General features: G+C 37.3%; 4 protein-coding genes, 2 long non-coding RNA genes and 3 pseudogenes across 11 annotated transcripts in view; 4 read left to right on the plus strand and 5 right to left on the minus strand.

Annotated features, from left to right (window-relative positions):
- LOC145230111 (vitamin D3 receptor-like) overlaps positions 1-18207 on the plus strand; it is a 41537-nt gene extending 23330 nt beyond the window's left edge. Inside the window, exons 7-15 of one of the 3 annotated variants that reach the window (XM_080095486.1) lie at positions 441-502; positions 960-1036; positions 10466-10502; positions 10573-10618; positions 10680-10807; positions 14350-14450; positions 14505-14655; positions 16792-16938; positions 17505-18207. In XM_080095486.1, coding sequence (XP_079951612.1) covers positions 441-502; positions 960-1036; positions 10466-10502; positions 10573-10618; positions 10680-10807; positions 14350-14450; positions 14505-14655; positions 16792-16938; positions 17505-17663 — 908 coding nt within the window. In that variant the 3' untranslated portion in view covers positions 17664-18207. The remainder of the gene's footprint in view (positions 1-440; positions 503-959; positions 1037-10465; positions 10503-10572; positions 10619-10679; positions 10808-14349; positions 14451-14504; positions 14656-16791; positions 16939-17504) is intronic. The other 2 variants (XM_080095487.1, XM_080095488.1) reach the window with 2 other exon arrangements.
- Positions 18208-18540: 333 nt separating this feature from the next.
- On the minus strand, positions 18541-22627 carry LOC145229582 (uncharacterized; annotated as a pseudogene).
- Positions 22628-24253: 1626 nt separating this feature from the next.
- On the plus strand, positions 24254-24942 carry LOC145230707 (uncharacterized). Its single transcript, XR_013860738.1, has 2 exons — positions 24254-24362; positions 24545-24942. It is a non-coding gene; the product is annotated as an uncharacterized LOC145230707 (long non-coding RNA).
- Positions 24943-25948: 1006 nt separating this feature from the next.
- On the plus strand, positions 25949-27034 carry LOC145229795 (uncharacterized). The gene is made up of 2 exons (XR_013860487.1): positions 25949-26221; positions 26685-27034. It is a non-coding gene; the product is annotated as an uncharacterized LOC145229795 (long non-coding RNA).
- A 4732-nt stretch (positions 27035-31766) lies between these two features.
- On the minus strand, positions 31767-33187 carry LOC145229217 (uncharacterized; annotated as a pseudogene).
- A 3332-nt stretch (positions 33188-36519) lies between these two features.
- On the minus strand, positions 36520-37840 carry LOC145229584 (uncharacterized). Its single transcript, XM_080094930.1, has 2 exons — positions 37786-37840; positions 36520-37744 (listed from the first exon to the last, which is right to left on the minus strand). Exons 1-2 carry the CDS (start codon positions 37838-37840, stop codon positions 37107-37109), a joined length of 693 nt encoding a protein of 230 aa, XP_079951056.1. The 3' UTR covers positions 36520-37106.
- Positions 37841-38324: 484 nt separating this feature from the next.
- On the minus strand, positions 38325-40251 carry LOC145229585 (uncharacterized; annotated as a pseudogene).
- Positions 40252-40764: 513 nt separating this feature from the next.
- LOC145227913 (large ribosomal subunit protein eL33-like) lies at positions 40765-48282 on the plus strand. Of its 2 annotated transcripts, none has more exons than XM_080092871.1 (5): positions 40765-40847; positions 41678-41704; positions 41908-42060; positions 42515-42659; positions 48199-48282. In XM_080092871.1, the coding sequence occupies exons 2-5, from the start codon at positions 41694-41696 to the stop codon at positions 48220-48222; spliced, it is 333 nt and encodes a 110-aa protein (XP_079948997.1). In that variant the 5' UTR covers positions 40765-40847; positions 41678-41693; the 3' UTR covers positions 48223-48282. The 2 variants fall into 2 exon arrangements, with proteins under 2 accessions (XP_079948997.1, XP_079948998.1); XM_080092872.1 differs by lacking the exon at positions 40765-40847 and adding an exon at positions 40958-41055.
- A 1103-nt stretch (positions 48283-49385) lies between these two features.
- LOC145227912 (uncharacterized) lies at positions 49386-60626 on the minus strand. 3 transcript variants are annotated; one of them, XM_080092868.1, is made up of 42 exons: positions 60524-60626; positions 60206-60265; positions 60013-60145; positions 59852-59948; positions 59656-59793; positions 59426-59587; positions 59282-59359; positions 57799-57822; positions 57496-57531; positions 57281-57361; positions 57037-57072; positions 56936-56971; positions 56844-56870; positions 56731-56766; positions 56075-56098; positions 55980-56006; positions 55880-55915; positions 55722-55781; positions 55458-55493; positions 54872-54919; positions 54755-54808; positions 54641-54694; positions 54528-54581; positions 54414-54467; positions 53898-54005; positions 53566-53619; positions 53063-53116; positions 52959-53003; positions 52843-52896; positions 52731-52784; positions 52556-52609; positions 52427-52498; positions 52328-52363; positions 52220-52264; positions 52120-52152; positions 51912-52058; positions 51781-51835; positions 51611-51712; positions 51458-51538; positions 51320-51397; positions 49820-49987; positions 49386-49747 (listed from the first exon to the last, which is right to left on the minus strand). In XM_080092868.1, the coding sequence occupies exons 1-42, from the start codon at positions 60591-60593 to the stop codon at positions 49602-49604; spliced, it is 2847 nt and encodes a 948-aa protein (XP_079948994.1). In that variant the 5' UTR covers positions 60594-60626; the 3' UTR covers positions 49386-49601. The 3 variants fall into 3 exon arrangements, with proteins under 3 accessions (XP_079948994.1, XP_079948996.1, XP_079948995.1); XM_080092870.1 differs by lacking the exon at positions 55722-55781 and having other exon boundaries at positions 60524-60616; XM_080092869.1 differs by lacking the exon at positions 55458-55493 and having other exon boundaries at positions 60524-60616.
- Positions 60627-60948: the final 322 nt, after the last annotated feature.

A 60948-nucleotide genomic window follows, 5' to 3' on the forward strand; every position in this document is an offset into this window, starting at 1 on the left:
AATCTTTCCTTCTATCGATAAAGGTATCTTCATTCTTTGTTTTGTATAATATATTCAACTGTTTTTCAACTTTTTTGAACTGCAGCACCCTTTTACAAAAAATTCAGAACTACACCAAAGAAAAGTTATACTGGCACTATTTTTGTGGCGTAATTGTATGATATAACAAAAAATACACAAAGTCAGCAACATAACAGGAAAATTATTAAGCCTTCTGTGTCTCAAGTACAGCTTTCAGGCACAAATACACAGAAAATGTAAAATTAAATACTAAAATATTGTGGAGGCACCAGAGTGCTGCAGCACACACATTGAAAGTCACTGATCTATTGACTGAACATCCATGCAATAATGCGAATTTTCAAAGCAAGTGGAACATTGTTAGGCAAAGAAAGGTACAATTTAGGCCACATGTAGAAAAAAATATATATGTTTTGCAGATGTACAGCATAATGTCCAAACATGTGAGGCTTCGGAGGATTCAAATTCTTCAGATGATAAGGTATCAAATGTTATGAGAAATATTATTAGGTTTTTTTGTGAAGGTTGTACATACTGTCAAACACATGTCCGGGGCTAAGTTTTTGTTTGCAGAAGCAAATATGTTTGAAATTCGTAGGAAACCCAAATTAGTGTGTAAAATCATAAAACATGTGTGCGGCAGAATATAGAAACACATGTATGTAACATTAAAATATGCAAAAAAAAAGTTTGCAGTTACAACTTTAAATGACAATTATTTAAAACATTGTTTAACTGTGGCAGTGGTTGCTGAAAATCTAGGAGTGATTGTGCTAAACACATGGATAAAAAAGTGCCATCTTTTTGGTGAGGTTTTCCACTAAAAGTGGAAAAGTGTCTTTTAAGCAAATTCCCTTAGTAAGCCAAATTTTGCACCATAGAAAATTAAACCAAACCTTTCTTTAATGCAAATTAAGCTAAATTGGTAATTTTTTTAGGTTTCTGACATGTCGCGTGTTTTCAGCTCACTTCATGGAAATGCAACTTCCCAAATTGATAGTGATTTGGAAAACAGGTTTGTTTTGTTCCCCATTGTGGTGTATTGCAGAAATATTTGCAGCTTTGATCTGATTGTGCCAGTTATATTTCTTTTTTGTGTAAAGCTGTTTACCTGTTTGGTCAAGATACCAGTTTTTATGGGTCCCCTTCCCTGAAGGGGACACATATTGATTTTACTCGAATTGTTTGTTTGTTTTTTCTTGTTTTTTCTTGTTTTTTCTTCCCAAAGTTTGTCCGACTTGTTTTTCTATCAAATGTTTGATGGATTTGGCTGAAATTTACACAGATGGTAGATATAGTTATGTAGATGTGCATCCCACTTTGTTTTTGTTAATAACCCCAGTATTTACCCCGCTAGCCCCCTAAAATGGGTATTTTTCCCCCGAAGTTTGTCCGACTCGTTTTTCCATCAAATGTTTGATGGATTTGGCTGAAATTTACACAAATGGTAGATATAGTTATGTAGATGTGCATCCCACTTTGTTTTTGTTGATAACCCCAGTATTTACCCCGCTCGCCCCCTAAAATGGGTCTTTTTACCCAAAGTTTGTCCGACTCGTTTTTCCATCAAATGTTTGATGGATTTGGCTGAAATTTACACAGATGGTAGATATATTCATGTAGATGTGCATCCCACTTTGTTTTTGTTGATAACCCCAGTATTTACCCCACTAGCCCCCTAAAATGGGTGAGTTTTTAAACAGTGTCAGAATTGGCTGAAATTTGGATTTCTTGTATAGTATGCCATTTATAGGTGTGTAGTCCTAACATTTACCCCACAAGCCCCTAAAGTTTGTATGTTACTGGGCACCACAAACGAAAGATTTCTTAGGAGCAATAGTGTTACAAGGGCAACCAGTTGTATGTTGCTCGTTGGTGGGTTGCTTGGTGGTCGTTTTTGCGCCATGGCAGTTAGGGGCTTGTTAACAGCCTTATGACGTCAGAAACATTAACGGTTGTTGCTCAAAACACCTCTAGTGGTCGAAATTTTAAACATTGGCGGATTGGGCTGAAATTTTGCAGTACTATTGACTGAGTCATTGTGGTTTTTATATATTTTTTAGTTTCTGTGTCGAACCCAATTAGTTACCCTACTAGCCCCCTAAAATCGGTCAGTTTTTTAAAACGTTAAATAGGACATACTTCAAACAATATCTGGGGTGAATCTAATTTTATAGTTTGTATTCTACATAGTATTATTATTTAAGCCCAGTGCCGATCACTGTGTTTTACCTTACAACACTCGACTTTCTCATGGTTATCTCTTGAATTACATTATTTTCAACTTTGCATGTGTGGGGACCCATGAGTTTTTGCCTGCAGAAACGACTAAAGTAATAAAAGAAGATGGCTAATATGGGACCCAATACAAAATAAGCATAGGAAATATATTTATGTTTTAAAATAGGTTATAGTGTATATGCAAGGGCAATATGTGCTAAGCCACCCTTCTAGTTTTAATTTTTCTTTTCTTGATGCATCTTATAGGCAGTGATCTAAAGTTAAAGATCGTAAATTTAAGTTGAACAAAACTGACAAACACACAAAACTGATGTGAAAGGTCATTGATGAGTTTTTTGCGCAACATAATAATAATGTAAAAAGGAGTTGGACCAAAATTTTTTCCGAAGGGTTAATGCTTTCTACTAATTTTTCATAAGCCACCTTTCTTGTATTTAGCAGTTTTTCTTTAACAATGAGGGATATGACAATGGGTCTTAATTATTATGGGTCCCTTTCCCTGAAGGGGACACATATTGATTTTACTCAAATTGTTTTTTTTTTATTTCTTTTTTTTTCTTTTTTTTTATTTCATTTTTTTTTCTCCCCAAAGTTTGTCCGACTTGTTTTTCCATCAAATGTTTGATGGATTTGGATGAAATTTACACAGATGGTAGATGTAGTTATGTAGATGTGCATCCCACTTTGTTTTTGTTGATAACCCCAGTATTTACCCCGTTAGCCCCCTAAAATGAGTATTTTTCCCCTGAAGTTTGTCCGACTCGTTTTTCCATCAAATGTTTGATGGATTTGGCTGAAATTTACACAAATGGTAGATGTAGTTATGTCGATGTGCATCCCATTTTGTTTTTGTTGATAACCCCAGTATTTACCCCGCTCGCCCCCTAAAATGGGTGTTTTTACCCCGAAGTTGGTCCGACTCATTTTTCCATCAAATGTTTGATGGATTTGGCTGAAATTTACACAGATGGTAGATATAGTTATGTAGATGTGCATCCCACTTTGTTTTGTTGATAACTCCAGTATTTACCCCGCTAGCCCCCTAAAATGAGTGAGTTTTTATACAGTGTCAGAATTAGCTGAAAATTGGATTTCTTGTATAGTATGCCATTTATAGGTGTCAATTGTTGCGTGCAATCCTGTAGTCCTAACATTTACCCCACAAGCCCCTAAAGTGTAAAACGTATTTGTATGTTACTGGGCACCACAAACGAAAGATTTCTTTTGAGCGATAGTGTTACAAGGGCAACCAGTTGTATGTTGCTCGTTGGTGGGTTGCTTGGTGAACGTTTTTGCGCCATGGCAGTTAGGGGCTTGTTAACAGCCCTATGACGTCAGAAACATTAACAGTTGTTGCTCAAAACACCTCTAGTGGTCGAAATTTTAAACATGGGCTGAAATTTTGCAGTACTATTGATTAAGTCGTTGTGGTTTTTATATATTTTTTAGTTTGTGTGTCGAACCCAATTAGTTGCCCTACTAGCCCCCTAAAATGGCTCAGTTTTTTAAAACGTTAAATAGGACATACTTCAAAGAATATCTGGAGTGAATCTAATTTTATAGTTTGTATTCTACATAGTATTATTATTTAAGCCCAGTGCCGATCACTGTGTTTTACCTTACAACACCCGACTTTCTCATGGTTATCTCTTGAAGTGCATTTTTTACAACTTTGCATGTGTGGGGACCCATGAGTTTTTGCCTGCAGAAACGACTAAAGTTAAAAAAGACGATGGCTAATGTGGGACCCAATACAAAATAAGCATAGGAAATATATTTATGTTTTAAAATAGGTTATAGTGTATATGCAAGGGCAATATGTGCTAAGCCACCCTTCTAGTCTGACCTTGCTTGTCCCACAATTTCGTTTGGACCTACTGACCTTGCTTGTCCCACAATTTTTTTTATTTGTTCATGTACACAAATCAAGCATTTTTAGTGGCATAATATGAAAACAATTGGATTGATCCAAATGGACTTTTTTTCAACCTTAATTACTTAGTGCTCAATAGACCTCTGGTGTTTTGCGGCCATTAGGGACAATTTACAGCACTAGGTCTTTGTGGTTTGTTGTTTTGTATAAATTGGATTATAATATACCAGTTAGTGGTGCGGACTGTTGTGTTTCAACTTATAAATTTCAGAACTGGAAGAAATGTGAACAGATATTTAACTGATAAAGAACTAACTTTTTGCCTATTTTGTAAAATGCAAATAATGCTGTAAAAAGTGTTGCCAATGTAAAATGACAAAGTGAATATGTACACTTCAAAATGAGTAACACTGTACATACAATGGAAGCCACCCTTCAAATACCAAGTTCTCTGGAAATGAACTGAATTAAAATGACTTATGTGCTGCAACAATTTAAATGTATTTATAAATCACAAAGTGATGTCATTTTGGTTTCACAGCTAGTAGATATTAATCTGCCATTTGTTTTGAATAGACTTAATGGTCCTAATGGCTACCTTAGCTACCTTATTCCTAATGGCTACCTTAGCAAAATATGTTTCACATGTTTTTTATGCTGTCAGCATGAATTTAAAAGTTTCCTTCATAAAATGGTCTTGTTTGTTTCATTTTTAATCTTGGTGTGTGTCAATGTTGGCATCATAGGCACTGAGTAGGGCGCCACCACCTTGGGTGTGTAAAGCACGGTGGCGGCCACTGTGGATATTTTGGTTTGTTAGTTGTGGTATCGTAGGAAACATCATAAAATCTTAAGAAAAAAACGCTCCAAAAAACCTGTTTGGGTTAGTGCCTTAATTGTTTATGACGCCAAACACATAATTGTTTGCCAGTGTTTGTTCGGCCATTATTGCGTACAATGCAAATGTGTTTTAATAAATGGTTAAGTCAGATGGTATAAAGCAGCACCAACTAAAAGAAACATTTTTTTTACTATTGCTAAACTAATAACAAAGTCCCAACAACGTGTTTCCAAAATTAATATTATTTCAAACATTCAAACATTTATTATGGGTCCCCTTCCCTGAAGGGGACACATATTGATTTTACTCGAATTGTTTTTGTTTTGTTTTCTTCTTTTTTTTCTTCCAGAAGTTTGTCTGACTCGTTTTTCCATCAAATGTTTGATGGATTTGGCTGAAATTTACACAAATGGGAGATATAGTTATGTAGATGTGCATCCCACTTTGTTTTTGTTGATAACCCCAGTATTTACCCCGCTCGCCCCCTAAAATGGGTGTTTTTACCCAAAGTTTGTCCGACTCGTTTTTCCATCAAATGTTTGATGGATTTGGCTGAAATTTACACAGATGGTAGATATATTCATGTAGATGTGCATCCCACTTTGTTTTTGTTGATAACCCCAGTATTTACCCCGCTAGCCCCCTAAAATGGGTGAGTTTTTAAACAGTGTCAGAATTGGCTGAAATTTGGATTTCTTGTATAGTATGCCATTTATAGGTGTCAATTGTTGTGTTCAACCCTGTAGTCCTAACATTTACCCCACAAGCCCCTAAACTGTAAAACGTATTTGTATGGTACTGGGCACCACAAACGAAAGATTTCTTTGGAGCAATAGTGTTACAAGGGCAACTTGTTTGTTGCTCGTTGGTGGGTTTCTTGGTGGTCGTTTTTGCGCCATGGCAGTTAGGGGCTTGTTAACAGCCCTATGACGTCAGAAACAGTAACGGTTGTTGCTCAAAACACCTCTAGTGGTCGAAATTTTAAACATTGGCGGATTGGGCTGAAATTTTGCAGTACTATTGATTGAGTCATTGTGGTTTTTATATATTTTTTAGTTTGTGTGTCGAACCCAATTAGTTACCCTACTAGCCCCCTAAAATCGGTCAGTTTTTTAAAACGTTAAATAGGACATACTTCAAACAATATCTGGGGTGAATCTAATTTTATAGTTTGTATTCTACATAGTATTATTATTTAAGCCCAGTGCCGATCACTGTGTTTTACCTTACAACACCCGACTTTTGCATGGTTATCTCTTGAAATGCATTATCTACAACTTTGAATGTGTGGGGACCCATGAGTTTTTGCCTGCAGAAACGACTAAAGTTATAAAAGACGGTGACTAATATGGGACCCAATGCAAAATAAGCATAGGAAATATATTTATGTTTTAAAATAGGTTATAGTGTATATGCAAGGGCAATATGTGCTAAGCCACCCTTCTAGTTTTAATTTTTCTTTTCTTGATGCATCTTATAGGCAGTGATCTAAAGTTAAAGATCGTAAATTTAAGTTGAACAAAACTGACAAACACACAAAACTGATGTGAAAGGTCATTGATGAGTTTTTTGCGCAACATAATAATAATGTAAAAAGGAGTTGGACCAAAATTTTTTCCGAAGGGTTAATGCTTTCTACTAATTTTTCATAAGCCACCTTTCTTGTATTTAGCAGTTTTTCTTTAACAATGAGGGATATGACAATGGGTCTTAATTATTATGGGTCCCTTTCCCTGAAGGGGACACATATTGATTTTACTCAAATTGTTTTTTTTTATTTCTTTTTTTTTCTTTTTTTTTATTTCATTTTTTTTTCTCCCCAAAGTTTGTCCGACTTGTTTTTCCATCAAATGTTTGATGGATTTGGATGAAATTTACACAGATGGTAGATGTAGTTATGTAGATGTGCATCCCACTTTGTTTTTGTTGATAACCCCAGTATTTACCCCGTTAGCCCCCTAAAATGAGTATTTTTCCCCTGAAGTTTGTCCGACTCGTTTTTCCATCAAATGTTTGATGGATTTGGCTGAAATTTACACAAATGGTAGATGTAGTTATGTCGATGTGCATCCCATTTTGTTTTTGTTGATAACCCCAGTATTTACCCCGCTCGCCCCCTAAAATGGGTGTTTTTACCCCGAAGTTGGTCCGACTCATTTTTCCATCAAATGTTTGATGGATTTGGCTGAAATTTACACAGATGGTAGATATAGTTATGTAGATGTGCATCCCACTTTGTTTTGTTGATAACTCCAGTATTTACCCCGCTAGCCCCCTAAAATGAGTGAGTTTTTATACAGTGTCAGAATTAGCTGAAAATTGGATTTCTTGTATAGTATGCCATTTATAGGTGTCAATTGTTGCGTGCAATCCTGTAGTCCTAACATTTACCCCACAAGCCCCTAAAGTGTAAAACGTATTTGTATGTTACTGGGCACCACAAACGAAAGATTTCTTTTGAGCGATAGTGTTACAAGGGCAACCAGTTGTATGTTGCTCGTTGGTGGGTTGCTTGGTGAACGTTTTTGCGCCATGGCAGTTAGGGGCTTGTTAACAGCCCTATGACGTCAGAAACATTAACAGTTGTTGCTCAAAACACCTCTAGTGGTCGAAATTTTAAACATGGGCTGAAATTTTGCAGTACTATTGATTAAGTCGTTGTGGTTTTTATATATTTTTTAGTTTGTGTGTCGAACCCAATTAGTTGCCCTACTAGCCCCCTAAAATGGCTCAGTTTTTTAAAACGTTAAATAGGACATACTTCAAAGAATATCTGGAGTGAATCTAATTTTATAGTTTGTATTCTACATAGTATTATTATTTAAGCCCAGTGCCGATCACTGTGTTTTACCTTACAACACCCGACTTTCTCATGGTTATCTCTTGAAGTGCATTTTTTACAACTTTGCATGTGTGGGGACCCATGAGTTTTTGCCTGCAGAAACGACTAAAGTTAAAAAAGACGATGGCTAATGTGGGACCCAATACAAAATAAGCATAGGAAATATATTTATGTTTTAAAATAGGTTATAGTGTATATGCAAGGGCAATATGTGCTAAGCCACCCTTCTAGTCTGACCTTGCTTGTCCCACAATTTCGTTTGGACCTACTGACCTTGCTTGTCCCACAATTTTTTTTATTTGTTCATGTACACAAATCAAGCATTTTTAGTGGCATAATATGAAAACAATTGGATTGATCCAAATGGACTTTTTTTCAACCTTAATTACTTAGTGCTCAATAGACCTCTGGTGTTTTGCGGCCATTAGGGACAATTTACAGCACTAGGTCTTTGTGGTTTGTTGTTTTGTATAAATTGGATTATAATATACCAGTTAGTGGTGCGGACTGTTGTGTTTCAACTTATAAATTTCAGAACTGGAAGAAATGTGAACAGATATTTAACTGATAAAGAACTAACTTTTTGCCTATTTTGTAAAATGCAAATAATGCTGTAAAAAGTGTTGCCAATGTAAAATGACAAAGTGAATATGTACACTTCAAAATGAGTAACACTGTACATACAATGGAAGCCACCCTTCAAATACCAAGTTCTCTGGAAATGAACTGAATTAAAATGACTTATGTGCTGCAACAATTTAAATGTATTTATAAATCACAAAGTGATGTCATTTTGGTTTCACAGCTAGTAGATATTAATCTGCCATTTGTTTTGAATAGACTTAATGGTCCTAATGGCTACCTTAGCTACCTTATTCCTAATGGCTACCTTAGCAAAATATGTTTCACATGTTTTTTATGCTGTCAGCATGAATTTAAAAGTTTCCTTCATAAAATGGTCTTGTTTGTTTCATTTTTAATCTTGGTGTGTGTCAATGTTGGCATCATAGGCACTGAGTAGGGCGCCACCACCTTGGGTGTGTAAAGCACGGTGGCGGCCACTGTGGATATTTTGGTTTGTTAGTTGTGGTATCGTAGGAAACATCATAAAATCTTAAGAAAAAAACGCTCCAAAAAACCTGTTTGGGTTAGTGCCTTAATTGTTTATGACGCCAAACACATAATTGTTTGCCAGTGTTTGTTCGGCCATTATTGCGTACAATGCAAATGTGTTTTAATAAATGGTTAAGTCAGATGGTATAAAGCAGCACCAACTAAAAGAAACATTTTTTTTACTATTGCTAAACTAACAGCAAAGTCCCAACAACGTGTTTCCAAAATTAATATTATTTCAAACATTCAAACATTTATTATGGGTCCCCTTCCCTGAAGGGGACACATATTGATTTTACTCGAATTGTTTTTGTTTTGTTTTCTTCTTTTTTTTCTTCCAGAAGTTTGTCCGACTCGTTTTTCCATCAAATGTTTGATGGATTTGGCTGAAATTTACACAAATGGGAGATATAGTTATGTAGATGTGCATCCCACTTTGTTTTTGTTGATAACCCCAGTATTTACCCCGCTCGCCCCCTAAAATGGGTGTTTTTACCCAAAGTTTGTCCGACTCGTTTTTCCATCAAATGTTTGATGGATTTGGCTGAAATTTACACAGATGGTAGATATATTCATGTAGATGTGCATCCCACTTTGTTTTTGTTGATAACCCCAGTATTTACCCCGCTAGCCCCCTAAAATGGGTGAGTTTTTAAACAGTGTCAGAATTGGCTGAAATTTGGATTTCTTGTATAGTATGCCATTTATAGGTGTCAATTGTTGTGTTCAACCCTGTAGTCCTAACATTTACCCCACAAGCCCCTAAACTGTAAAACGTATTTGTATGGTACTGGGCACCACAAACGAAAGATTTCTTTGGAGCAATAGTGTTACAAGGGCAACTTGTTTGTTGCTCGTTGGTGGGTTTCTTGGTGGTCGTTTTTGCGCCATGGCAGTTAGGGGCTTGTTAACAGCCCTATGACGTCAGAAACAGTAACGGTTGTTGCTCAAAACACCTCTAGTGGTCGAAATTTTAAACATTGGCGGATTGGGCTGAAATTTTGCAGTACTATTGATTGAGTCATTGTGGTTTTTATATATTTTTTAGTTTGTGTGTCGAACCCAATTAGTTACCCTACTAGCCCCCTAAAATCGGTCAGTTTTTTAAAACGTTAAATAGGACATACTTCAAACAATATCTGGGGTGAATCTAATTTTATAGTTTGTATTCTACATAGTATTATTATTTAAGCCCAGTGCCGATCACTGTGTTTTACCTTACAACACCCGACTTTTGCATGGTTATCTCTTGAAATGCATTATCTACAACTTTGCATGTGTGGGGACCCATGAGTTTTTGCCTGCAGAAACGACTAAAGTTATAAAAGACGGTGACTAATATGGGACCCAATGTAAAATAAGCATAGGAAATATATTTATGTTTTAAAATAGGTTATAGTGTATATGCAAGGGCAATATGTGCTAAGCCACCCTTCTAGTTTAGTTTGACTTGGTACTTTATAATTGGAATTTACACAGTTTTTATGTGCAAATATTAGTGCTAAATATCTGCCTTTTTTAAATGTATTTTTAGCAATTCAACTGAGAATCCAATTAAAGAAGAAAAAGAAGTAAGGATCAACTGTAAATTATATGTAAAAAAAATTCCTTTCTCTGATTTGAGACATCTTGTTTTTTCAGAAAGTCGGTACATCAAAATGTGATGACTTTCCTCCTGATGAAGGTGGTAAGTAAAATGTCCTTCTTCATGGTTTATTTAACTAATTTCATGTTGATTTTTGTCAAAGTAGATTCTTTAGCTTATATCCGAGGTTTGCTACGAAGCCAAGGATTTTCACTTTCCTTGGTGGAAGATTCAAAATCCAAACAATTGTTGCAGCACTTTTGTGACATAATGACATGGGGAATAAAAAAGGTGTGTTTGATTTTTTTGGGGGGCGACACATATTGATTTTACTCAAATTGTTTGTTTGTTTTTTCTTTCATTTTTCTTCTCCCCAAAGTTTGTCCGACTCGTTTTTCCATCAAATGTTTGATGGATTTGGCTGAAATTTACACAGATGGTAGATGTAGTTATGTAGATATGCATCCCACTTTGTTTTTGTTGATAACCCCAGTACTTACCCCGCTAGCCCCCTAAAATGGGTATTTTTTACCAAAAGTTTGTCCGACTCTTTTTTCCATCAAATGTTTAATGGATTTGGCTGAAATTTACACAGATTGTAGATGTAGTTATTTAGATGTGCATCCCACTTTGTTTTTGTTGATAACCCCGGTATTTACCCCGCTAGCCCCCTAAAATGGGTATTTTTCCCCGAAGTTTGTCCGACTCGTTTTGCTATCAAATGCTTGATGGATGTGGCTGAAACTTATACAGATGGTAGATATAGTTATGTAGATGTGTATCCCACTTTGTTTTTGTTGACAACCCTAGTATTTACCCCGCTATCCCCCTAAAAGGGGTGAGTTTGTAAACAATGTCAGAATTGGCTAAAATTTGGATTTCTTGTATAGTATGCCATTTATAGGTGTCGATTGTTGTGTTCAACCCTGTAGCCCTAACATTTACCCCACAAGCTCCCAAAGTGTAAAACGTATTTGTATGTTACTGGGCACCACAAACAAAAGATTTCTGTGGCACAATAGTGTTACAAGGACAACCAGTTGTATGTTACTCGTTTGTGACTTTGTGGGTTGCTTGGTGGATTTGGGGGTTGTTAACAGCCCTTTGACGTCAGAAACATTAACGGTTGTTGCTCAAAACACCTCCAGTGGTTGAAATTTTAAACGTTGGCAGATTGGACTGAAATTTTGCAGTACTATTGATTGAGTCATTGTGGTTTCCTACTTTTAAGTTTGTGTGTATTGAACCTCCATTAGTTACCCTACTAGCCCCCTAAAATGAGTTTTTTAATTTAAATAGTTTGCACTCCATATAGCATATTTAAATATGCACAATACCAATCATGTGTTTGACTTAACAATACCAAACTTACTCATAGTTATGGGTCCCCTTCCCTGAAGGGGACACATGTTGATTTTACTCGATTTGTTTTTTTTCTTTTTGTTTTTTTCTTCCCTCAAGTTTGTCCACCCCATTTTGCCATGAAATGTTTGATGGATTTCGATGAAACTTTCAGAGATGGTAGATATGGTTATGCAGATGTGCCATCTACTTCGTTTGTCTTGATAACCCCAGTATTTACCCCGCTAGACCCCGAAATGTAAAACGTTTTTGTAGGTTGCTGCGCACCACAAACAGAAAATTTCTTTGGTGTAATAGTATAATATAGGCAACAGGACATATGGTACTTGTGTTTGTGCAATACTGGGTGGATGGTTTTGCACATGTCAGTCAGAGGGGGTGTTAACAGCCTTATGACGTCAGATGTGTTAACAAATGTTGATAATGATGCCTCTAGTGGTCAAAATTTCAAACATTAGCCGATTTGGATAAAATTTTACAGGACTGTTGCTTGGGTCATTGTGGCTTCATATTTTATATTTTTGGGTGTAAAACCCCATCAGTTACCCCACTAACCCCCTAAAAAGGGTGAAATTTTTAAACAGTGTTGGAATTAAATGAAATTTGGACAGTTTGCAGAGTTTGTCATTTATAGGTGTCGATTGTTGTGTTTAACCCTGAAGTCCCAATATTTACCCCTCTAGCCCCCTAAAATGGGTGAATTTTTAAACAATGTCTGAATTGGATGAAATTTGGACAGCTTATAGAGTGTGCTATTTATAATTGTTGTGTTCAACCCTGTCTTCCCAACATTTACCCCACTAGCCCCCCAAAATGGGTCCATGTTTTTAACAATGTCTGAATTGAATGACATTGGGATGGTTAGTAGATTATGTCATTTTTAGGTGTCGATTGTTATGTTTCACCCTATAACTTTAACATCTACCTAACCAGCCCCCTAAAATGGGCGATTTTTTAAAACTGTGTCGGAATTGAATGAAATTTGGACAGCTTGTAGAATTTGTTATTTATAGGTGTCGATTTTTGTGTTTCACTTTATTTTGCCACTATTTATCCCTTCTTTTCTATAAATAGAGCACTAAATAGGACAAACTTCAAACAACGTGTGAATTGAATCAGATTTTCATTGTTAGTACTTTTAATAGCATGATTATTTAAGCGAAGATCTGACCACAGTTTTTCTTAAAACACCAAACTTACTGATGGTTGTCTTTTGAAATGCATAGTTTTTAACTTTGCATGTGTGGGGGACCCATGAGTTTCTGCCTGCAGAAACAACTAAGGTTATAAAAGACAGTGGGTGGCATGGGACCCAATATAAAAAAGTGTAGGGAATATATTAACGTTTCAAAATAGGTTATAGTGTATGTGCAATTGAAATATGTGCTGAGCCACCCTTCTAGTTATCTATCGAAATGCATAATCTACAACTTTGCATGTGTGGGGACCCATGAGTTTTTGCTCGCAGAAACAACCAAGGTTATAAAAGACAGTGCATGATATGGGACCCAGTATAAAATATGTAAAGGAAGTATATTAATCTTTTAAAATAGGGTATAGTGTATGTGCAAGGGCAATATGTGCTAAGCCACCCTTCTAGTTTTTTTCTGTTCTTTTTTACTACCTAGTGTAAAAGATGCTAATGGTGTAATATCACATTGACTATCTGTGTGGGGAACATTTATTTCTTCCTGCAGGACACTTTTTGTCAGTAATGCAAATGCAACATGTCTTAGTCAATTTTGTCATAGCTAATGGATAGAATCACGGTCAAAGATAAACACATTTGTTCAAGCCTAATCTTTATGTCAGAAAACAGAAGCCTGAATTAGGACCACAGTTGAAAAACTGCTGCTACATAGCAATGACCTAATTATCAAAAGACCATCGAGGTCCAAATCAGATGCCTTAAAGGTCTGGATGTAGACCGCAGTCCGCCATTTGAGTATCCCTGATGTAGAACATTTTTTTTCTTGCCAATCTAAAAATAACCACATGTATTAATATTGTTACTATTTCACGGACTTGCTTGCATGTTAGTCTGCTACCTTCTTAGTTTTCAGACTGACATTAATATGCAAACTTGTTGTGATAAACACAGCAAAATAATGTCATTTGTAGCATTTATTTGAACTGTATTGTAACAGTAAGGTTTTTTTGGGTATCTTATCATTGACTTAATGTTCAAACTTGCTTGTAACACCAAGAAGAAATTATTATTGACAAGTAGTTTCTACAGATTTGTTTGATTTGTTACAAATCTATTATGGAATTTAAAACTGATTGCACCTTAATACTGGACTATAGTTTCGGTTACATAAACAAATGCGCTGCGAATTGGCAGAAAAAGTATTTTGATTCCATTGTTGTTATACTAACTCAGATCTGTGTAACAATATTTACCTTGTGATTGGCAGTAAATAGAGATGCAAAATAACGCTTGTATTTCAATGGTTGCTTTCCCTTTTTAGGTGATTGATTTTTGCAAAAGCATTCCAGCCTTTCTCAATCTTTCTATTGTTGACCAAATTGTTTTGTTACGTGGTGGATGTCTTGAAATGCTTGTATTAAGGTAAGACATTTTGTTTTACTTGTCATCACTTTCTGATTACTTTTCATGTTGCAGATCCTATTTTGCATTTTCATCAGAAGATAACAAATATACCTCAGACAAATTTCAATACAAACCAAGTGATTTTTTGCAAGCAGGTGCTAGCAAGGAATTTGTGGAAAAATACAATTCTTTACATGTCAGAATGAGAAAAATGAAATTACAGGTAGGATTACAAAATCAGACACATGGATGTTAAATGTGAATTGTGACCATGTTAGGAGGTATATTCCAAAAATGTATGAAGGGATAGAGTTTAACTTATTTGTGTAAAATTTTGCATCAAGACACATTATGCCAGTGGTTCCCAACCTTTTTTGTTACATTCCTCCCTTGGCACATTTTCGAACTATTCATTCCTCCCCATAAGACGAAAAACAAATACAACACAAAAAATTATAGCAATTTGAAATAGACCTTATAATTAGGGATGTCCATTTTAGAATCCTTTACAGCCGGATCCAAATTATAATGGACATCCCTAACGTATATACAAAAATATTCTGCAACATTTCTAATGTAATTATGGGTCCCCTTCCCTGAAGGGGACACGTATTGATTTTACTCGAATTGTTTGTTTGTTTTTTCTTGTTTTTTCTTCCTTTTTTTTTTCTTCCCAAAGTTTGTCCGACTCGTTTTTCCATCTAATGTTTGATGGATTTGGCTGAAATTTACACAGATGGTAGATATAGTTATGTAGATGTGCATCCCACTTTGTTTTTGTTGATAACCCCAGTATTTACCCCGCTAGCCCGCTAAAATGGGTATTTTTCCCCAAAGTTTGTCCGACTCGTATTTCCATCAAATGTTTGATGGATTTGGCTGAAATGTACACAGATGGTAGATATATTCATGTAGATGTGCACCCCACTCTGTTTTTGTTGATAACCCCAGTATTTACCCCGCTAGCCCCCTAAAATGGGTGAGTTTTTAAACAGTGTCAGAATTGACTTGAATTTGGATTTCTTGTACAGTATGCCATTTATAGGTGTCGATTGTTGTGTTCAACCCTGTAGTCCCAACATTTACCCCACAAGCCCCTAAAGTGTAAAGTGTATTTGTATGTTACTGGGCACCACAAACGAAAGATTTCTTTGGAGCAATAGTGTTACAAGGGCAACCAGTTGTATGTTGCTTGTTGGTGGGTTGCTTGGTGGTTGTTTTTGCGCCATGGCAGTTAGGGGCTTGTTAACAGCCCTATGACGTCAGAAACAGTAACGGTTGTTGCTCAAAACACCTCTAGTGGTCGAAATTTTTAACATTGGCGGATTGGGCTGAAATTTTCCGGTACTATTGATTGAGTCATTGTGGTTTTTATATATTTTTTAGTTTGTGTGTTGAACCCAATTAGTTGCCCTACTAGCCCCCTAAAATGGGTCAGTTTTTTTAAACGTTAAATAGGAGATACTTCAAACAATATCTGGGGTGAATCTAATTTTATAGTTTGTATTCTACATAGTATTGTTATTTAAGCCCAGTGCCGATCACTGTGTTTTACCTTACAACACCCGACTTTCTCATGGTTATCTCTTGAATTGCATTATTTTCAACTTTGCATGTGTGGGGACCCATGAGTTTTTGCCTGCAGAAACAACCAAGGTTATAAAAGACGATGGCTAATATGGGACCCAATATAAAATAAGCATAGGAAATATATTTATGTTTTAAAATAGGTTATAGTGTATATGCAAGGGCAATATGTGCTAAGTCACCCTTCTAGTTTTTTTACAGTTTTTATGAAATTCCTCCCCTGAACTCATAAAATTCCTCCCTAAGGAGGAATTCCTCCCCGGTTGGGAACCACTGCGTTATGCAAAAGTGTCTGTATTGTATGTGTATTTACATTAGATAGGATGATCTTTTTTAAACATTTTTCTGGAAACTAATTGCTTTATTATTGGCCGTACTATAAAGCATGTATTTGTCCCCAATTGTTAACTGCATTTTTTTAAACAAAAAAATTCTTCACTGCATTCACTAGTACTTCGAAGTTCGATTATTGCACAGAAAATGTGTACTACTGTGGTTTTGTCTTTAAATTTAAATCTTCACTGTCTCATCAGATACATTTTTTAAACAGTTTGGATAAAGTTGTATTTTGCTTTTTTCGTATTACCCCTACATACATACATACATACATACATACATGACTTGCTTGCTTAAACAAGATGTTAGCATGTAGACAACTAAGATATGCATGTCAATAAATAGTACTCAAGTGTATAAGAATCATGTCATTTTTTGTTTTATCTACTCACAATTGAATAGTTATAATTGGTTTCTTTTATTTGTGTGTGTTTAGGTTGAAGAAATATGCCTCTTGTTGGCATTGGTTCTGTTTTCTCCAGATCGCCCTGGCTTGGAAGAGCAGTCAACTGTGGAAGAAATTCAAGGCAATGTGGCAAAAACACTACATGCCTATGAATACAGCACAAAAACTTCACGCCAAGTCAGTATTGATAAAAGGTTGAAACGATTGTGCATGTTTGTTATGCCATATATGTCTCGATAGGCAACACTAGTTGGTGAACTACTTGATGTGAAGGTAATAAATATGCAGCTCTTATATTTGGCTAATTTAAAAGAGAATTGTGTAGTTTGGTAGATATGTTTATTGTTTGTGATATCAGTTACACTTGCTTCATAATCCAGGTGTTTTGAACCAGAGGGAATTGTGGAGACAATTTATTCTAACAATTGATTTAAATTTTGTTTCAAACCTTTACTGGTAATCTTGTGGTTACGGATAGTGGGTTTTTTAGAGGTTTGTTAATTGTAAAAAACCAAGGTTGTTTATAACCAAACCAATATTTAAAATTTTCAATGACTTAAAAAAGAAATTATTACACCACAAGTAGTAGTGTTTTTTGTTTTGTTGATATATTTGGGGACTGGTCATAAAGGTTAAAGATCTGTGGTTGAAAAACGCTGGTTTAAAGCAGGATGAAGCCAATAAGGCAGTGCAGTAAAATGCAATTAATGAATATTTAGAATAACTTTTGTTTGTATTTGCAGGCAAGGACTATGTACTCTGAACTGCTGTTGATTCTGCCAATTTTAAGAACTATAAACATGTTGTTTGCCACAAACCTCATGTCTTTACAAGCATCAAATGGCAATGACATGAACCCTCTTATTTTAGAAGTCAATAGCACAGCATCTGAAGTTGATTAGGGAGTAAATTTTACAAGTGCACATAATTTGTCAAAAATTTTTTCATTACAAAGTTCGGTGCTGCTTTATGAATTTTCCTTAAACTTCTATGTTAATTTTCCAATTTAATTGATCTGTTTTTATGTATCTTTTTTGATTTTTTTAATGATGTACTATCATTAAGTTTGAGTTATTATGAACTAAATGTAATTTTTAAAAAGTTTGCTTAAACCAAATTGTTGGTGGTTAAGGGGTTGTTGTAATAAAGTTTTTACACTTGTTGTTGATAGCCTTTTTATAAATTTCAATGTTTTGTTTGTTTGTGGCAGTAACAGGCTAGCATGTATGATTTAAAAGTTCCAAGGTAAAATCACTTGTTCTGTTATTACTCTCTATATATGCATATAAAAGTGTATACAAGTTTGAACAGTCTTCTTCTAGTATGGAGTAATATGTTGCCGAGTAAAAATACCATTCTTTATTATGTAAAAGGGTACAATTCTAAGCCTCATAAAAGTTTGTCTGTAAATATGTATTTATTGCCAAATAAACCAGGTACGTGGTATTCTTCTTTACAAATTTTAGTTTAGGTCTTCGTTTGGCTTTGGGGTATACTACGCCAGGCAGATATAATCAATTAGCCTGTGAATATAGCTAGTTTCGACCTACTGGAGCTAAGACATATTGCTTTAAGTTTTGGAAACACAACCGACCTTTCGACAAGCTTTGGATTTTTCGAGCCCGAATCGTTTTTGAAAAGTCCGTTCAGCCGACCCTGCCTCGATGGCGACTTGTAAACGGGCGACTATAGGTGAACTTATAATGTTCATTACCATTGTTTGGCAAAATCGGAACTTAACTTCTCAATGACAACTGACTGATCAACAGCCACACAGAATGTCTCCTCTTCTTTGTATTCTTGAGTAGGCGAATTAACTGCAATATATTTTAACAATTTCACATTCAAAATATAGAAGAAATAGCGAATTATAACTAAATTGAATAGACAAGACTGGACTAGAATAGGTTTAAAGAACATATTTTTTATCGATGAATAATGAAAAATGAGCGAAAAACAGTAACAAATAAAATCACACTTTAGTACATAACAGGCGATATACCACTTTTTGCGGTAAGCAAGACAGTTTCCACGTTTTTTTCAAACATGACATTCTGATACACGCACTAAAATTTAGTGACTAAATCAAGGAAGCGTACAAATCTAGATACAATCGGTTTATTTTCACTATATTTACATTGGTAAATGACATATCTGGCATTTTACAACATACAGTTCACCAATTTATCGCCGGATCCACCATTGTGGGCACCAAAAAGTAAATTCACGGGGGGTAACGTCAGTGGGACTCGGGTTCTAGCACTAATCAATGAACAAATGTTTTACCAATACAGTCTAGTTATACATGACAAGAATAAAAAACATGGTAAACGTTATCTAGCATTTTTACAGAATGTGCACAAGTCGGAGTCAATTTTCCCAAAGGAGTGCAATATTTGGTTGCACACGATGGCATTCAGATTTAATTTAATTTGAAAACTTCTCAACCTATTTTCAATAATGGAATTAAAGTTGTTAATATATACTTCTCGCCACGGTATGTCAAAATTTATGAAAAGCTTGGTAAGTCTTGGGACTTGACTGGCACGCGAGCCACGCTGTCTTGTAGCAGTTTGTGTAAATGGTTTTTACGCTGTTTGTGTCTTTAATACGATTCAATATATGTTCTGACCGAGTTATTTGTAGGTCGGTATAGTTTGAGTCCCATTCCTCAGGCAGACTTGAAACAAGTTTTATAAATTGAATGAACTCTGCATTAATTAGCCTGAAAATTAAATTTTAGCGCCAAGTTGTCGAAGTTTCGTACTCTCCTTCATTAGTCAATAGGTGTTCATGCAGGGGCGGCTCGTGCTAGGGTGCTGCGGAGCTGCAGCACCCCCTAGATATTTTTACTTAATAAACCTACCATAATATTACAAATAACTTTCATTATTTTTATTTTTTTATTCCTTATCAACATATAATAAGCATAATTTCCGCCCTAATCACCTTTTTTTTCATTAAAAAAAAATTTTGTTGGAAACACTAATGTATGTCTATGCTGGAACTGCAGCTCCAGTTTTCTGACGTTTCGTGACGTTTCATGACGTTTTGCGGTTCTGCGCATGCGCACTTTGAAAAGCTACATGCTGGGCGAAATAGGAGCCAGGGTGCTGCGGCTCGCGCAGCTCCACCAATCACGTAGCGTGTGACCTGGGCACCCGGAAGTAGTTGTCTGTTCCGCGTTTATTGTGTGCCAAAGCAAATCACGTGTACCATCAGGTTCGACAATGAGTACAGTACGACAGTTATTCTTTTTTAATCATTTTTACAGTTTTTGATTGAAAGGTTAATCATGGCTTTTCAAGATTCTAATTCGGTGACAGTAAGTGAGCTTCAGCAACTTAAGATTTCGCAGTTATCAAGTGCTGAAAAGGTAAGTATAAAGAAAAAAGGGCGTCCAACGCCTGATATTCAACTTTGTCAGCCAGGAATGAGCCACAACAAGAAATATATACGCAGTTTTAATTCTGAATGGTATCAAAAGAAAAAATGGCTTCGTGGTTGTGAAGTTAAAAATGCACTGTTCTGTTTTCCATTTTTGCTGTTTGGAGGTGATGAAAAATGCTGGACAAAAGATGGTTTTACAAATGTAGCCAAAATAGGTGAGAAAGCAGAAAAACATGAGAAGTCAAAGAAGCATGTGGACAATGATGTTTCACTTTCACTTTTGGGAACTGTAAATATTAAGGAAAAACTTAGTGAGGCGTATATAGACTTTCAATTATTGAACACAACAAAAAAGTGGAAAAAAATCGTGAAATTTTGTCCAAAATAATAGACTGCATTTTGTTCTGTGGAAACTTTGAAACTCCCTTACGTGGACATGATGAAAAAGATGAGTATTGATATAATGGACATGTACTGTTTGCCTAAACAGTAGCTGCTAAATTGCTTCACAGGAAGTGAACATTCTACAGACAAGATAGTAGTGACCACCAAGCACATCCTATTGTTGACAAAGAAATACTAGTTACTGAAATGAAAATGTTTCTGTAGATCTGATGTTCATGATTACTTTGAAAATAATCTAGATGATGTTTTGACAAGTGAAATTACTAGGATGAAAAATCCTTTTTGCTGTTTCCATGAGTCTTTCAAAGGCAAAACAGTTTGGATGCAAACCTTTGTTAGGAACACCATTATTTCCAAAAGACTTGCACCTGCAGTGCTAGAACTACTAAATAGAAAAACAGTTTCTCAGTTGTCATTTGGAATCAAGGAAGAAGCTATCAATTATCATGCCCAAACTATAACTTTATGATTCATTTTGGTTGTAAAAAGGAAGCACAAGGTTTAATAATATGGTTTAAATTTCAGTGAGAGTGTTGTAAATTTTAAAGCTTCAAGGAGTTTTGCACTTAAAAAAGCAATTATAAGCTATTTGCCAGCAAATAAAGCAGCAATTATAGCAGTTAAAAATCTGAAAGACAAATAATAGTCTGTACACAAAAATTCAAAAAAAAGATGTTAAAATAAACAAGTTCTGACACAAATGTAAAGTGGTTGTTAAATTTGTCAGTTATGATACCAATAAACAGCTGTATGGCTAGTTTTTTGTGTGACAATTATAATCTGTGAAGGTCATATAATATGTTGAAAACGCTGACTGTGACCATAAGGTAACTTAAATGAAATATGACCATTTTTTTAAATGTTGTCGAACTGAAATACTTCGACCTTTTTTGAATCATTACTTTTTTTTCTATATTCTTGTTGTGTTTTACCGTATTTACAACCGCTTAGTTTCGAGTCTGTGTCACGTGTGTTTTTGTTCCACATTATTACTGCATGTCATGGTGTTTAGACTAAACAGTTTAGCCGTCGCTGTGCAAGTAAACAAAATACACAAATGATGCCGTCTGCTATTTACACTCGTGTACATTATTGCGTAACAAAAATTACGTCACAATGGAGTTTCTAATTAAGATTTGTATTACTTGTTTTTCTACACAAAACAATGGCTAGAAAACTATAAATGTAGGTTTTCTATATATTGCCAACTTATATATGTTCAATAAAGGCTAAAATTTTGAGCAGCACCCCCACAAATTTTAGGCACGAGCCGCCACTGTGTTCATGTAACATTATATACGCCAGAATCGATCAGGGGTTTCATAAAGAAAGTATGTGAGTGGTACTTATTTTTTTTTGTTCAGCCAAAGTGTCTTTTCTGTCGATTTTGGTTTTAGCAAATATAAGGTATTTATGCAACTGACAAGGGTATGGCGCAAGGTTCTCAAGGGTAAAACACGTTTAACCTCGCTCGATAAAGGGATATAGTTGCATTTAGAAAAGCGTTAACTCTTTGTCCCCTTAAGTATGGTGCCTCGATTTGTTTCCAATCCGCACCTACGCTTTCATTAAAAAGTTTTTGAAACCATTTAAGGGTTAGGGCCAGAATATAATTTTCTACATTAATCATTCCCGCCCATCCCTCTTCGATACTTGCGCATAGTGTTGTTCGTTTGACCCTTTTCGATTTTAATCCCCACAAAAAAACGAAAAAGTATACGGATTAGTTGTTTCAAATATTTTGCTGAAACTGTTACGGGCACAACGCAAAGTTTAAACGTCAACATTGGCACCAGTAGACTTTGAATTATTGTTACTTTCCCAGTAAGGAAAGACTCCTTGTCGACCACAGGTTTGCTATAACTTTGATCTTTTGCAGGATAGGCATAAAATTGTATTCTAACAATTTTTCATCGCTGCACGTCGTGGTCGAAATTACAACCCCCAAATACCTAGTTTTTTCAGAAGGCCACAAGAGCCCGGCTTGTTGCATCGGTTTGTGGCAACAAGAGCGTTTGGAACCAACAAAAAATGCGTTTGATTTGTTCATGTTGATTTTGCATCCCGACATATCGCCACACTCTGTGATTATACTTAATGCTTCGCGAAAATCATTATCGCTGCCGGGCCAAAACCAAAAGCATCTAATGCAGAAAACATAAAATCCCAACCTACTGTATCAAAAGCTTTGAATATGTCTAATGACAAAATTGCCCCTGGAATATTTTGATGGTTGGCATCACTGCCTAAAATATCAAATAAAAGTGGAATATTAGTACCAATGTATCGATTTAGTTTTTTTTTTTTTTTTTAATCGGTTATTAACTGATTTAGAGGCAATTTTATTATCAGCATTTAGTAGCGTAATTGCCCTATAACTACCTGGGTGAAGCGGGTCCTTATCCGTTTTGGGAAGAAGAGTTATAACAGCTCTGGACTTCGAAGGAGTCAAATTTCCAATTGTTATCGAATAACTCCACGCCGCCGTAAAAAGACCTTTAAAGTTTTCCCAAAAATGTTAAATAGAACTCGATTAATTTCAGTTTCTATTTTTCCCATGGCTTCTAGCGGAATTCGGGGAAGTCCCAACGATGCTAATTTAGATGCATTGTTGTTTTGGTGTTGGATTTTGTCATCCCTTCTATACCAGAGGTGTACAGAGTCTGATTTTTTAGACTCCGACTCCACTCCGGGTCCGACAAAAATGACTCCGACTCCACTCCGGCTCCTGATAAATAGCGCAAAATCAAACTCCGACTCCTGATAATACTCCGGTATAACAGACAATTGTTGTTTCAACGAAGCAATAATAAAACGCAAAATGAACTCCGGATCCGGCTCCTGCTCCGGCAGGCCAGACAAAACATAAACTCCGGCTCCGGTTAGACTCCGGCAAATTTTGGCAAAATCCGGCTCAGGACACTCCGGTACGCATATTTCCAAAATGTTTCCGAATTCGAACCACAGGGCTTTTTCAGCCAATCACAGCAGCGCAAATCTGCGGGTTGCCGTTACGTCACGTTTAGGTTGCTAAGGGGTGGCACTAAATACCGCATGTGACCGCATGTGACCGCATGTGGCCGCATGTGACCGCATGTGATTCCTCTTAAAATACACCATGTTATGTGAAATGTAAGAATTCCAGCCCCATTAGGGGTAAAATAGACCAGATTCTAGATTGATTTTAATTTCAAACCTTCACCCAACCCTAATAGCTCTAACCGTCAGCGCTTTCAAAAGTCCGCAAAATTATTTTTGGTAAAAGCATATTTAAGTCCTTCACAGATTCCTGCCGTGTGATAACATGCGGTCACATGCGGTATACCATGCGGTCACATGCGGCCACATGCGGTATTTAGTACCACCGGTTGCTAAGCGGTTATTTTGACTTCAGTATTGAGGCGGGGTTGTGACAATTCAGTGACAGGCTGTCACCTATCGCCTGACAATGACACCCTGTCACAGATTTACTGACACCCTGTCACAAATTTACTGACACCCTGTCACAGATTTACTGACACCCTGTCACTGATTCACTGACGCCCTGTCACTGATTCATTGACGCCCTGTCACTGATTCACTGACGCCCTGTCACTGATTTAGTGACGCCCTGTCACTGATTTAGTGACACCCCAGCCCTGTCATTGACGCCTGTCACTAACAGTGACAAGTGTCATGAAAAAGTCACAACCCCTGTTGTCAGTATTGTCGACGTTGCAAGTTTTATGTCAGTTTTGATTCAAAAAAACGTTTTTACAAGTCAGAACATGGTGAAGACTCATGCATTTTGGATGTTTGAACTGAAGGTAATGTTTATTAGGTTATGTATAGCAGTAAATTATACACACATAATTTTTATTGAGTGTAAAATCACTTTTGTGCAATATATGCTTCATAAATGGTAAATTATACACTCATACTTTTTATTAAGTCTGAAATAGCTTTTGAGCAAAATATTTTCTGTTATTAATGGTATGTGTTTGTTTAGGATAGCAACGCATCCCCTTCAATCAATCAATGTCAAAAAATTTCTTTGTATATGATGAGCACGGCATGCAGTCAAGTTTGCATGGCATAAAAACAGTGTATTATGCCTCATTGTCTCTAGTGCAAGCACCTATGATCAACACAATTTAACACATTATGCATGTCATACCTTGGGATCAACAAACTGTTCCTAACCTACAGAGATGAATGGTTTATTATTGTACACAGTGCAGTTCTGACATAAGTGTACACTAGGCACACCATTTGCATAGTTGTTCCAAACAACTCCCAGTATTTTCAGTTATGAATGTTGTTCTGTGCCATCAATGTATATGTTATTTTTATTGTGCATGCTGGAATTTTGTCGTAAGTTTACAATAAAACAGAAGTGATCTTGAATAGCAAATTGAAGTAGTGTGCTTGAGAGCCAATGCAGGATTAAAAAAAACTACTACAGTATAAAGTAAATTATGAGAAGATTTACTTGTGCTAGCATATTTATTGTTTTTCTTGTGACATTGAAATGATAATAGTCCCAAAAAATGTTGTAATGAATAGCTACCACCTAAAAACAGCTATGCAGCAGTGTCAGAATTTTATTTTCTTATCTCACCTCATGTGAGCAGCTTTTTCTCAGTTATTTTATCTTTTCTTGTTTACACCAGTTTTTTTTTTATTTGCAATCTCATGTATGAAACAAAACACCTTTTTACTTACAATGCTCTAAATTAGGGTCACTCTCATAGTTGAATAGCCTAGTTGAACATCTCAGAGACGTGGAGCATGTTGGCCTAGTGGTCTATGCACCTGGTACTACTACTCTACTTGACTGATTTAAATTTAAATATTTTTTGCGGCACACCTAATGACATGGCGCATAGTTTGGGAACCACTGCCCTATACAATGGGGCAGTTAATTAAAATATTAAATGACCACACGATGTCGCCACGCAACAGTTATTGTCATCGGCGGATTTGTATTGCGGGGCGACTGTTGTCTGATAAAGTGGAACGTTTGAAAGAAAAGTTTAGGAAATTAATCATATTGCTGACATAGGCAAGTAATAGAAATTTTCAAAAAAATTACTATACTGTACTATACTGCCTCAGAGTTTTTTTAACCCAAAGACAGCAAAATGGCAGATAGAGGAATCAGAGTGCAAGATTTGTTTACATTCTATGATTCTTTGATGTATTGGTTAACATCCCTAACAATGCTAAAAGAAAAAAGCCAGCTTGAAAATATTTCAATTGTAAAGGACAGGCGTACTGCATCAGAAAGGATCCATGTTGAGAGAGTCATAGGACTCGTTAAAATATACAAGATATTAAAACAATCCATGCCTCATTATGCTGCGTCTGTCAAATAAACTTATTTTTGTTTGTTAGTTTGTTTTATGTTGACAAATGTTATGCAATGTATTGTTAGAGATAAGTGTTAAATTTTTTTGTGTATGTCAGTTAGGTTATGGCAGTTCTGTCCAGGACAATGTGTTTTATTTGTGGGTTGTCTATAGGAGTAGGACTATCTGGCTGTTGCTTTAAAATATCCATGCTTTTATTTAGGTGTGTGTATTTTTGACAGTAATTATGATTACCAACAAACTTGGACTCTGTGAATACATTTTTGTGGTTTGTTTCTTACATTATTTTACCAAATGGCAACAAAACAATAAAGGTGGGTAAAAAAGATTTAAACATAAATCAAGAGCCTAAAAAGTACATGATAATGTATTCTTATGTTATCAACAAAACATTTAGTATATAATTACTTAAACCAATAACCCATTTGCAATTTTTCTGCTGCATATGGTAGCCATACTTTGACAAAAAGTGTTGCAATTTGGGCAATATAGGATTAGTAAAAACACGCTTATCAATAGGTATTTTTTGCACAAATATATCTTTAAATGTATACACCACAAAGTAGCAGTACTGCTTATTAGCAATGGCCATCTGTCCTTGAATCTGAAATCTTTAAATTCATACACCACAAAGTAGCAGTACTGCTTAATAGCGATGCCCATTTGTCCTTGAATCTAAAAACTTAAAAATCTTCGATTTCATGCACCACAAAGTAGCAGTACTGCTTATACAGGTAATAAATAAAGTGAGTAATTACTTTTCAATTGTTTTACAAGGTGGTGAAACGTTTGAAGCTGATCTGGACAACTTTTCTTAACAGATAGCTCTCCTGTGATGTGAAATTTGGAAACCATAAGAGTTATGGCTGCTAGACGTTTGCATGTAGCAACAGGCCTTCTTCCTGCTGCACATTCACATTCTGAATTTACAATTTCTCCACTGTTTTTAAGTTTCATTTTGACATTAAATAAAACATTTTTTTCAGTGAAGCACGTACAATGCCACTTAAATAAAACTCAGATAAACATTTCAGACTAGGCATCCTTTCACAATAGCCTTCACATCACTGTTGGAAATTTTATCACATGTGGACTTGAAATGAAAATAAACTTTCACTTGTTCCTCAGTTGTGTGTGGTATTTGATCCAAGCTGGTTATTTAAGTATCTATTTTGGGCCACTGTAACTCATAGCTGCTACCTACATTCTCTCTCAAGCTTACAGCACAAGTGAAGTTGTCATTTCTATCATAAGCCTGAAGTCTGTGTACATGTAGTTATGCACAGAAAAAAACAAGAAGCTATTGCAAAAAAACACAGAAATATATTAAATCCTCTTTCTTGCCAGTTGTTTTGGCACATCTTCTATTTAACTCGGATTTTAATTTGTATGTTGTCCATTTAGAATATTCCATTTTTACTTGATTTATGTTGTCAAATAGCGGTGTTTTTTGGTAAAAATATGACGGAGTGGAGTTGTGTTAATAGAGTAATGCGAAATTTAGGCCTTGAGCGCGTTTTTTTTTTATTGCGCATAAACATCACGACAAAAAGACGAATACAACGAGCAAACACATATAGCCATTAGCGCAGGTGGGCATTCCACTTCACTCTATATTTCCACCATGGGCGTCCGCAGCGGGGGGCAAGAGGGGGCGCGTGCCCCCCCTGGAAAAAAGAAAAACGCAAAAAAGGTCGCAAAATCCGCATCTTTAAACAAATCGCAATAAACATTCACACAGTGTTATACAAAAACTATTCCTGGAACGTAAACTGAAGATCCCGTTAAACGCACCCAATACCACCTGTAACTGCAACAGAATAGGATGAGGTTTTACAACAGAATGTGATACCTTCACTGTGTCGTTGTTACATCTGATAAGGTTCGCGTATGTAAATCCTACTTCCGTTAAAAATCGTTTGCCAACCTTCCACATATCATAGTAATAGTTGATATTGTGTTTATTGCACTACTTTGCTACATTGGGATTGGTAAGAATGAGTATTTTTGTTCTGAAATACCGTTTATCGAACGGCGATGTGACGATAGTTTGCCCTCCCCTGTATTTTTTCCTGCGGACGCCCATGATTTCCACATAGTATAATTTTTTCGAGAAACAAATTTTTCATTGCACTTACAACGTTTCATCTCATAAACAAACATTTCCACCTTTGGCCTCAGTTTTTGAATCTTACTTTTGTAAATAACAAATCTAGCAATCAAAAGCAAACAGTTAAACCAAATTCAAAAAACCTTTTTCAAAGTATTCATTGTGGATTCCATTCCAAAGAGTTTTATACGATTGTTAAGGTAGATTCGATTACACATGGCACTGTCAATCCAGGCACTTACGCTTTCCCAGTATACATGGACATGAATACATTCACAAAATAAATGATACATGGTTTCTCTGTACACACCACAAAATGTGCACACATCAGCCTCCGCAATCCCAAATTCATAAAGCCTATCGTTGAGATTTAGAACAATGGCTCTTACGTTGAATTTAATTTGGAAGGAGCGCAGTCTAGTTTCCATTGTACAGTCGTACAAGTTTTCGTAGATATTTAACCAGTTTAAGGGCGCCCCTTGTAGAATTAATTCCCATTTTTGTTGCTGTTTGATCGGTTGCTGTTTATTACACGAAGCAAAGAACTCGTACGCATTTTTGGCTGTGGATAATTTGTCTTGTATTCCTGTCCATATTTTGTCCAGGACTGTTTCCCTGTCTGGTTTGTCAGGTGTGTATGTTTCCCAAGTTGTTGGGATTGCCGCAATAAGGCACTGGTAGTTTGCATGGTTTTGATTGTTGTTTATCAGTTTATATTTTTCGCAAACGCTTTCGAAGCTACGATAGTCTAAGAAGTTGTTGTCTATAATTTGTTGGTACTTTAGTATGCCAGCGTTTATAAAACTTTCGAAGGCGATGGGTTTCCGTTTGAATATTACTTTGTTGTTTAACCAGATACTGTTGTTATAAACTGTGTTCTGCTGCCAAAGTTGGGCTACACATTCTTTCCATAGGTCAATCGATGACCAGAATGTCGATAGGGGAGTTAGTTTAGTGACCTCTTTGTGCGAGAGTTTTAAATTGGTGGCTGCAATGCAGATCATGGCGTTTAGTGAAGTAATACTAGTTTCAATTGTTTTCCAATAAGAATCATAGTTAGCATCAAATAGTTTCCGTATCCAGGAGAAACGAAGTGATTTTGCATAGGCTTCTATAGGTTTATCATTTCCACGCCACCGTCCTCTATTCTACAATACAATATTTTCCTGCCGACTCTCTCCCAGTTGGAGCCCCAAAGAAAAGTAAAAAGTTTTCGTTTAATTTCTTTCAGAAATTTTTGCGGTATACTAATGGGCAAAACGCTCAGTTTGTACAGCAGTTTGGGTATCGCAAGGGTTTTGATAATGATCACTCGTCCTAATAACGAGAGTGATCTTGCCAGCCATGGTTTTGTTACAGCTTCAATTTCCTTTCCTATAGATTCAAAGTTAAGTGAAAACAGATTGGTTTTGTTTCTAATCACTGGAATTTTTACGCCTAGATATTTTATGAACGTATTTGGCCATGAAAGACCTTCCGAAGAAAGGTGGTGATTGGCGTTAGGTTGTCTTTCGCCTATATACATGGGGCATGATTTCGCAAGATTAATGTTACAGCCAGTGTGTTTGCCAAATTCCTTTGCTTCTGCAAATGCTGCACGAAAGCTTTTTTCTGAACCATCTAGAAAAAGTAAAGAGTCGTCCGCAAAAAGCGAAATTTTAACTTCCTTTGCACCTACGTTAATTCCCTTTACGGCTTTGTTCTGTTTAATGGCCAAGGCCAGAAATTCTATGGCTATAACAAACAACGAAGGGGACAGCGGATCCCCTTGTCGAACGCCTCTTTCTATTCTAAAAGGGGTAGAAATGTGGTTGTTATTAATGATCAAGCATTGTGAGTTAACATAGAATGTTTTAATCCATCTGCACATATATTTTCCAAATCCAAAATTGGAACAAGCTATGTTAACAAAGTTCCAATCCACTGAATCAAAGGCTTTACATGTATCTAAAAACAGTAGGGCCCCATGCGATCCTTGCTCAGAAATATGATCCCAAATGTTGAAAAGCGTTCTTATATTATCTCCTATGTATCTGCCTTTTACAAACCCCGACTGTTCAGGTACTATAATCGTGGGGAGTACTTTTTTTAAGCGACTGTTGATGGCTTTAGAAGCTATTTTATAATCTGCGTTCAATAGAGTAATAGGGCGATAGTTTTCGGCGTATAAAAGGTCTTTTTCTGGTTTGGGGATTAAAGTTACGACCTCCCAAAAGTCATTTGCCCAGAAAAGGCACCTGTTTCAAACGCATGGTTAAGTGCATTAACCAACGGACATTTTATATATTTCCAAAATATTTTGTAAAACTCCGCCGGGAAGCCGTCTAGTCCCGGGGATTTGTTGTTTTTCATTGTCTTCAATGCTTCATAGCATTGCTCGACAGTCAGTTTACCTTCACACGCGTTCCCGTTTTCCTTATCTAATCTTGGACACCCTACACTGTTTACGTAGTCGTTTGTTTAATCTTTTGTAGTGCGGCACGGGTTTTTACTTGCCCTATACAGCGTTTCAAAATGGTCTTTTAGAACTTGTAGAATAGTCTTTTGGTCTGTTTCTATTTTGGAGTTTGAGTTTAATCTAGTAATGGACTTTTTCTCCATTCTTCGTTTCTCCAGATTTAGGAAGTATGAGTTGTTTTTGCCACCATATTCTGCCCACCGCGCCCTATACTTCTTACTATTGCGCTTTTGCTGTATCTTTCAATAATATTGTCGTATTGTTGTTGGGTTATTGCGATTTCGCTCGTCGTGCGTTCGTCATGGGGTTGGGGTGATTTTTGCATTTCTGAAAGTTTATTTTCTAGCTCTGTTTGTTGGGCTTTAATTTTTTTCCCCTTTTCGCATGCGTATTTGATAATAGATCCCCTTAGGTTGCATTTAAGTGCTTCCCAGAGGACTTGGGGAGATACAGCCCCATTATCGTTATTTTTCATAAATTCGGCGATCCATGTTTTAGTTTTTTTTACAAATTTTGCGTCGTCCAACAAGGACGTGTTCATCTTCCAATACCCTCTTCCCCTAGGTATTCTATCCAGATTAGTTACGAGTTTGACGATGGAATGGTCTGATTGTGTGCTTGGTTCTATCTGAATTTGGGTGGTCCTGTTCAAAAGTGTATTTGTGACGAGTATAAAGTCTATGCGACTTGCTGTGTGTGGGTGTTTTTGTGTGCGAGTGTATTGTTTTAGAGTCGGATTTTTGATGCGAAACACGTCATATAACTCTAATCTTTCCATCGCTTGTAAAATTGTATTTTTCGCGCGGCGGTTGCTATGCGTAGTTTTTCCTCCGGTTTTATCTACTTCATCATTAAGTACGCAGTTGAAGTCCCCCGCTAAAATAAATTCATCTGTTCCGCTTTCGGCGCGTTGCTCCTCCAAACGGCTAAACAGGTTGTCGTAAAATTGCGGGCGGTCTTTGTTAGGTCCGTAAACATTACATAGTGTTAAACGCTGGTCAGATATTTCAAGGTCTATGATAACAAGATTGTCAACTATCACTTTGTGTTTTAAGTACGATAGGTTCTTGGAGAACAATACCGCCACTCCTTTGCTTTTTGTTGTGCCGTGCGAGGCTATAATTTCCCCACCCCATTCTAATTCCCATTGTTTGAGGCAGGATGCGGATGTGTGCGTTTCTTGTATACAAATTATATCAATTTTTTTCTGACGCAGAAAATAAAACACACTTCTTCGCTTCTTGGGGTTTTGCAACCCAGCAACGTTGTAAGTTATGATAGAAAGCGGCATTTAAACGCGTTCTAAACCTATTTCAATGTCAAATTCATATTCAAAGCCGCATTCGCAGAGATAGGGTTTGTTACTTGTTAGGCCCCAAAAGTTGGCAGGTTTTCTTCCCACAATTACAATTAACAATTGTGTACTTGCAATAGTTGTTATAAGACAGTTGGTCGTCATGGTTCGTTTGGGTATTGCGTTAACAGTTTTACACACACAAAACATCGCGTACCTTTCGCATTCCAAACATTCGAAAGTACCTTCGTCGGTTTGATACTCTGGCTGAAACTTGTGACAACAGGACATTTTCCTCATAGGTTGATTGCAGATGGTGCAGTTCGTTGTCACCTCCTTATCCGGGACCAGAAATCGGTCAAGTTCGTTGCAGCACGCTGCGGCAATGTTAAACTCCGACGAGCATTTCCAACAAAAGAAACTGGTGTGTTTCTCTGTCACGTATCCATCTTCATCACATATTGGGCAGGAAATGGGGATTTCTAGCTCGCTAAGGCTGATTGATTTTGCTTGGTGCAGGTTTGGTTTAGTTGGGCTTCTTTCATGGCGTTTTCTCGACGAACCCTGCTTTAGTTCCATAGGGGGCTTGCTAATTTGCTTTGTTTCAGGCAACCTTGTTTCTGTGTTGCTTATCTCAATTTCACCCGTTTTGGTGAAGGTGTCGGCGGTGTCCAATTCTAGCGGTTCCCCATTCGGCTTGTCTGAATTCTTATCTTCTCCAGCGCTCTTGTTGCCACTCTTATCGGTGGCGGGGCAATCAACGCCTTTAGCGGTTACATTTTGGCGAGTTTCTAACAGTTTCGGGTAGTCTTTTATTCTTTCAGGGCAGTTTTGTTGTTTGTGCCCAGGTTTTGTGCAGTATTTGCACGTTATTTGCTGCCCGTTGTACGTGCAGTAAAATTCATATCCGTTCATCGTAACGTAGCTTGGGATTGGGTTTTTTTCCACATCGGCTCTGTCAAGAGTGAGAATTCTCATTCCAGTTAATAGTCCTTTTTTATCTTTCCGGTGTTGGATATTTTTTACATCACCATATCTGTTCTCAAATTCTTTTTTAATTTCCTCGTTAGGAAAGGGTATAGGTACCCAACCCACCGCCACATTTAAGTTGTCGGATTCATACAGTCTTACTTCATCAGCTTGTACCAATTTCGTACAACTCCAGTACAGCTTTTCTTGTGGTACACGTCACGTCCACTAAATTTCCCTTTCGTTCGGATATTCCCACCAGCTTCTTTATTGAAAAGCTTTCTTTTTCTATCATATTGACAACATCTTCTCTTTTGCTTTGACTTCTTGTTTTAAAGCTCATGCAAGTGGGTCTATTTAACCGTTCCCCACCTCTTTGTTGTATAACTTGCGCAAAACTAGGACCTTTTTCCATTGCTGCTTGCGTCCGCTCGCTACGAGCGCCAACATAGAATGATGAAAATTTGAGCGCGTTTTTTTTTTTTTTTTTTTTATTATTGGCGATAAAATATGGAAATGACAAAATAACAACATAGGAACACACAGTAGCGAACAAACACAAAGGCAATTAACGCAAGTGCGCATTCCACTTTAATTTATACTTAGACAGAGTATCATTTTTCATTGCTATGATTTTTTCGTTACATTGGCAACGTTTCACTTGGTAGACAAACATGTCTACTCTTGGTTTCAGTTTTTGTAGTTTACATCTGTAGATGACAAATCTGGCGTTTAAAAGCATACAATTCACAAGTTTCAAAAAATAGTGATCAATTTTTTCATTATGAAGTCCAAACGTTTTTATACCATTATTTAAAACGATTCGGCAGCCTAGAACACTGTCGATCCATGAACTAACATTTTCCCAGTATGCCTGTATACATACACATTCACAAAATAAATGTAACATAGTTTCTTTGCACACGCCGCAAAAAGTGCACTCATCAGCATCAGCAATCCCGAAGCCATAAAGGGTGTCGTTTAGAACAATAGCCCTAAGATTAATCTTAATTTGGAAGGAGCGCAATTTTGTTTCCACTGTGCAATCGTACAGATTTTTGTACATTTCTCCCCATTTTTCAGTGGTGAGCGGTTCCCATTGTAAAATCTCCTCCCATTTATTTTCTTGCTTTGTCGGCCGCTGTAGGTTTATTGACGCGAAAAACTGATATGCATTTTTGCTATTTGGTAATTTGTTGCGTATACCTGCCAATATTTTTTCAGTGGAAGTTTGTCTGTAGATTTTACTTGAGGTGTGTGTTTCCCATGTAGTGGGAATAGCCGCGATTAGACACTGGTAGTCAGAATGATTTTTACTGTCGTTTGCCAAATCGTAAATTTCGCAAAGTTTATTGAAAGTTTGATATTCCGATTTGTTGTCAATAATTTGGTGGTATTCAAGTATCCCAGCGTTAACGAAATTCTCGTAGGCGATTGGTTTTCGCTTGAACAGTACACTTCTATTTAACCACATGCAGTTGTTGTAAACAGTGGGCTGCTGCCAAAACTGGGTTACGCAATCTTTCCAAAGGTCGACCGATGACCAAAACGTCCTGAGGGGTGTCAGTTTTTTAACTTGTTTATGGGTTGGTTTTAGATTGGTGGCTGCGATGCATATCATGGTATGTAGAGAAGTAATATTCGTTTCGATGCTTTTCCAAAGCGAGACATAAGCAGTATCGAATAGTTTTCTTATCCAAGAAAAACGTATTGATTTGACGTAGGCTTCCACGTCTATCATATTTATCCCTCCCTCTTCAATTTTACAGCACAGTTTGTTCCTTGCTACTCTCTCCCAGTTTGAGCCCCATAAAAAGGTGAAAAGTTTTCTTTTAATTTCTTTTAAAAACGGTCGAGGTATATTTACAGGCAAAACACTTAGTTTGTAAAGTAGCTTGGGTATCGCCAACGTTTTGATAATAATCACTCGACCCAATAAGGAAAGTGACCTTGCCAACCACGGTTTTGTTACAGATTGAATTTCCTTACTTACAGATTCAAAGTTTAGTGTAAACAGGTTACCACTACATCTGGTGGTAGGAATTTTAACTCCGAGGTACTTAACGAAAGTTTTAGGCCAGGTTAAACCTTCTGATTTCAGGTAGTATTTAGGGTTTGTCTCTACCTTGCCTATGTGCATTGCACTTGATTTTGTGAGATTTATATTGCAGCCAGTGTGCATACCAAATACATTTGCTTCATCAAATGCTGCTCGAAAGCTGCTTTCCGACCCATCTAGAAAAAGTAAGGCGTCGTCAGCAAATAGCGAAATTTTTACTTCCTGTTTTCCTATACTGATTCCTTTTACGTTTTTGTTCCCTTTAATTGCCAAGGCTAGAAATTCTATTGCGAGTACGAAAAGCGAAGGGGACAACGGGTCACCTTGACGAACACCCCTTTCAACCCTGACAGGATTTGACATGTGGTTATTGTTTATAATCAAGCACTTCGAGTCCGCATAAAACGTTTTTATCCACCTGCACAAGTCGTTTCCAAAACCAAATTTTGAGCACGCTGCATTAAGGAAGTCCCAATTCACAGAGTCGAACGCTTTACAAATATCTAAAAACAAAAAGGCCCCCGACGTTCCTTGCTCGGCAACGTGATCCCAAATATTAAAAAGCGTTCTTATGTTATCTCCTATGTACCTGCCCCTGACAAAGCCCGTCTGTTCGGGGGCGATGATTGTCGGAAGCACATTTTTGATACGGCTATTGATCGCTTTGGCTGCTATCTTATAGTCAGCGTTCAGTAAAGTTATCGGACGATAGTTTTCCGCGTATAGAGGATCTTTCTCTTGTTTAGGAATTAAGGTTACTACACCCCAAGCCATTTGTCCACCAAAAGAACCTGTCTCGAATGCGTTGTTAAGTGCGTTCACCAGTAAGTGTTTTAATTCTTTCCAGAACGTTTTGTAAAATTCCGCTGGTAAACCGTCTAGTCCCGGGGATTTGTTATTTTTCATTGTCCTGAGGGCTTCTAAGCATTTCTCGGCGGTCAATTTTCCCTCACACATACGCGCTTTTTCCTCGTCCAGTGTTGGGCATGCTATGTTATTAATATAATCGTATATTTTGCTGGTGGTGCACAACGGGTCTTTGCTCGCGCTGTACAACGTTTTAAAATACTCTTGAAGAGTGCGTAAAATTGTATTTTGGTCCGTTTCTATCTTCGAAGTTGAGTTTAATCGCGTAATGGCTTTCTTTTCCATTCTCCGTTTTTCGAGGTTTAGAAAGTATGCATTATTTTTACCTCCATATTCAGCCCATCGCGCTCTACTTCGTATTATTGCGCTTTTGGTATGCCTTTCAATAATATCATCATATTTTTCTTGAGTAACTGCAATTTCGCTGGTTGTGCGCTCATCATGGGGTTGGGGTAATTTTCGCATTTCATTAAGTATATTTTCCAGCTCTGTTTGTTTTGCTTTAGCTTTTCGTTTCTTTTCGCTTGCATATTTTATAATGCAACCGCGAAGATTGCATTTTAGTGCTTCCCACAGGATTTGCGGAGATACTTCCCCGTTATCATTATTTTGATGAATTCAGCGATCCATTTTTTGGTATTTTCTACAAATTTCCGGTCTTCTAATAAGGATGTATTGAATTTCCAGTAGCCTCTACCCCTGGGTATTTTATCAAGGTTGAGTGTAAGTCTAACAATACTGTGGTCCGATTGCGTGCTTGGGTCAATTTGAATATGGGTTGTCTTGTTTAGTAGTTCGTTTGTGACAAGCACAAAATCAAGCCTACTAGCCGTGTGCGGGTTAGTTTCTGTGCGCGTGTAATGTTTCGCCTTGGGATGTTTGATACGAAATACATCATATAATTCAAGGTTTTCCATAGCTTGTAAGATGGTAGTTTTTGCGCGTTGGTTAGTGTGCATTGCTCTACCTCCTGTCTTGTCTAGCTCATCATTGAGTACGCAGTTAAAGTCACCAACTAAAACCATATTTTCGGTTCCGCTTTTAGCGCTTTTATCAGCTACAACCCGAAAGACGTTTTCGTAGAACTGCGGGTTGTCCTGGTTGGGCCCATAGAGATTGCACAGCGTTATGCGCTGCTGGTCATTTATTTCAAGCTCAATGATTATATAACGTCCGTGATTATCAACAGTCACGTCGTGTTTCAGGTAGGAAAGGTTTTTGGAAAACAAAACCGCCACTCCTTTACTTTTTGTTGTGCCATGCGAAACTACAATTTCCCCGCCCCATTCTAACTCCCATTGCTTGAGATTTGATGCAGATGAGTGCGTTTCTTGTAGACACATTATATCGAACTTTTTTTGTCTTAAAAAATGAAAGACGCTTCGCCGTTTCCTTGTGTTTCGCAACCCTGCTACGTTGTAGGTTATTACAGTGAGAGGCATTTAAATACGTTCTACACCAATGTCTATATCATATTCATATTCAAAGCCACAATCGCACAAGTACGGGTTGTTAGGTCCCATTAACTGAGATGTTATTTTCCCGCAGCTACAGTGGACAAGCGTATATTTGCATGCATTATTCACACAGTTAGTAGTCATTGTCCGTTTTGGTATAGCATTAACAGTTTTACAAATGCAAAACATTGAATACCTTCTGCATTCCACGCATTCGAAAGTTCTTTCATCTGTTTGGTACTCCGGCTGAAACTTGTGGCAGCACGGCATCCTTCTCATGGGTTGGTGGCATGTGACACAATTAGTTTTCACCTCCTTATCCGGGACCAAAAATCTATCAATTTCGTTGCAGCACGATGTAGCAATGTTGAACTCCGATGAACATTTCCAGCAGAAGAATGTTGAATTTTTTTCTGTTACGTAGCTCTCTTCTTTACATTTTGGGCAGGAAATTGGTATTTTTAGTTCACTTAGACTTATCGATTTCGCTTGATGTAGATTTCCTTCGGTTGGGCTTCGTTGGTGCCGTTTCCTTGATGACCTATTTTTAGTTTCCAAGAGCGATCCGTTAATTAGCTGTTCATCCGGCAACTTAGTTTCGGGTTTTCTTATCTCCTTTTCTGCTAAAATTTGAGCGCGTTTGTGCAGTTGTGACAACTATAACTGTTGCGTGGCGACACCATGCGGAAATTTCGATCCTTAACTGCCCCATTGTTCATAAAATTCCGCTAAGTTTTTTTAGGATTTTTTTTATCTGTAAGAATTTCGGATCCAGAAATTAGGCGATTTATGCAAAATCGCTTTTCCTTTGTGTACATCAGTGGTTCCCAAACTTTTTAATATTTTTTTCTAAACGGTCCCCTTGCCATTATTTCGAGGGCTCGCGGTCCTTAAGCCTAAATGTGTATTTCATAAAAACAAAAGTTGATTGCAGGATTTTAGCCAGTTGTGCAAAATTGCGCATAATAATCATCCAAGGACAGCATGTGACTTCACAAACAGGACAAAAACATTACGATTGTGCGCGAACAATTGCATTTATTATAGCTTTCATTCAATAAAGGCCATTGTTTAGCAATGGAGACAGTCGATTCTCAATTCTACTTTGATTTAAACTTATTTAGTGGCACAAACTGACGCCAAATAAGATTATAGAATTACTTCAATCGCCTCGCGGTCCCCTCAAAATTGCCTCACGGACCCCTAAAGGACCGCGGACCCCAGTTTGGGAACCGCTGGTGTACATTCAGCTTGTTTGTGGCCTTCCTTACCACAGTATTTACAAGTAAAAACTTGACCGTTGTACGTAACATAAAATTCATAGTTTTCAATCCTTATATAGCTAGGGATAGGTTTTTTCTCCACATCTTGAGCACTCATAGTTGCGATACGCATTCCGGTTAGCAGCCCTTCTTTACCTTTTTTATGTGTTATTTTTATCACTTTTCCGTATCTATCAGAAAGTACTTTAGTTTAGCTAGAATTTCATTTTGAAACGGCATCGGCACCCATCCAATAGCAACATTAGTCTTGTCGCTTTCGTAACGTTTAACTTGTTTGACTTTACCTGCCAGCTTTGTATAAAGTTCAAGAACATTTTGTCGGCATGTGCAAGTAACATCGATGCTGTTGCCTCGCATCTCAGCTATTCCTATTTTTTTTATTGGGAAATCCAAATTTTTCAGGATCTCTATTGCCTCATTACGCTTTCATTGATTTCCAGTCTTGAAGTTCAGACTTGGTCTTTTAAATCCTACCGCTGTTTTACTTGTGCGTAACTTCGTTTGTCAGCCATTTTTTGATCAGCACTCCACGAGCGCAAAACGTGAATGATGTTCGGCCAAGTTCCTGCCCTATAGAGCAATATTACTGATTCTGTACGTTGTGGTTGTTGTCGCTGTGGATTATTACACGAGATTCGGAAAGTGTGATTTGTGTGGGAAAGGGCGGGGCGTGTTTCAACGTGACAAACGTCCTTGTGAGGCTCAGCCTTGCAGGTCGGCCGTTCAGAGTCTACAAGGCCTATACGTTAAAGCCTCAGGAAAGACTAAGACAACAAACACAATAGACAATAATAACTTTGGTCTTGGCGTTTTAATTAGGACTGTTTGACATTAGGTCAGGTCCGATCGCCTGTTGTGCAAAATCAACACCTTTCTGTGGATGTGTCTCCAATTACCAAAATTATCAATCGAAAATTGATTACAATTTTTATGTCTCTGGGCGTCGATTACTGGCTTTTATTTAAATTACTAAAAATCTACCAAATTTTGACTTTATATGGATGGATGTGCTACTAGTTACCAAAATATAAACGTCGACAATTAGTAACAATTTTTACATCTCCGGAGGTCGATTCTCGAGGTCTGGTTTTTGTTTGACCGACCAAAAATGTTGGTCAAATAAAAAGACTGTTTCAAGATGTACAATACTGCAGTTTATGACGAAATTTGGACGTCGATAATAAGTAAAGATATTTGCACGTCTCTCATTTCGGAAAAAACGACCGACATTAAATCTGTAAAGTTTTTCATTAAATTGCCCCCAAAAAAACATTTCTAGGACTGTATTTCGACTAAATACAGGCTACTATCAAAAAGACGTCCAAAAATTAACCCTGAGATTTAGTCTAATGTTACCAAAATTTAACGTCTAAAACAGTGGTCGGCAACCACCGGTCCGCGGTTTTTAAGGCCGGTACGTGACAAAAATTTCAGTTTCAAACCGGTCCGCAGTGCAAAAAAGGTTGCCGACCCCTGGTCTAAAATACGTAAACATTTAAGGCTGGAAGCCACTAAACATCGATATTTGTCGAATCGACGTCGTTAGCACATTTCCACTAATATTCGACGTCGATAGGACGTCATTTGCTTGCTTGGTGGTTTAATACAATGACGCTGCGAAAAATCATTTGATAAACAGCTTTAAGTGCAAGTTCCGGTCAATTTTGTAATTTACCTACCGCCGGTTTTTAACCGCCTTGTATCCATCCATGTTGTCGCACCTAGTTACGTGGCCCTTTGCGCAGCTCGCTTCTTCGTCAAGCTTGCCACCTACTCTGTCACCTGTTAGTGATCATAAATCGTAGCCTAAGGTGCAGTTGTTGAGCCCTTTTACCATTGTACTCCATATCTATTTTAATTTAGCGTATTTCAATCCTGAGGTTTTTGCAACTGTTTTTGATGCAAATATTGCTTCTGCTAATCTCTAATGTTCTGCATTGAAGCTAAATACAATAGGCACAAAATGACAAATTTGTATGTTCTTGGCATGTGTAAACGATCCAAAAATGACCATTGAATCAACATTTATTTTGAGTACCAGTGCGGTGGTATCGTGCGTTTTTGGTATTGCTCCACCAGATCGTACCGTGCCCGCACTTAGGCGTTCTTTGCGTGCCGTACCTGCCTACCGTTCCCTATGATGGTTTTGGACGCGTGCCGTGCTGACGTACTGCCATCCTTACTAACAACATGATTGCAAAAAATATTTTGTATTTTTTAACTCTGTAGCCACCAAAGGATTATTTGGATTATTTTTTTACCACAAACAAATCACAAATCTTATCACAAAAAATACCTGCTGCTAATAAATGCAGAATTTTGGCAAACAATAAATAGTCTGTTTATATGATGTCTATACTTTTTAACATCTCATGCGGTTTACATCTGCACGCTCTTTTCGGAATATTTCGTGGCCAAGGCGAAGCTTTTAATTGAGCGGCAGGTAATTGGTTATTTCATGAAATTTATTTATTTTTGGTCGAAGATACGGTGATTCGTTCAAGTTAATGTCCCCAAGCTCCACGTTGAAACTGTCATTCAAGTAAATTCAGCAAGGGGGAAGGGCCTGTTAGACTTCACAAAACGAAATCCCTAAGAGCTTTCCTTCGCACTCATTTAAGTGTGTTTTACTATGTTTTCAGCAGTGTGATGTAAGACATTATTACATCTTAGACGTTCCCCTTTTTTGTCGAACACTGTACGTTTTACATAAACTCAATGTTTGACTGGCATGGCAATGCAAAAATACCCTCAACACTGCATGTGGTCAGCTTTTAGTTCAAAGTATTGGAATGTGCAAAATTAATCAGCAGCATCCTTTAAAGCACCAATGAGATACAGGAAAATGTTTCAGTAACCAATCTTGATGCCTTAGCTAAAAACAAACTATTATGTGTTATAAAAGCTGTGGCGATCTTCACACTTCTGCTGTGGGTCACGTCTAAAACTGCGGGCCCGCTTGGCCCGCTTGACCCAGCACTTGGCCCGTTTTTCCCTGCGAGAGACGGGCCAAGCAATGGATATTGTGGGCCCGCAGTTTTTCCTTGCAAGAGACGCGACAAGCACTGGATATAACGGGCCCGCAGTTTTTGTACTTATGAGAGACGCGACAAGCACTGGATATAGTGGGCCCGCAGTTTTTCAATTGCATGAAGTGCTGGGCCAAGTGATCCAAGTGGGCCCGCAGTTTTAGACGTGACCGTTCTGCTGGTCACTCACACTATTATCCATTGTTTTTATCCATATTTGTAATATTGTGTATTTTGGTTACAGAGCCATTTCAGTGAAAATGTGTGACAGGTGGGTTGTTTTTTGTTTTGTTTTTAATCACATTTTTAAGCTTTTTTTCACTGGATTAAAACAGCAGGAAATTAACTAAATGTGTTATATTTACTGTGTTGGTGCTCAGCAAAAAATACTGTGCTGTACATAATGTATTTAGTTAGTTATTGTATTTTCTTTTATTATTGTTGGCAAAACAATTAAAGTTTCATATATTTTAGACTTTGGTCAAAAGCTGTATTCACTGGGTACACAAGGGGTCTAAGAAACCAACATGAGCACACAGCTTTGATTAAAATTGAAGGAGTTAAATCAAAAACTGAAACTGGTTTTTATGTTGGAAAGCGATGTGCATACGTTTACAAGGCCAAGAGGTATGTTTTTAAGGGTTAGATTTTAAACTTGCTTTTTTCCATCTGCACAGAATTTAAGTTTTATTTAATTATGTTTTCGTCCATATAGCCAGATAGTGCTACATCGTTTGGTTAAATTACTGCTATTCTAGGTACAATAATGGTCAGTGAAACTGCTTAGTTTCATGCCTACCCCAATCTTTGAATTGATGCAAGCAATGTTTTGGTGAGATAAGTATTACATTCTCCACAAACCTTTTCAATAAAACCTTATTCAGCAGATAATTGTCATGTTGAAATAAAATCACTGGCAACTGCCATTTTCACTTCGTCCTAAACTGGTACATATCCTTTCAAAAACATTGACAACTAATATGATAGTGAACAGACTATATGTTTAAGCAAGATTTTGCCCTGAATTGAACAGAAACATTTTGCAAAGCTGAGCTACTCACTTGTTGGTTGTTAATTTTAGGAAGACCAGAACGCCACGCGGTGAACCAAACAAGACCCGAGTTATCTGGGGAAAAGTGACCCGACCTCATGGTAGTAGTGGTATGGTTAGGGCTGTATTCAAGAGAAATTTGCCATCAAAAGCAATTGGTCAAAGAATTCGCATTGTAAGTACTCTTCAAGTTTTAAATGGTGTCATTTATTGGTGGTTTACCAGACAAAGTGCATGGCTCCAAATTTTCACAAATAACATCTCAGTTGATAGTTTGCTCAGCTAATTAGTTAATTTATTGTTGCAAATTGGGACTCAAATTGTTTTCGTCTATTTTTTTCTGTCTAATGCTAGTTTGTTCTACCCTTTTGGTAAAGAAACTAAATTTATCTTAATTTACACACATGTTAGATAATTATGGGTCATATTGATTTTACTCGAATTGTTTGTTTGTTTTTCTTTTTTTTTTCTTCTTTTTTTTTCTTCCCAAAGTTTGTCAGACTTGTTTTTCCATCAAATGTTTGATGGATTTGGCTGAAATTTACACAGATGGTAGATATAGTTATGTAGATGTGCATCCCACTTTGTTTTTGTTGATAACCCCAGTATTTACCCCGCTAGCCCCCTAAAATGGGTATTTTCCCCCCCGAAGTTTGTCCGACTCGTTTTTCCATCAAATGTTTGATGGATTTGGCTGAAATTTACACAGATGGTAGATATATTCATGTAGATGTGCATCCCACTTTGTTTTTGTTGATAACCCCAGTATTTACCCCGCTAGCCCCCTAAAATGGGTGAGTTTTTAAACAGTGTCAGAATTGGCTGAAATTTGGATTTTTTGTACAGTATGCCATTTATAGGTGTCGATTGTTGTGTTCAACCCTGTAGTCCTAACATTTACCCCACAAGCCCCTAAAGCAGGGGTTCTTAACCTGGGGTGCACGCACCCCCAAGGGGTGCGAGAACTGTTCCTAGGGGGTGCGGGGATGCTGAATCATTAAGGTTGGTTAGGTCTATTCTATTTAAGCAATTACAGAAGGGGGAGCGAAAATTGGTTAGTGATTTGAAAGGGGGTGCGAAAATTGGTTAGTGATTTGAAAGGGGTGCAGCAAGGAAAAAAGGTTAAGAACCACTGCCCTAAAGTGTAAAATGTATTTGTATGTTACTGGGCACCACAAACGAAAGATTTATTTGGTGCAATAGTGTTACAAGGGCAACCAGTTGTATGTTGCTCATTAGTGGATTGCTTGGTGGTCGTTTTTGCGCCATGGCAGTTAGGGGCTTGTTAACAGCCCTATGATGTCAGAAACATTAACGGTTGTTGCTCAAAACACCTCTAGTGGTCAAAATTTTAAACATTGGCGGATTGGGCTGAAATTTTCCAGTACTATTGATTGAGTCATTGTGGTTTTTATATATTTTTTAGTTTCTGTGTCGAACCCAATTAGTTACCCTACTAGCCCCCTAAAATCGGTCAGTTTTTTAAAACGTTAAATAGGACATACTTCAAACAGTATCTGGGGTGAATCTAATTTTATAGTTTGTTTTCTACATAGTATTATTATTTAAGCCCAGTGCCGATCACTGTGTTTTACCTTACAACACCCGACATTCTCATGGTTATCTCTTGAATTGCATTATTTTCAACTTTGCATGTGTGGGGACCCATGAGTTTTTGCCTGCAGAAACGACTAAAGTTATAAAAGACGATGGCTAATATGGGACCCAATACAAAATAAGCATAGGAAATATATTTATGTTTTAAAATAGGTTATAGTGTATATGCAAGGGCAATATGTGCTAAGCCACCCTTCTAGTTAAATTTGATCCTCCAAAGTTTGAGCCGGCAGTTACCCACAAGCCTGCAAAATGTGAAACTTTAAAACAACTGTACTTACTCTGAGAAAAGAGTTCAAACTTTATTGGTCAGTGCATTATAAAGCCTTTTGATCGCTGGTCTGCAAAAGCTCTTGTTGTGTGTTCAAATCCCACTGCAGATTATTTTTTTTAGCCTGCGCCTTGCCTTATGTGGGATTGTTTGATGACTGACTGCTTCATTTGTACGCCGTTAATTGGCTTGAATGACTATGATGTAAAGCATTTTTTGTTAAATTTTCAAAATAAATTTTGTTGAATTTACCTATTTTTACATCTTTACCCCCAAATATTTATTTTAAGGGTAACCTGCCTTTTATTCAGAAATTCCCTTACTGTGTTGGAATTTTAAACAGTTGTTTGTCTTGTATTAACTTGGCCTATTTGGCCCAGTGGTTACCGCCATTGTTCTTGGTGGAAAAAGAAATGTAACAATTTTTATTGTATCACACTGACAGACAATATGTACATTGGATAGTTGATGGTACATATATTGTTGATCTTGCTTCTCTGTGATACAATCTTGCTTCGCATTCTTTCGATTTGGGTTGTATTTTTGTTAAATCAGAAAAGCGAATTACTTTTTGAAAATTACTGTGCCAGTTTGAAAAATCAAACAAATATTATTCGCTTTTGCGACCAAACATTACCAGCCAGACAACGCTTAACAGTGATCTCACAGGAAGATTATGACGTCACAAACAGAATTAACCATTATCACGCCAAATTGTCATGAAATGATTATTGGGAACTATCATGAAATTACAGCCTTGATAAATAATAAAATACTACGACGAACAAAGTCAAAGAGTAGATGCTCATATACGGGCGACCCAACTTTGTGTTGCAACTCATAGGTTGGGAAACACTGGTCTATAATACTATCTGGTTTTTGTAATAGGGGTTTTAACTGTTTTAAAAAAGGCTGAGAACATCAATTTTGTAAAACTAGAGATTTAGCGTATTTTTGTAAATATACATAGCATTGTTATGATTTTAAAAAATGAGCAAGAACTGTAAAGTTAGAGTTAAAAATATCCCACTATAGCATTGAGGAGCTTTTTTCTTGTAATGCCTTTGTATCCATGGAAATGTTGGTTGTGGCCATACAGTCAATTGTCGTTTATTATTGGTCCCCCTAGCCCCCTAACATGGGTGACTTTTTTTTTAAACAATGTCTGAATTGGATGAAATTTGGACGGTTTGTTCATTTTGTTATTTATAGGTGTTGATTGTTGTGTTTAACCCTAAAGCCCCAATTTTTACACCACTAACCCCCTAAAGTGGGTGATTTTTTTAAAACTATGTATGAATTGGAACAAATTTAGACAGTTTGTTCATTTTACTATTTATGTTTTTTTTTTTCGTTTTTTTCCCCTGAAGTTTGTCCACCCCATTTTGCCATGAAACGTTTGATGGATTTCGATGAAACTTTCAGAGATGGTAAATGTGGTTATGCAGATGTGTCATCTACTTCGTTTGACTTGATAACCCCAGTATTTACCCCGCTAGACCCCAAAATGTAAAACGTTTTTGTAGGTTGATGTGCACCACAAACAGAAAATTTCTGTAGTGTAATGGTGTAATAAAGGCAACAGAACATATAGTACTTGTGTTTGTGCATTACTTGGTGGACGTTTTTGCGCATGGCAACAGAGGGGTGTTAACAGCCTTATGACGTCAGAAGCGTTAACGAATGTTGCTTGTAACACCTCTAGTGGTCAGAATTTTAAACATTGGCTGATTTGGATAAAATTTTACAGGACTGTTGTTTGGGTCATTGTGGTTTCAAATTTTGTACTTTTGGGTGTAGAACCCCACCAGTTACCCCACTAACCCCCTAAAATGGGTGAAATTTTTAAACAGTGTCAGAATTAAATGAAATGGGACAGCTTGCAGAATACTTGGTGGTCGTTTTTGTACGTGTCAGTGAGGGGGGTATTAACAGCCTTATGACGTCAGAAGTGTAAACGAATGTTGCTAATGACACCTCTAGTGATCAGAATTTTAAACATTGGCCGATTTGGATAAAATTTTACAGGACTGTTGTTTGGGTCATTGTGGTCTCATATTTTAAACTTTTGGGTGTAGTACCCCATCAGCTACCCCACTAACCCCCTAAAATGGGTAAAAATTTGAAAACATTGTCGGAATTAAATGAAATTTGGACAGCTTGCAGAGTTTGTCATTTATAGGTGTTGATTGTTGTGTTTAACCCTGTAGTTCCAATATTTACCCCTCTTGCCCCCTAGTATGGGTAAATTTTTTAAACAATGTCTGAATTGGATGAAATTTGGACAACTCATGGAGTGTGCCATTTATAGTTGTTGATTGTTGTGTTCCACCCTGTCAAACAAACATTTACCCCACTAGCCCCCCAAAATCGGTCCATTTTTTAAACAATAATGTTGGAATTGATTGATTTTTTTTCATATAGAACACAAAATAAAAACACCTTGAAAAATGTATGAATGAAATGAAATTTGAATAGTTTGTACTCCATATAGCATATTTATTTTTGCACAGTACCGATCACTATGTTTGACCTTACGATACCAAAACTTTCCATACTTATCTCTTGAAATGCATTATTTACAAATTTGCATGTGTGGGGACCCATAAGTTTCTGCTTGCAGAAACAACCAAGGTTATAAAAGACAGTGGATGTTATGGGACCTAATATAAAATAAATGTGGGAAATATTTTAATGTTTTAAAATAGGTTATGGTGTATATGCAATGTCAATATGTGCTAAGCCACCCTTCTAGTTATAGGTGTAGATTGTTGTGTTTTACCCTGTAGCCCAAACATGTACGCACAAGGCCTTTAAATTGGTAGAATTTTTGAACAATGTCTGGATTGTATGAAATTTAGACAGTTTGTTAATATTGCCAATTTGGGATGTTGATTGTTAAGTTGTGCCATGTAACCCCACCATTTATCCCACTAACCCCTAAAATGGATAAATTTTGCAAAAAATAGCAAAATTAAATGTGACATTTGTTGTTTGTACCTCCTATGGCATGATTTTTTCTGAAGAATTATCGCCCTGTTTAGACTCATAGCACCCAAATTTGTCATAGTTATTTCATAAAATGCATTATTTACAACTTTGCATGTGTGGGGACCCATGAGATTCTGCTTGCAGAAACAACCAAGGTTATAAAAGAAAGTAGCTGATGGACTGATTGTAAAATAAGTGCAGGGTGTATGTAAATGTTAACAAATAATTTGTCACAGTAAATGTGCAATGGCAAAATGTGCTAAGCCATCTTTCTAGTAAGCTGGTTTTGTTACTTTGTTTGTCAATAACTTATATTTGTTTCATATCTTATGTTTATGAAGAATTTCAGTGCCGCTATTGTTTTTTGCAGCTGAAACTGTATCTATCACAAACATCAGGGTCTTTGTATACAGACAAGTAGAAACCAGCAATGAGAAATTTTTGAGTTTATTGTTGCATTTATTTGGGATGTTGAAAACAAAAATTCGTGTTGTCATTAAAACTTAAGATTTTCACGGGCCCACAAAATTATCTTATGACCCACAATTGGCATGCAGGCCTGCAGATAGAACAATGTCCACACAGCTTTAAACAGTGTCAAGTACATAATTTTGCGGTTTAACAATCTTGTGTATGACCTATTATTCCGTAAAATGCATTATAAACTAATTGGCATGTGTGGGGGAGTTTAAGACATGTGGGTTAATATGGGAGCCAACATAATGCTAAGCATAAACTTAGCCATGCTGAATAATCCATTTCCTATGTGCAATGACAATATGTGCTATGTATAGTTGATCTTATACCCCTATAGTTGATTTTTGTTTTGTTACAGATGATGTATCCATCCAGGATATAAGAAGATCCCAATAATGCTGCAACAACTTGTCGTTTTGCGTCAATAAAGTTGTAACAATGACCTAAATTGTATATTGCAGAATAAAGGCTAAACTTATTCACTTTATGTGACTTGGAAGGTTTATTTATGTGGTGGCCAAGTGCTTTCACCTGTAGGAAGTATACACTCTACAAAGTAGTACTTGACAAGATAAATATATAAAGGATGAAATTGCCTGGCCAGAGACTGGCCTGGTGGGCGACTGGCCGGTTGCGATGTTTGCATTCATATAAGACGACGCAGCATCGACTAAAAATATCAGCTTGGTGCCACTTTTTAACCAGTAATATGCACCGCTGAAACTTGGGCGATAATAAGTGTTTCGTTTCCATCAACGCGCAACAAGCCACCGTGAGGAGAAGGTCCAACCTTGACCAACTTAACGCGAGTGCTTCGTTTTCTTCCATCGACCTGTGCGTTTCCGCAGAATTCCAGAACGGCTTGTTGTGCATTTTAAAAATGTGCACATTGTGCAAAACAAGTTCGCGTCCCGTCACTTCATGTGATTGTAGTTTTAGGCGTAACTACAATAGGGCACGACACATTTTCAAAATTTCGCGGGTGAAAGAAACAGGTTGAATATACAGAAACAAAGGTATTTACACGATAAAATATTTTCAAAAAGGTCAATATATAATGCCTAAAAATACCTCTGAGTTGGTGCAGTAACGCCAAACCACCAAGTGTTTTATCGTCCGTGCAGATAAGTATGTTGTGACCCAACGTCGTGCACGGTGACGTGTTGAATTCTAATCTATTTGTCAATTTCCTTTATCTGACGCTGCAGCAGTTTTAAGGGGATGAGAGGCGCCATGTCCATTTGTTACGCGTACTCTATTTTATTGCAATAATGAAGTATTCTGGACAGTTGGAACATTATGCAGCGACTACGGACATTTTGTCATCTATCTCTTCACACAACCGAAAGCGAAAATTAGATCAAATGTTTTTTGCAATTTTGACTTCTTTAAGATGAAGGTAATTTAACAAGACCCTTTTGTAAGGTTAATAAAGTGTCACATTACTTTTTCTTGGGGCATACAATGATTTGGAAAAATGTGCTGCTGTGTTAATCTAACAATTAGCTTCCGCATCAATAATTTTCTAACGATAGTTTCAAAATGTTATTTTTCACGTTTGGTTTATTTCAAATAAGCAAGAAAGCGCAACAAACATCAAACGATAAACAGCAGATAAACAAAATGTGACGACGACGACGACAACAAGTAAAAAATGCATGATGTACCTAAACACTATTGCTAACACATGTCATTAAAACGCGACCAGCTCACTAGTTCAGCATATCTTGTACCGACATACGTGGTAGGTCAATTCGTTTCCTAAAACTCAATGTTGTTCAATCTCGGTGCTTGGCGGTGACCACTGTGTCTTCTTCGATTTACGCTGCCCTGCCCAATACCCTCTTCTTCATTTTCGTCATCGTCTTCCACCCGATCCGCACGATCTGGCCCTTTGTTGTTTGGACCTGCGCGCGTATTTATTTTGTTGGTGTTTGTTTTAAACATATTCCAACGTCACAAACTAATGAAAGCTACACCTTTATGTTCACTGCGCCGTATAACTGGTGCACAGTTTGATGGGTCACAATATCCTGCTGGGCCAACCGCTCCCTGAGGCCCGGGATATCCTGGAGGACCTGCAAAACCTGGTTCACCCCGTTCGCCGTCTCTACCGTCTTTTCCGATACCAGGTGCCCCATCAAGTCCTGCAGAAGAAGTGTTTACAAACCAAACTTTTAAAGTTTACTTACTTAAAAAAAACTGCACTCTTAACGTACTACAACGTCATTTGATGATTTTTAAATCAAAACTAGAAGGGTTGCTTAGCACATTTTACTATAGCATATACACTACAACCTATTCTGCAAACTGTAATATATTCTCTATATTTATTTATATTGGGTCCTATATTAGCCAACATTTTTTATAATCTTGATTTGTTTCTGCAGGCAGAAACTCATGGGTCCCAAAACCGCAAAGTTGCAAACAGACAAGCATAAGAAACGGTGCTATAAAGTCAAACACAGTGATTGGTAGTGTTCCTAAAAAAAAAAGTTATGTAAAGTACAAACTGTCTAAATCTCATGCAATTGAGACATTGTTATAAGTTTGTGTGCCTAAATAGCATAAAACACTGACATCTCAAAATGGCATATTATACAAACTGTCAAAATGTATTGTTGATTAATTCACACATTTTGGGGGGTTGGTAGGGTAAATAATAGGGCTGCAGGGTGAAACACAATATTCGACAGCTACAAATGCCAAATTCATAAAACTATCAAAAATTCATCCAAATCGGACGTTTTTTAAAAAATAGGTGGCTTAAGCAGTAAATATTGGGTTACATGGTGAAACACAATAATCGACGCCCTAAAATGGCATAATGAAGAAACTGTCCAAATTTCATCCGAATCGGACATTGTTTAAAAAAATCACCCATTTTAGGGGTCTATTGGGGTAAATATTGGGGCTACAGTGTAAAACACAACAAACGATGCCTTAAAAAAGCACAATGAACAAACTGTCCAAATTTCATCCGAATCGGACATTGTTTAAAAAAATCACCCATTTTAGGGGTCTACTGGGGTAAATATTGGGGCTACAGTGTAAAACACAACAAATGATGCCCTAAAAAAGCACAATGAACAAACTGTCCAAATTTCATCCAAATCGGACATTGTTTAAAAAATCACCCATTTTAGGGGTCTAGTGGGGTAAATATTGGGGCTACAGGGTAAAACACAACAAACGATGCCCTAAAATGGCACAATGAACAAACTTTTCAAATTTCATCCAATTCGGACATTGTTCAAAATTTACCCATTTTAGGGGGCTAGTGGGGTAAACACTGGGGCTATCGAGTCAAACAAAACAAATGGCACATCTACATAACTATATCTACCATCTGTGAAAATTTTATCCAAATCCATCAAACATTTCAAGGCAAAACGAGGTGGACAAACTTTGGGCAGAAAAAAAAAAATCGAGTAAAATCAATATGTGTCCCCTTCAGGGAAGGGGACCCATAATTATACCTCGAGGTCCTGGAGATCCTGGAGGACCAGCTACACCCACTCCCGTTTTTCCTCTGTCACCCTTATCACCGCCTGTTCCTAAAATTTAAACGTTTCATATTGGTGAATTTCATCATTAAAAAAACACAAAACTGAAACCTTTCAGTCCTCTTGGTCCAGGGGCACCCATTGGTCCTTCCATTCCTCTCAATCCCGGATTTCCGTTCATTCCTGGTTCTCCTAAAACGTCAAACAAAAATGTTTATTTCAGTTTTACTTGCATGGTGTACAAAAATAACAAAATAATCTTACCCGGAGAACCGGGCTCCCCATCTTCTCCTGGTTGACCCGGTTGACCTGGTGGTCCTGGCGCTGCGAATCCGCGCGGCCTGACGGTCAGTGAGCGGGCTTCAGCTGAAAGAAACGGCATTTACAGATTTTAAAAATATTCGTTTTCTACGAAAAAAATTTTGTTGTAAAACCTCTCAAAACTCTTCGAACCAGTTCCAGAATTTTTTGATCGCTCGGCATTTGTCCCTTTATCAAAAAGTATTTTGTTAAATTGTGAGAAATAAGCAACGTTAAAGATGGTGCAGATACGACTATTTCCTACCGGTGGTCCCTGCAATCCCATTCTGCCTCGTGGTCCTCTTTCGCCGTGATGACCCCTCGGTCCCACGGGGCCCCTCGGTCCTTCGGAACCAACTGGACCAGGTGGACCAGATGGTCCTCGTTGTCCGTGTTCTCCAGGTGTACCAGGCTGTTCATCAAACAATAGATTTTACTCATATTATGTTTACATAGTTTTACCAGATACTAACCGATCCACGTTCTCCAGGAATTCCTCCTTCGCCCTAAAATGGAAGGCATATTATTTTTAAATATTATTTACAAAAAAAACGCCTAGGACTTCTGTCTTACTTTTTCTCCCGGTGGTCCATGTGGTCCCTCTGGCCCACTATCTCCCTACAACAACAAATTGGTTTCATACAATGTTGTTAAACAGCGCAACGCACAATATTCACTTACGGGCTCTCCTTTTTCTCCCGTTGTTCCCGATGCACCCTAAATATAACAATATCAACTCGTCATTGCGTAAAATGCACTACATGTTTGCAAAAAAGTTACCTTGTGTCCTTTCGGTCCAGGCAAACCCCTTTCGCCTACTCGGCCCTGAATTCCGGCTTCTCCATCGTCACCCTTTACCATACAACAAAATTTATTCATTTGCACAGCAAAAGTACAGAATAGCTTTACCTTACTGCCCTGTGGTCCTGGTGGCCCAGATTCACCGGACGGTCCTGCGTTGCCCTAAAGTTAATTATTGATTAAACCAATGATTTGTAGGTTGTTTTTAATTATTGCCATTTCACATCGCTTTTTAGTCAAAACTGTCAAAAAACACACCTTGTTAATTGTAAACTAAACTTACCGGGCGTCCTTGTTCCCCAGGCACGCCTTGAACACCTTGCTGGCCAGGTGATCCCTATAAACATGACTTGCTAGTTAAAATAACGAAATTCAGAGTTCTAAACAAACCTTACCTGTGAACCTTTCAGTCCAGGTGGACCTTCTTCGCCAGGACGTCCAGACTCACCCTGTTTTAGAAAAATACATTTAAGTGCCAAGAAAACAATATCACATGTGTTGAAATACGTACTGGTATTCCATCTCTGCCTTGCTCTCCGCGATCCCCCTTTTCCCCCTAAAACCCAACAATAATTATCTGGAAAAATTGCTTGACTCCACCGATTTACAACTTACACTTCTTCCTTGTTCTCCTTCAGCGCCCTTTTCCCCCACCGGTCCTGGTGATCCCTTAAACGAGATACAAATTGTTAGCGTTTTTCGCAAAGTCAGAATAAACTTCAGCTAACCTTGCTCAGGTAGCTAAATTAAGTGTTTATGTGAATTATACTGAACAATATCAGACCTTCCAACAGATAGCATGGTCATTGACTATCACTGGTTATGACAACAAACAATTGAAAATGGAAAATATTTTCTAAGTAACAAAATATATATTTCGCCTAACTAGCATCTTCAGTTCCATGGTCAAGTAGATTCAGTTAGGCGAAAAAATACACATCTTCCATGTTAATTTATTGTCTGGTTCTGTTACGTTAAAAATATGTTTTCTATTCTCAGTTATACGTTGCTCAGTTGGCATATAAACCTGATACATGTGCACATCAACTATTTATAAACAGCATATTTTTGCATCACCAGAGAAAAACCAAGAAAGATGCATTTTAATTAACACTTACTCTCTCGCCAGGAATTCCAGGCAGACCATCATTTCCATTGATTCCCGGCAAACCCTAAAATCCCAATTGTAAAATGTATTAGGTATTGTGACTAACAAAACGGCAACTCCAAATATTAAAAAGTGCTTTTTCCTTTGAGGAAATTTGTTCTCCAAACAATTAGGGTTTGGTTGATACATCTACAAGTTACATTTTTTTCTGCATATATTTAACTACTTTTTTTACACGCGGTTTGGCTTCCAACAGTGTTTGTTTATTAATCTCAATCTCGACGGTAAATGTATGGAGACGAAACAAAAATATCCATTGATCTAAAATATGTATTAACTTACAGACTCTCCTGGAACACCTGGGGGTCCCGGATTTCCTGGTAAACCACGTTCTCCAGCAGGTCCTCTGTCTCCTCTCTCCCCCGAGGGGCCTGCGATACCCTCTTCACCCTTTTGATGTTTAATATTAACAAACTCAAACCAAATCTGTTGTTTTATTAAATTGCTATTCAGTCAATTTATTTTTGCATTAAGTTGAGTTGAGTTTATTGTAACGATTGTTCCAACCAATGCCAATATTGGTAACGTTTGAGTGTGCCCTAACCCTCATAGAAAGTCCTATATCTCGCGACCCAAATAAAAAAAATCCAAACAAACATTGGTTAAATAATTGTGTGAAAACAATGTAAATGACATACATACTTTGTTATGGCATGTGACAAGGTACAAGGATGTTAATATATAATGGGTATAACGTTGTAAACCATTACGATTGTGGCTTAAAGCAGAAACCCAGATAGCGTAAATAATCGCTAGCAGCCTGTTTAGGGCGAAAAAGATCCTGAAACATCATGTTACCTGTTCTCCCGGCGGTCCTGGTCTTCCCATTTCGCCTGGAACACCTGAAGGACCCTAAAAATATCAACGGGTTGTAGATTTAAATTTTTACCTTTACATAATCCATTTCCATACCTGATCACCTTTATCACCGTCTTCCCCTGGATAACCTCTAGCACCGCGTGGACCCTATGGTGTAAAAATTGTTTAAAGGTAGTAAACAGTAAAACAAGTTTAGTTTAATTTACTGTTTCTCCTCCTGGTCCTTGGGTTCCTTCTTCTCCTGGTGGCCCGACGTCGCCCTGAAATATAAACATGTCAATAGTTGATTGTGGTGTCAAAATCATGTTCGGAAAACGCACCTTCGGTCCTTGTTTGCCATCCGGACCCATATCTCCTTTCAATCCACGGTGTCCCTATAAATAAGAATGTTATCTTATTTATTGTGCCCTATCTAAAACAATAAGCAGCTTAAATACCTTAGGTCCGCTGAAGCCGGGAGGACCGCGTGGACCCCGTGGTCCTACCTTTGAAAACGAAAGGACAAAATTCGGCAAATCATTAGACCAAACAATTTCCAAAAATAATTTTAAGATTTAACTTACACAAATTTAAGTTAGTGTGCAAAGTAGGTGAAAGTTTTATATCCGATTCTCGAATAAATAACTTTTACTGTACAAGTATCATCAGAAGAGGCGTGCAATAACGAATGGGTCGTATTATTGGAAACAATAGCAACCAGGCCGAATGAATTTAGTTAACTTTAATCAAAATCTTTTCTTTTTTTTACAATCGCCGACAAATAAGGCGCCACCAAGTGGAATGCACAACTACTCTTTGGTAATACCAATTTACCCATGGTAAATATAATAGGTAATATGATTTAATATTAAGATATCAAAACAAATAACATACCAAAATCGAGTGCCTTGTCATTAAGCATGAACAAAGATTTTTTTTACAAACGAAACACGTTTGTGTTGCAAGCAAATTCACACGCCATGCACAAAAACAATCCGATCAATCTTCGTATGTGTACTTAAGAATGACTGAAAAAAAACTTACAGAAAAGCCCGAATTCGTGTCTACGTTGGCAGTTTCCTACAAATTAACACTGAGCTAAAAAACTTTAAAACGAAACAATGCGCTGTCGGTTCATTGGAGCGAAACGCTCCGCTCGGCAACTTCGCACGCAAAGGGAAACGCGACCGATTGTTACCGTGCCAGATGAAGCAAAAAGCTCAAAAAATTGCCTACAATTTCGATGTTGATTTGTTGCCTATTTGTCGCCTGTAAAAGGGCTTTCGATTTTGGCATGTTTCGACTTACGTAACCCGGAAGACTAGGAGATTCATCACTGCCGGATCCCAGAATAACTGAACTATCAGACTATTAAAAAATTTAGAAAAACTGTAAATAACATATTTGATGCAAACAATTTAAGAACACTGTGTTTGTACATGAAACTAATACCATAATTGTCTTACCGAATATCCTGGTGGACCAGGCAATCCGCGTTCACCCTGAAAAAGGCTTATCTTGTAAATTGGTTTCATATAAACATTCCATTTTAGGAAACAAACTTACCCGATCTCCTTTTTGTCCCTTACCGCCCTGTTAAATCAAGAAAATAAAACATTGTTTTATTCAGTTGGACATAGAACCGCAACTGAGATACTCACGGAAATCCCAGAAGAGGTTTCTCCCTGTTTAAAATTAACAGCAGTTAGTTATTGTGTTAAGTCTAATGCATTTCACAAAACCAAAATTGGTTATAGCCCGAAGCTGCAGAGAGTAACAGCCTTAGTTCAATAATACGTCTGGTGTGCTGCCGTTCGGAACGTGCCATTTCCTGTTTTAAGGCTGTAAACTCACCTGTCTGTTTACAGCATAATCGTGTGCTGTGACAAAATATGCGTAGCCGACGATAAAAACTGTAATATCCAGCCAAGGATTTAACTAGTACTTCAATTTTTTCCATAATTGGTATTACTTTTATAACGAGGCAAATTTATTCTACGATTTCATAACCTATAACTTGCTAGTTTACCTTACATAAACAATATTTTTTTAAAGTTTTCATTAAAATTAAGTCTCCAATTTATTCTAAAACCATATGCGCAGATTCTAAAAACTTTGATTCGCTTTTGAAAGGGCCTTTATTGTGCAGTTATTAAAGCAAACGCCTATCAACAATCGTATTTTTCCACTAACGTAAAGTATAGTGGGTTTAAAAATTACACCATAAATCAGTGTACACTCTTTATTCCATTTTGCTGTGACAAGATAATGTCATACTGCCATTGCATTTTAATTCTAAAAGTTTTTTTTTACTCACCGGTGGCCCTGGTGGTCCTGGTGGTCCTGTTCGACCCTAAATGTAAAATATTTTAGTTAGGCGTTTCCAAAATAAACAACAAAAGATTAAAATATAATTTCTTAGATACCCACCTCATCACCAGGTTCCCCTGAAAATCCCTGAAATATACAAATATAGCATAAAAATGTTTTTCCCCAATTTAATGTTTAAAAAATGCACTGACATCTATTCCACGTGGTCCTCGGTCTCCTTTCGCTCCCTGCAATATATTAAAATATTACGCAAAATTCAAAAACCACAGTTCATATTCAAATGTTTACTTACAGGGAGGCCTTGTATACCTGGAGGTCCACTTTCGCCCTACAAAACATACGACTTTAGCTGCAAATGATTTCCTATTTTCTCCATCAGAAAATAGTTTAGGCCTACCCCAAAAATATCAAGTTTTGCCATAATACCCTAATAAAGTTTTTGCCGAACATTTCAGTTTTTTTTGAGAACCATGTTGTTACGATTTGTGACCACAATGTTGTTAAACAGTACAACAAATATGTGTACAGCCACTTACATCAATTCCATCTATTCCAGGTATTCCAGCCAAACCGGGATTACCAAAATCACCTTTTGCGCCTGGTGCACCAGTTTCTCCCTAAAAACGTAACACAGTAAATAGGAAATAATAAACGGCACGATGTTTAATTTGTAAATATGTTTGTAATCTTATGGTCAAGTTCCTAATTCTGTAATCACAGATTTTTAAAAAGAGTACACGAAAAAACTTACCGGGGGTCCTTGGGGACCAGCAGGGCAAATTGGACACTGCAAATAAAACAAAGATTAATGAAACACTCGAACATGTTGAATTTGCTTGATGTGGAGGCGTATCACAAGCATGTAGAGCTAAAACGCCATGCAGTTAACACGCATGCGGAAACCAAGTTTCTGGGTGGTCCTACAGACTGAGAAAGACTATTTATTTTTGACATAAAAGGCGTAAAACTGCGCCGATCATAAAAACAGCAAATCAACCACAGATGTACTGGCTCACTCAGTATACGTAATAATGCCGTTTGTTAACATTCTCACCAGAGTTCCAGCTGATTTTGCAACCTAAAAATGAAAACAAATGTTAGGCCCAGTTTCAAAAGATGAACGTTTACCTCCGGGGATGGTGTAGGTTCACGTTGACGCTTGTCTCTTAGCAATTTGGCATTGTTTCTACTCTTTCGATTTTTAGACTTGCGCTTTTTTGCAGCAGTTATGTCCGTCAGCACAAGAGCTGCTACCAAGACTACCAAGAAGACTTGCATGCGAACCTTGGCGCGCATAATGCAGCGCAAAGGGTGACTTTCTAGTTCGATTTAATATCAATTTGAAATGTGCGGGGACAGAGTCGGTAGCGACGACCGCACTACAAACTGCAATCCCCGAACACTAACACCTCTTCACCAGACAGAAAAAATTCGCCGCACGAATTCTTCAACCATAAATAGACTACAACGGAAACCTCTCGGTCTATGGAAATTCTCTCAAACTTCAGACAGGAGTGAGTAACAAAAAGAAAAAAAATGTGCCGTCGCGCCGCAAAGCGCAGAAAGGTTAATCTCGCTTCATCCAAAACACCAACCAACGTTTCTTTCGTTGCGCTTCGCTTGAAGCTGCAGAAAATCAGTTTGTCGAACCTCGATTTCGTGGTTTGAAAATGCGAACCAGACGGGACGTTTCAAATAGCCAATTCGCAAACATTACAACAAGATATATTAGGTTGGTTAAACTATAAAAAAGTGAAACAAATCTATGTGAGTTTCGTTGGGTTTAAAACAAACATGATTGTTGTAGTTAAACATTCTTGCATGAAAAAAAATAATAATAACTAAGCAGTTTGATATCAAAATGTGTTTAATACTGTTTTACCATTTCACTTTATCACAGTGGTTCTTAACCAGGGGGGCACGCCAGACATTTACAAGGGGGCGTGAGCCAAAAGTTAAATTAACTTTAATTTTGCAAGTGTGGTGTATTGTTTGCGAGCACAAACGTTTTCAAAAAGAAATGAATATGATGATGCAATACCTTATGGCGCAACACAAATTTTGAGTAATGACATACGTGGCAAAGTTTTTAGTTTGTCAGTTTAAAACAGGGGTCACCAATTTGTCACATACCAACTAAAAGTGTCACATACCAACTAATGCACGTTTATTCTACCACAAAGAACTACAAAGGCAATTGTTCGCACACAATTACTATTCTTTGCTTTTGTCTGTGACGTAACAAACTGCTTTCAGATGATTCTATGCCTTGTAATCTTGTTCCAGGTAAAATTATTACTAAAATGTATTATGAATGTTTGCACAATCTTTAACGCCCCGGGGCCGTAATAAGGTGATCCCTGGTTTACAACAAACTTCTGGTAGTTCCATTGCTGCATGTGTTCGAAAAAACTGTCGTTTTTTGCCTGTTTCAGGGGGGCGTGAAGTGCCCGACAAACACTTTAGGGAGGCGTGGACAAAAAAAGGTTAAGAACCGCTGCTTTATCAGGACAAATGGAAAAAACCGCAATGTTTACCCGAGCTGGTAGTTCACCACAAGATTCTCTTTGTGCTCTCGTTGGGTCACAATGAATCAACATCCATTGTAGTTCAATCTGTTTAGTATGCAAATCGAAAAATAAAAATTTGTAATTCCACTAAAAAAGCAAAGACCAACGTACAGAGGCCGACGTTCTTTGAAACTGACTCAACCTTCCCACGTGAGTTTCACCTTCTGTTGGGACCGGAGCTCTTGCGGTAAAAGGAAGTGTATCAACCCATACACAATCAACAAAAAGAGAAACGTGGTCGTTTTCGACAGACATAAGCAGCTTGTGCCATTCCTAACATCAAAGAGATCAAATTAGTTTCTTATTTTAGGGTTGCATGAACACACTGAATTGACACTTACGTTGTCAAATAAGCCATCCACCGCAGTAAACGAAGCTTTTTGTATATATCCATCCACACCCTTAGCATGAAATTCCACTAGTAAATTTTCTCCGTCAAGTTTGATTCCTATTTCCTCCGAACCTTGCCCATCATCAACCTAAATATCATTGTTTTGCTCGAAACTTTGTCGACGGAAAAAGTCATGTTTTACAAACCAGCCAAAGATCCCACTGCTTTTTGCGTGTATTTCCAATCATCCGAAAAGTGCTTACGAAGGAATATTCGGCGGGGAGACCCATTGGATACACTTGTCTGCAAAAAAATACCGAATCGTTAAAAAACGTTACAAATATGTTACCACAAATACCTATTTCACCTGGTTGGCACATGAATAGAAACGTCTTTTAACAACTTGTACGCAATTTGATACTCGGAAGATCCATTTACTTTTTGCAAACCACCAACCAAATTATCCCTGTCTAAGCTGAATTGTGATATGACATCAAACCCTGAAGCAGAAAAAAGCATTATTACATTAAAAAATGAAGGGTATGTACAAAAAAAATTACCTGGAAGATCATCTTCTCCCACTTGTATTTGAGGACATACCACGTCAATTGATATACAACCTTAAAATAAAAACCGAGCATAACATCCAAATTCAAAAAAGAAACAAACCAAGATTTGAAATAAAATTATCGTGCTATGTTCAAATGAAAAGATTGAATGAAAAGATAAAGATTGAAAAGATTGTTTGATTTGTCTCATATTAAAACTTTTTATAAATCAACACTAAACGCTGTCATGTATGTCCTGGGTACAATGCATCTTGCAAGCATGAACAAAACTACGATGATACATGCCGTTATATTACAACCAAAACTTACTTGTTAAGCATGATGTCAAGAGTGTCACTGTAAGATAAAAATTCATTGCTTTCACTTGCCAACTTGGCATGACAGAGCACAGTAAAACAAGTGTCACTTACGAGAGTCAGTCTGTTTTATAATCACAACAATAATTACACTCAAACGCCAAAATTCGAACTATAAACAACGTTAGCAAACATCTTTACCTAATTAGCAACAAGGTGTTAGTTGAACAAGTTAAGTAATTCGTGCGACTACTTAATAATAGGGTAACTAAACAAGCCATCCGTTTTATATGCCATTTTCTTTCTAAATTGGTTTAAAATTTAATACCTTATAATTAGGCTAATTCAAAACAGCTGTACATTTTTATGTTTAAAAGTCGTTTTACAAAACTTTTTTTTGCAAGCAACAAACGTAGATTTTACGAGCACTTAAAGTGC

The sequence above is a fragment of the Phallusia mammillata genome, chromosome 5 (genome assembly GCF_965637545.1).
Source record: "Phallusia mammillata chromosome 5, kaPhaMamm4.hap1.1, whole genome shotgun sequence".
NCBI classification, from domain to species: Eukaryota; Metazoa; Chordata; class Ascidiacea; order Phlebobranchia; family Ascidiidae; genus Phallusia; species Phallusia mammillata.

Coding starts and splice junctions, on each gene's coding strand:
- LOC145227913 (XM_080092871.1), top strand. Junction 42,061..42,514: donor TACGTTTACAAGGCCAAGAG/GTATGTTTTTAA, acceptor TGTTAATTTTAG/GAAGACCAGAACGCCACGCG. Junction 42,660..48,198: donor TTGGTCAAAGAATTCGCATT/GTAAGTACTCTT, acceptor GTTTTGTTACAG/ATGATGTATCCATCCAGGAT.
- LOC145229584 (XM_080094930.1), bottom strand. CDS start 37,840: ATGAACAATGGGGCAGTTAAGGATCGAAATTTCCGCATGGTGTCGCCA. Junction 37,745..37,785: donor CATGGTGTCGCCACGCAACA/GTTATAGTTGTC, acceptor CTCAAATTTTAG/CAGAAAAGGAGATAAGAAAA.
- LOC145227912 (XM_080092868.1), bottom strand. CDS start 60,593: ATGCCAAGTTGGCAAGTGAAAGCAATGAATTTTTATCTTACAGTGACA. Junction 55,494..55,721: donor CTCCTAGTCTTCCGGGTTAC/GTAAGTCGAAAC, acceptor GTTAATTTGTAG/GAAACTGCCAACGTAGACAC. Junction 51,398..51,457: donor TGGACCAAGAGGACTGAAAG/GTTTCAGTTTTG, acceptor TTTAAATTTTAG/GAACAGGCGGTGATAAGGGT.